This window comes from Bos grunniens, chromosome 4, assembly GCF_055505025.1.
Source record: "Bos grunniens cultivar Pamir isolate PY7600 chromosome 4, Bosgru_T2T1.0, whole genome shotgun sequence".
NCBI lineage: Eukaryota > Metazoa > Chordata > Mammalia > Artiodactyla > Bovidae > Bos > Bos grunniens.
The window spans coordinates 54,515,809-54,586,174 of record NC_141168.1 but is presented as its reverse complement, the minus strand read 5'-3'; the positions used below and the strand labels follow the sequence as shown (position 1 = coordinate 54,586,174).

At 52.1% G+C, this 70,366-nt stretch overlaps 1 protein-coding gene across 7 annotated transcripts; it reads left to right on the top strand.

Moving 5' to 3' along the window:
- Nucleotides 1-19,495: 19,495 nt before the first annotated feature.
- On the top strand, nt 19,496-64,176 carry CRHR2 (corticotropin releasing hormone receptor 2). Of its 7 annotated transcripts, none has more exons than XM_086398439.1 (14): nt 19,575-19,739; nt 29,449-29,539; nt 35,917-36,042; nt 48,985-49,070; nt 50,629-50,738; nt 51,070-51,187; nt 53,476-53,629; nt 54,154-54,214; nt 55,621-55,693; nt 58,119-58,317; nt 60,525-60,610; nt 60,809-60,944; nt 61,362-61,403; nt 62,550-64,176. In XM_086398439.1, the coding sequence occupies exons 1-14, from the start codon at nt 19,653-19,655 to the stop codon at nt 62,669-62,671; spliced, it is 1,491 nt and encodes a 496-aa protein (XP_086254565.1). In that variant the 5' UTR covers nt 19,575-19,652; the 3' UTR covers nt 62,672-64,176. The 7 variants fall into 7 exon arrangements, with proteins under 7 accessions (XP_086254567.1, XP_086254565.1, XP_086254572.1 ...); XM_086398446.1 differs by lacking the exon at nt 58,119-58,317 and adding an exon at nt 50,416-50,543 and having other exon boundaries at nt 50,628-50,738; nt 62,550-63,583; XM_086398441.1 differs by lacking the exon at nt 58,119-58,317 and having other exon boundaries at nt 19,496-19,739.
- Nucleotides 64,177-70,366: the final 6,190 nt, after the last annotated feature.

Genomic DNA, 70,366 nt, shown 5'->3' with positions numbered 1-70,366 from the left:
ACCCAGTGCCCTGGTGGTGGGAAGCCTGGATTCCAGGCACAGCTGAACCTCTCATCAGCTCTGTGGCCTTGAGTGTAGTGGGTCGCCCGCTCCCTGATTGAGGTGGTAGAGGGAACGTGTTGCATGGGCTCCTTCTCCATCTCATCTTGGTGGCACCCCAGACTAAAGGCAAGGGGCCTGGTGGGGCACAGTGGTATCTACTGGAGGGCCGCCAGGGAGGTCCTCGGTGACCTTCAAGTCAGGAGGTGAGGGAGGGAGCCAGGCAGGTGTCTAGGCAGGTGCCTCCCAGGCAGAGGGAAGAGCGGGGGTAATGACCCTGAGAGGGGAGAGTGAGTGGCTGGCAAGGTCCTGGCTCAGGGTTATGCAAGTGCATGCGTGTGCGTGTGTGTGTGTGTGTGTACATATCTGTGTGTTGTTCACTCAGGGTCTGTGTTTGTGCACACAGGGGACACATGCCTGCACACCTGGTGTGAAGGGTATGCTGTTCGTGCAGGGGTGTGTGTGTGTGTGTGTGTGTGTGCACGCATGCCCATGTGTGGAGAGCCTCGAGGGCCCCTGTAAGGCCCAGGCCCTTCTTCTCAGGGGGGTGAGAGTCATTTCTGGCACTTGAGCAGAGGCGTGACAGGATCAGACTTTGCTCAAGGCCCACCGAGGCGGCCATCTCTGCCTGGGGCCCTGGCTGCCGCCCTGAGGCCACTCCCACCCAGGCCTAGGACTAGGCAAAGCTCTGCTCACAAGGCAGGAAGCAGGGGATGCAAGGAGAGGGGAGGGGATGCAGGGAGAGGGGAGGGGGTGCAGCAGAGCTGGGGCAGGGTGATGCTGCTAGGATCAGTCTGGGCAAGTAATTGTAGAAGAAAAGCCCAGCGTCTCCCTGGGTCAGGGCTGCAGCTCAGAGGGCCTTGTAAATGATGCTCTGAATAATTAAAAAGAGGCCGTATCCTCCTCTTCCTGCCTCTGGAGAGGGATGTTCACCTGCAAATAATTAAAACGGAAACCAGCATCTGCATGACTCCCACACTTAGGCTTTGTGTGAACCACTGGGACCCTGGAAGATGCCTGAGCACCAGGAGCGGTTCAACTCAGCTGCTCAGCTCAGCCCTGGGCGTCCCAGCTTCTGGTCCCAGAGTCCGGCACCCTGGGCTTACTATTTCTGAGCCCAGAGCACTGTTCACAGGATGGGCAAAGGGGAATGGGGATCACTAGGCCCCCACAGAAAACCATCCACATTGAGATGGTTTTCTGGTGTGGCAGGTTGGGCCCAGTGTCCTTTGACTTGCTAAGGGGCCTCCAATGACCATTTGAGGGCAAGAAGACGACTGTGGGAAGAGCTGCCGGTGTTGATGGAACACGATTTCAAAAAGCAAAGAAAAAGGCTATGTAAATCAAGTTAGAATTGTATCATGTAACTGAAAAATAGCAACAGGCTTCTGCATGGCTGAGAACTCAGCTGAAGCCCTAAATCAAGTGCCAAGTCCCCACTTGGCAGCAATTTTCCTCAGGGAAAGGGACTGTCTGGTGAGTCTTAATTGAGTCCTGGCCCAGGTGGGCCTGAGAGAGGCCGTGGGATCTGGGCCCGCACCTTGGAGCTGGACCCCGTGGTCACTGCCCCAGGCCCCCAGGTGGCAGTGGTCTGGCCCAACTGCTGGCTAACCCGCCCCAAGACACCTTGTAGGTGGAAGAGGTCCCGGGGACTCTTGGAGCCTAGAAGGTCAAGTTCTACCTACCAGGAGGATGTGCCCCGCCTCACCCATAGGCTGTCCAGGTGATGGTCCGCCTTGGTGAAAACCAGTGCACCTCATTTTGTCCTGGCAGAGGCCCAGGGAGGAGAAATGGGATCTCCCCCTCCTCCCATACCTCTGTCTCTCTGTCTCTCTGTCTCTGGCTGTCTGTCTCTCTGACACACATACACACACGCACACACACACAGGAAAGACATGCCTTCCTCCCAGCTCAGGGCTCCAGTCACCTGGCTGCACACAGCTGCACGCAGAGCACTCTATCTCCCAGAATCTGTGACCTCCCAGTCCCGCAGCCAAAACCAACTGCTGGCACCTGACGAATTAACTCTTCCCAGACACTGAACCCCCAGGTAGAGCTGCAGGGATGTTCTGAGGCCTGCCTGAAATCATGAAAGGGAGTCAGGTTAAGCATTCTGAGTTGGGGGGGGTATGCTGCAGAAGCGGATTTAGCCCCCTTTTCATCTGCTTAAAGCAACAGAACCCCCGAGAAGTCTGTGCCCTGCCAGGGAGCTGGAATCTGAGCAGATGGAGGTATTCTCCCTCTGCCTGCCCTGGGCAGGCTTATCTGGGCAAACTTTGCTTTCAAGTTTTGTTGGCAGTGGTGGTGGTGGTAGTAGTGACAGTTGTCAGTTATGAAGCACCTATTATGTGCCAGGCACTGGCTTCCTCTCACCTACGACCTTCTACTTGAGCTAGGTGCCCTTGTTGGATTTTACTGTCAGGGCAACTAAAAGTTGGTGAAATCAAGACATTGGCTGAAACTCACACAGCTGGCAAGTGACGTGCCTACATAAGAATGTAATCCCTATGCCATCCTGCCCCATCCATGGCACTCTAATCTTCCCTCCTCTCCTTCATTTCACCCCATAGCACCTACTGTGTGATTACTGTGTGACTTACTATGACTTGATTTAATCATCTGTTTATGGCCTGCCTCCCAGGACAGAGTCTTACAGCCACAAAGGCAGCGATTCTCATCTCTTCCGTTCCCTAGGGCTACAACGGTGCCTGGCACAGAATAGGCACTCGATAAATAGGAGCTGAGTGTATAAACAAGATGTTATGAGATTGTTCCAGGCCTTGCTGCCTGTGCCCCAAATCCCTGTGATCCATGTTGAAAGGAGACAGATGTCCAAAGGGAGGTAGGAACAGTTCTCCTGAGAATCTGAAAAAGGCATTGGTGAGGAGGTAACCTTTGCTGCAAGCCCATGAAGGGTGGAGAGGATACACTTAGGAACAGAGTTGAGCAAAGGGGCTATTCCAGGCTGTAGGAATCAGCTAAGGACCCGCAGAGAAGAGGAAGAGTCTGGAAACCTAGAGCAGAGCTGCCCCTGGGTAGGGCCGGTGTGACTGTGAGGCTACAAGCCAGGCTTTTGTGTAGACTGTGGGGGAAGATGTGAGGTCAGAGGCAGCCCAGGGGAGTCTCACCCAGCCAGGCAGCTTCACCCTGAGAGATACAAGCCTTCTCATCAGAGTTCCAAAAACATGGACTGCCTTTCCCAATGGGGCTCCAAAGTGATCATTATCATCTGCCGCTTTTGCACCTAGCCTCAGAAGCCCTGTATTCCCAGCCCACGCTGGAGCTGGAGTGGGAAGACAGAAAGCCTGCTGGGGTGATTGAAACCCTTCACTCCAGATGAATCACACCTCTAAGTGGCCCCCCACCCACCCTGTGTGGCAGGATGTTGCCCCTTCTAAGCAAGCAGGGACCAGAGGGGGCTGCTGATTAGCAGGAGACCCAGCTGTCAGGGTTCGCCCTGCTCTGCTCCCCTGAAGTTTCAGCTAAGCAAGGGCTGTGGGGGAGAGGGGCGCAAAATCCAGGGCCTCCTGGAATGAGCCTTGGCTCTGAATCAGATGGAGCCTCCAGGACTGGGAACCTGGCTTTGCCGCTCTCCAGCTCCTTATTTTCCAAATTTATAAGAAAAGATGCCCTGACTCTCTGGGGTTTGGAACAGAGATTCACAACAACCTGGGAACGTTGAGGACCAGGGGGCTGAGGGCACTCGCTGAAGGCAGCCTCATAGAGCCCATGAACACGGGGAGCAGAGAAAAGGGGTGTGCAGGGGAGGCCTTGGCGCCCCCAGGGAGCTAAGGGGGATGCAGCGTGAGTGATTGCTGGGGTTTTTCAACCCAGACCTTCCCTCTGCTGCATTTTCTGGCCTATGCTTCTCTGAGACACCCCAAGTCCTTATAAATTCTCCTCTTTTCTTCAGTCTGTTTCGAGAGGATTTTAATTGTTCCAAATTGGGGTTTGCAAAGGTTACAACAGTGTCTCTCAGCCCACATGCTCTTTTGCAATTGGCCCTTGCCACTCCCCCACTAGAGTGAAATCTATGTCCCCTCCCCTGGCCCTGCGACTGGTCTAGCTGGTGGAATGAGGCATCAGTGATGTTCCAGGGCTTCCAGTTTGGGCATTAAGAAGACCTGGTAGCTTTTACTTATGCAGCCAATGGCCAGGTAAAAAATCACCACGCCATCAGTAAAGCTCAGCTAAACCCCCTGGAAAGGCCATGAGGCACAATGCCCACCCAGGCCCCAGCTGGTTCAGCCACCTTGGCCCAGGTTTCAGCTTTGCGAATTTAGAAGCCTTCTTGCGTGATCCAGCCCCAATAGACAACTCAAAGAGCTGGCCATTAACAACTGAGCTGTCCCTGTTGAGCTCTCTACAAACTGCAGAAGTGTGAGCAAACCAATGATGCTATTGTCTTAACCATTTCTTTTGAGGTAGTTTGCAATAATGGATAACAAATAAATTGCAGCCAAAAGACTGCAATCTTCCCTAGAGTCCAGACAATGACAGATCCCATCATGAGGGACATCAAGTTAGGGTGGCACCTTATGAGCTGAGAAGAACTCGAGTTCAAGTCCCAGCCTTGTCCTGCATCAGGAAGAGCCCCCGGAGGAAGAAATGACAACCCACTCCAGAATTCTTGCCTGGAAAATCCCATGGACAGAGGAGCCTGGCAGGCTACAGTCCATGGGATTGCAAAGAGGTGGACATGACTGAGCACGCGTGCACTTTTCTCTGTTCGAGTGTGACTCCATTGTTCTAAGAGTCACAAATGCCTTCCTCACCCTGTACCCCACCAGGTCCTGTGAGCATCCCTCCTGGACCCAGCCCGTGACCTGGACCTCACAGAGCAATCCACCCTGAGCCGAAGTACTCTTCTCCTTCTTTCACAGTATCTTTACTCGGCACCTAATAGATTGAGTGAGCGTTTCCTCTATGAATGGCTAATAACCATATGGAAGTATGCTCAGCCTCATGAGTAATCAAGGAAATGCAAATTAAAGCAAGAATGAGATTCACCTTCCTGTTTATCAGATTGGCAAAATGAAGACGGATATAAAGGCTCTAGACATGAGTGGAGATATTAGGGGTCTTAGGCAGCGGGAAGCCAGCGATGTAGAGGACAATTTAACAGCATCTATTAAAATAGAAAATGTCTATCCTCCAATTCAGTATTCCCACGTTGGAGTTTGTGCCCCAGTGAAATACTAGCACATGTTACACGAAGAGGCGTGTGCAAAAATGTTCTCTGCAGTGTAGTCAAAAACTGTGAACCTCCGGAAAGGGAGAATGCCTCTATTAACAAGGCACTGTACCCCACTCTGGCACACAAGGCCACCATTACCAGGAATGGTATTTCCTGCCATTTTTCTGCCATAGGATTGATTACACACATATATGACATACACAAGTGACATTTACTACATCAGTGCTGACACCGAAAGACCTCTAAGACACGTGGTTAAATGAGAGTGCATCTTCGCAGTACGACTTTTGTGTAAACAACTTCAAAAGATAGTACAAAAATTCAAACGTAAATGCAGAATTTAAGATGTGAAAAGGAACTCAGAAAACTGACAAAATGTGTTCTCTGGGGACGTGACCTGGGACAGCCAAAGTAGCTGTTTGTCTCTTTTGGTTTTATTTTTTAATAATGATAATATATTTGAGTGTTTCTTATGTTATGAAACACTTTTTAAAATTAGTGTCTATGAATACCCATGGGTGCAAATTAGAAGAAACGAAGCTGGGGAGAAGAGCCAGGGCTGCAGTCTGAGGCTCAAACTCAGGGGGAGCACAGGAGTGGGGAGATCACTAGGCCCAGGATGGTCAAGGAAGGCAGCTAGGAGGAGGGTGCCCCCAAAGGCTGTACAGTAAAAATAGACTTCGGGGACTTCCCTGGTGGAAGGTGGTTAAGAGTCTGTCTTGTAATGCTGGTGATGGGGATTTGATTCCTGGTCAGGGAACTAGGATCCCACTTGTTGCAGAGCAATTAAGCCCACGCAGTATGGCTAGAACCTGTGCACTGCGATGAAGGACCCCACAGAGCCACAACTGAGACCTGGCACACCCAAATAAATAAATAATATATTTTTAAAATAAAATAAAAATAGACTTTGAGAAAAAATGAAATAAACCATAAAGATACACAAAATACACATTCACATTTTCATTATCAGATTTAGCAACCATAAAATTACTCTGTTAATTGCTGAAAAAATTTCCATACGCTTACTCTCAATTTCTGTACTCACTGCAAGACGATAGTCCAAAGTTTACAAGCTGACAGCATCCATGGACCCCCTCCCCACTTTGAGAAGCCCTAAGATACACCGTCTAACTCTAAGGGCCAGTCCCAGTCAGACAAAGATGACCAACAGCCTAATGCTACCTTCCCCTGGAGAGTCACCTCTCTCTCCTCACTGTGTCTATAGTTTTTAAACCTAGATGAGCATCATATCCTCTTTCCTCTGTCTACAGACTCTATCTTTGATAAGGTCCAGAACTGGGAGATTTTCTGCAATATTTTTTAAAGCATCATTACTGGAACTATCACTTAGAGGGGGCTTGCTAAGAAGCACTATTTTCTTGCAGCCAGATTCCTGGTTGGGAAGTTAGAAATTCTGGGTTCTGGTCTTCAACCTATCACCAACTAGCTAAGAGGCAAATAATATTTCTCTTGGTGTCACCTTCTCCCCCACCCCCATGAGCTGGACAGAAAGGCATCTCTGGACCCTACAATGTCACCACTGTGGTTGCAATGATCTAGAAAATGCATATGGCCCCATAGGTTCAGACCTCAATGGACAGGACAGAAATCATGGTGAGACCCTCTTGGAAAGAAGTCTCTGGTTAACTAGTCACACACACGGGTAATAGGTCTTATTAAACCAATGGCCTCGGTCCCTCCCTAGGTGAATCCTGACACCACTACAGTGCCAAACATGCTAACTTGTGTTTGCCCTTTCCCAAAGGCAATCTGCCAATTCTTTGACCTTCAAACCTCTGATCAGTTCAGAGTCATGGACAGAGAAGTGAATCTGGAGAAGCAGTGCAGCCCCCCATCCAGGGGGACACAAGTTCTGTCTCTAGCAGAGCTTCACTGAGGAGGCTGAGCACACCTCACCCCTCATTGAGCCTCAGGTTCCACATCTACGAGGAAGGGAATCAAAGTAGATGTTCTCTGAAGTGTTGAAAGTGTTAGTCGCTCAGTCATGTCCGACTCTTTTCGGCCCCATGGACTGTAGTCCACCAGGCTCTTCTGTCCATGGGATTCTCCAGGCAAGAATACTGGAGTGGGTAGACATTTGCTTCTCCAAGGGATCTTTCTGATCCAGGGATCAAGCATTGCAGGCAGATTCTTTACAATCTGAACCACCAGGTTAGCCTCTCTATTTTGTATATGAATTTTCCAGTTATCACCAGACTTTCATCATAACAGGAGTCTTTGTAAAAGATCAATGTCACTTCTGGTCTGGATCACCTGGGTGACTTCCTCCATCCTGATCACATTCGAGTTCACTTTCCTATGTAAAGCCTGTCATAGCAGCTAGACTCGTTGAGAGTATACCACAGTTCAGGCACTGAAGTATCTTCTGCTTTGATTAATCCATGTCCCCCTCTGAGCCATCCCAGGAGGCAGAGACTCTAATAGGTCCTATTCTGAGCTCCACTGCTGCTGCTGCTAAGTCACTTCAGTCGTGTCCGACTCTGTGCGACCCCATAGATGGCAGCCCACCCTGGGATTCTCCAGGCAAGAACACTGGAGTGGGTTGCCATTTCCTTCTCCAATGCAGGAAAGTGAAAAGTGAAAGTGAAGTCGATCAGTCATGTCCGACTCTTAGCGACCCCATGAACTACAGCCTACCAGGCTCCTTTGTCCATGGGATTTTCCAGGCAAGAGTACTGGAGTGCGGTGCCATTGCCTAGCTCCACTATACAAAGAGAATTGTGACCCAGAGTACTGAAGCAACACACCCACGGTCACACAGCTAGAATACAGTGGACTGTCCAGCTTTAATCAGTGTCTACTGAGCCCCTTTGAGGCACACATAAGACCTTGCACAGAATGAAAGTATGGGGCAGCCTCTGATGGTATTTATGTTATGTTCAAAAATCAATTTCTCCTCCTTCCTGAGCAGCCAAGGGAAATGCAGGACAAATATGAATTTCCTTTGTCAACATTCTATATACACGCCAAAGAGAACATTAGCAGATTGTGCCAAGAGACGCAGTTCTCCGAACAAACACCTCCTATTATCACTGAATAAATGGCTCCAGTGCTCAGTTTGAGAGCACCATCCTTAAGGGAAGAAAAGGCTTTTGAGTGAAATTCCAATTCTCCCTTTACAAGCAGCCTCCTGGTCGGACCAGCCAAGGGGCCAGGTCATTGATGCCCAGGTGGGCCCTGAAATGCAGGAGAGCTGGGTACGGGGAGAGTTCTCACTTCATAGAAAACAAGAGTGACGTTTCTAAAAACCTACAGACCTTAGGTGGCCCTACCTGCAGAAAGACACCTTAGCATGGTAGCTAAGATCATGGCTTCCTGACCCTCACTGCTTGGATCCGACTCCTCGGGCCATTACCTATTGGCCCTGTGACCCTGGGCCCACTGCTTAATCTCTCTGTGCTTCAGTTTCTCCATCCTTAAAACAGAGACAACAGTAAGGTTTTGTGAGAATTATGTAAGTCTATACTGTCTATGCAGAGAAGGCAATGGCACCCCACTCCAGTACTCTTGCCGGGAAAATCCCATGGACGGAGGAGCCTGGTAGGCTGCAGTCCATGAGGTTGCTAAGAATCGGACACGACTGAGCGGCTTCACTTTCACTTTTCACTTTCATGCATTGGAGAAGGAAATGGCAACCCACTCCAGTGTTCTTGCCTGGAGAATCCCAGGGACGGGGAAGCCTGGTGGGCTGCCGTCTATGGGGTCACACAGAGTCGGACACGACCGAAGTGACTTAGCAGCAGCAGCATCAGCATCATACTGTCTATGTGAAGGGATTAGAGTCATGCCTAGCAGGGAACTCAGCTATGTATGCCTCAGTTGCTATTATTTTAATTTCTGGTAACTCACAAAGTCGACTACTTGGAAATGCAGAAGTCAAGAATTTAAATGTGGGATTTCACATTCCTCATGAAAATACTTCCTTATAAGAAAAATGTGATTACCTTCCCTGAAGGCAATAGGAATGACTCTTTCCCTTCTTCTCTCCACCGACTACGTGCATGCATCCTTGGGTTCTCATCTCCTCTCCTCTGACTGTTCCAGCACCCATGGCCTCCACCCCTCCTCAACATATTCGCAGCCTCCAATACCCCATTCTGGGCTGTTCCTTGACTGGGGCGGACTCAAAGCCCCAGAAAATGGGGCCTGAATTTTTCCTCTGCTTCTCCTCTCATCCCCCTGGATCAGCCTGGTTCACCTCTTCCCATCCTCCCAGAGACAGGGTGACAGAGGGCTGGGTCCACAGAAAGGGCTGGAGAAGGACTAACTCATACCAAGTGACCACGGGGCAGAGGTTGCTGAGAAGACAGTCTGGGGTGAAATGCTGGCCACAAGCTCATCTGCAAGCTATCTATAGAGCATGGCCTTCAGTAGTCCTAAGGGGCTGGTCTCTTCTCTGACTCCCACCAGGACTCTGCAACGCCTGGCTGGAGTTTATTTGTGCACTGTGTCCTCGTCTGACCCAAAAGCAGCTCTCTCAGTATTCCCTCACCCACCACTCCCTGGGGGTTTGTATGTGGGGTAGGTGGAAGGTCAGGGAAGCCTGTGTGCTGCAGTCCATGGGGTCGCAAAGAGTCAGAAACGACTCAGCAACCGAACAACAATACAGAGGGGGAAACTAGACACCCCAGGCTCCAGGCCTTGAATTAACCCAGGGGTCGCACCCTCCTTGCAGCCCTTGGCCCCCAAATTTCCAACTAGAGCCAGAAACCATGAGCCTGTTCAGTGTGATGGGGGAAGACTCAAGCCTAGGGTTCAGGACCCCTGGGGTCTCCTCCACAGTAGCCTTGCTTAAATGCCCACATGAACCCACCTGAGAGGTCTAGAGAAACCCTTTCTCATTCCCCAGAACAAGCATAACAAATTCCTACATTTTAAAATAAATTTTTCTTAGTATTAAAAAGGACTGGGCTTCCCTGGTGGCCCAGTGGTTAAGAATCCACTTACAATGCAGGAGACATCGGTTCAAACCCTGGTCCAGGAAGACCCCACATGCTGGAGAGCAACTAAGCCCGTGTGCCACAACCATTTAAGCCCATGCTCTGGAGCTTGTGAGCTGCAACTACTGAGCCCAGGCACAACTCCTGAAGCCTGTGCCCCAGAGCCTGAGCTCCACAGCAGAAGCCACCGCAATAAGCCCACACATGGCAGATAGAGGGTAGCCCCCACTCACCACAGCTAGAGAAAACCTGCGTGCAGCAACTAAAATGAAAGAATTTCCCCAAGTGGGGGTGATGAAAGAACTTTTCCCCAAAGATGAAAGAATTCGGCCTCAAGACTGCCACCTGGAAACCCTGCCTGCATTTCCAGTCTATCTGCCTTGCCTGGCATATTTCAGACTCAAGACTGCAATACAAACTCTCCCCTGAATTTCCAACCTGCCAGTTCATCTATGGATTTCAGACTTTCTAGCTTCCACATCTGTGTGAGCCAATTTTTCAAAATGAATCTCTTTTTGTGTATACATATCTTACTGGTTCTGTTTCCCTAGAAAGCCCTGATGAACACAGGCAAAGTCAGGTAGCAGAGTAGCTCTGAGACCCATGGGGGTACGTCAGGGTAGACCAGAGGCCAGAGGGAAGGAGTACCCTGAATGCACCATGCTGGTCTCAGTCTCGCCTCTCTGGTGGCTTCTGGGCACACCTACCCATGAAGGGCACTGTCCACTACACACACCCAGGCAGTCAGTCAGTCATTCAGTTGCTCAGTCGTGTCCGACTCCTTGCGACCCCATAAACCACAGCACAGCAGGCCTCCCTGTCCATCACCAACTCCCGGAGTTTACTCACTCATATCCATTGAGTTGGTGATGCCATCCAACCATCTCATCCTCTGTCATCCCCTTCTCCTCCCACCTTCATTCTTTCCTAGCGTTGGGGTCTTTTGCAATGAGGCAGCTCTTCACATCAGGTGGCTAAAGTATTGGAGCTTCAGCATCAGTCCTTCCAGTGAATATTCAGGACTAATTTCCTTTAGGATGGACTGGTTGGATCTCCTTGCTGTCCAAGGGATGCTCAAGAGTCTTCTCTAACACCACAGTTCAAAAGCATCAATTATTCAGTGCTGAGCTTTCTTTATAGTCTAACTCTAACATCCATACATGACTACTGGAAAAACCATAGCTTTGACTATATGGACTTTTGTTGGCAAAGTAATGTCTCTGCCTTTTAATATGCTGTTTAGTTTGGTCATAACTTTTCTTCCAAGGAGCAAGCATCTTTTAATTTCATGGCTGTAGTCACCATCTGCAGTGATTTTGGAGCCCCCCAAAATAAAGTGTGCCACTGTTTCCACTGTTTCCCCATCTATTTGCCATGAAGTGATGGGACCAGATTCCATGATCTTAGTTTTCTGAATGCTGAGTTTTAAGCCAACTTTTTCACTCTCCTCTTTCACTTTCATCAAGAGGCTCTTTAGTTCTTCTTCACAGCACCTCCTTTGGGGCTTCTAACAGAAGACTACTCTCCCTCCCTATTTCCCAGCAGACAATGCACTGGGCTCTGTACATCCTCTGTCCCCAGGCAGGGGTGAGTGGGGCCAGGGCCTGGCAGGGGTGAGTTTCAAGGCAGCGGATCCAGGCACAGCCAGCGGGAGCAGGAGGGTCTTGACTTAGCAAGAGGAAGAAGGGTCTCGTGGTTGACCTTCCACATAGCTGGAGTAGCGGCACCCGAGTCCATGGTCAAGGGCCCAGGGGGAATGCATGTGTGGGTCTATGTAAGCCAAACAGAGAGACAAGGGCAAGACAAGAGGCCAGCAGAAGCTGGGACTCTGACCAGAGGTGACCATGAGAACATGAGCTCCCTGGAATTCACGACCCCCCAGAGAGGTCACTGAACCTCCCCTGGGATGTGGGATAACGTGCTTACACCAACTTGAGCTAAACCTCCAAGGACAGCTGTTGTCACATGGAAAGAGCTATGGATGGGCAAGGCCCAGGGGAAAGCAGTCCCCTGCCCCTCCACGGTTGGGACGCAAGCATATTGACCGGAAGGCAGGGCCCAGGGAGACCCAGAATCCTGGTTTAGGACTTTCTTAGAGCTCTGACTAAATGTTTCTTGTTTCTGGCCTAGCTCTAGCCTTCGGTACAGCTGATTTTTCTGTGTATCTTGGGAAGATTAAAGGGGGTGAATTAGGAGGTGTAAGTCTTCAGCTGTCATAACCTTCATGGCCTGTAATTTGTCATTGTCAGGTTATGTTCCAGCAAGGGCTGAGGACTGTGGAAAAGAGCTCAAAACGGAAGGAAGCGGACTTTACCCCACAGCACTGACAGACTGGCGCTGGTGGATGAAACAAGGCAGAACCACCACCCCACCTCAACTGTACCCCGGGCCAGGAGAGTGTCTGCCCAGAAGGCCATCAAACAAATCCCACATGGAGAGGGCCCGAGCAGAGACCAGGGACCCTGACAGGGAGACCAGGCCCCTGGGAATCTGAACTTCTCCAGCCTCTTCCATGACCCGGGGTATGATGTAAGGCAGTCTAATCACAGACATCCTTATCCCCATTTGACAGATGAGAAGACTGAGGCCCAGGGGGTGAAGCTTTTTGCCAAGGGCTGACAGCTGGTAAGTTATGCTGCCAAGCTGCCAGTCACTGGGCCTGATATTTTGCCAGCAAAAGGCTGAATCCAGGCCCCACCAGCCTCACAGAATACTCACCTTTTATTGAGCTATGTCTTGGGCTCTTGCCATCTGGGATACTCACATGTTACCCCAAAGCAGAGGGAGTCTGGCCCAGGAGAAGGGAGGGACCAGCCAGAGGTGCAGCCTGGGAGCAGCCTTCAGGAGGGAGGCCTTCCTGCACTGCCTTCACTGGTCTTGGCTTCTCATCTGCAAAGTGGGGTGGGAACTGAGTGACTATTAAGGTCCTTCTAGCCCTGATGTTCTCTGGGGAGCTGCGTCAGGACCAGGACTCCGGCCACTGGCACTTCCGATCCTTAGAGCTTTCTGACTTGTCTCCTGCCTCTGGGGCATGTCCCAGCTAAGCCCCTGACCACTCTGTTCTCTCTGCAGTGCCCATGTGACCCTGTCACTGCCACAGCTAGTTCCTCCACTACCTGCTTTATCCGGCCCACGTGCCCCCTGTTCGGGACTCTGCCCACTGCTCATCCTCACTTCAGTGGTCTCACCACCTCCCCATCCCCAACCACGACTAACTCCACCCCCACCTCCCAGCCATCCCTCCTCCTCCCCCAGACTCTCGCTTTCTCACTTTCTCTGGGAGGCCCTCTGTCCTCTCTGACTGCCCCTCCTCTGGCCTCCACACTTCCACCCTCACCCAGCTGCGCTCTGCTCATCCTCTGACAACCTGGGGGCTAGATGGTATTAGTGACCCACACTCACTGACCCTCACAGCCCTGGCCTGTTCACTAGTCTGTCTCCCCACCACTCTGGGACAACCAGTATGTCTTATCTCCCTGCATCCTGCACTTGGCAGATGCTCCATGACTGCTGAATTCATACTAAGGACAGTCCTCCTCCTTCCTGCCCAGTGTGCTTATGGGAGTCCAGGAAAGGCAGACTTGACTGGAAACATTCAGAGTCTGCCCATTGTGCCAGGGCCTTCTCAAATCCCTCTGTCCCTGACTGCTCCAAGCCTCTTCCTCCAAGACTCCTGTAGTTATCCCCAGTCATCTGCTAGCTTGACAAACACTTGTTAGGAACCTACTCCATTCTAGGCACCCACATTCACGCCTTGCATAGGACCTTGCACATAGTAGGTCCTCAATATTTGTTGATTTTGAACTGAACAAGCAGAGTGACCATAAAGATCTTCCCTTGCGTTTCCAGGAAGTGGTTATGCTCCTCCAATCCTATTGAGAATAGGCGCTACTATTTCATTTTACAGGTATAGCCACTGAGGAGAAAGGTAGAGAGAGTTAAGTCATAGGGGCCACGGCAGACACTGGAGTGGAGCAGACACCAGAGACCAGACCCTTTCCCAGAGGGTAGCAGCAGACTGGCCTGACCCGCACTGCCATCAGCATCCCTTCCATGGGTTTCTGCTCAATCCAAACCACTGTGCCTGCCCTGGGAGGAGCCTGCACAGGACACAGGGGCAGCTGTGAAACCACAGACACGACAACCAGGAGCCAGACCCCAAGTGCCACTCAGCCCAGGAGTCCAGGCTATTCTGGAAAGTACAAGTCCCACAGCTGTTCTCCAGGCACAAAATTCAAGGCTCTTTGGTGAGTCGGTAAGAACTCTGCCAGAGCTGACTTAATCCCCATTAATCAAACATGAGGACTTGTTTTCCTTTAGAGACGAGTGACAACAAAGCTGATCACAACTCAGACTTGGATCTGGCTTCCCTGAACCAGGATTTGGGAGGGGAAAAAAGACCAAGAGAGAGACCAAAGTAATGGCCCACAGAACCCACAGAAAAAATAAAAGCAAATAGTGAGCAAAATCAATGCCTGTTTTTTCAGCAACGCTATAACACTGTGTTCTGAAATTGCATCACAAAAGCATACTCTGCAGTCTGAGGCTAAATGGGTGTGAGGACAGCTAAAATAAGGAAATAGCGTCATAAATGGCTAGGCGGCAAGATGAGAGATGGTGTCAGGGCAGTGGCCCCACAAGGCAGGACAAGGAGCCTGGCCAACGTCCCCTTCGTGGTGCAGGCCCTGCCTTCCCAACAGACTTGGGACTGAGATGTCCTCTTATCTCTTGCCTGGGCCAATGCCCCCAGCCACTCTGCTTTCTCCTTAACTTCAGACTTGTTGCTCTGACCCAAGACCAACCACCCTGCTGCTCAAGCAAGTGTTCTAGAAGCCCATCCAGCTCTGTCCCTCCCCTGCTCAGAGACACGTGCAACCCAAATGTCCTCCAAAATCACCTTTCCTTTCACAGCCAACACCATGACCTGACTGTCCCTGCCCATTAGACTTACAGAAACTCAGGCTCTCCCTAACAATTCTGGTTCCCAGACATGGGGATGGGGTATTTTCCATTTTCTTTCTCACTTTTGTTCTAAACTCTACTGTTCAATTCTTTTTATTCATTTATCTAGCTGTGTGGATGAGGCCTTAGTTGCGGCATACAAACTCATAGTTGCAATATGTGAGATCTAGTTCTCTGACCAGGGATCAAACCCAGCCCCGCCCCACCCCACCCCATCCACACTGGGAGCTTAGAGTCTTAACCACTGGGCACCCAGGAAAATCTCTATGTTCAGTTCTTGATGCTTCTGTGTTGATCAGAATTCCTTGGATTGTCAACATAGAAAGACACTTCAGATTAGCTCAGGGTATCAGGGAAGATTTACTGAAAGTTCCTTTCTGGGGGCAGAGGCACAGTGGGTTTCTGGCTGGACTGGAACCAGAGACTCAAAGGTTACCAGGACCTTCTCCCCTCCTCTTTTCTCTGCTCCTCTTTCCTTCAGCTTGGCTTTCCCCAGACAACAGTCAACATCCTGCAGTTGCTGCAGTTTGCATCTGTCAGTTTCTCCAAGAAAGCAGTAGTCTTTCTCTTACATGCAAAGTTCAAAAACCCAAGGGAAGAACTCCGATTGGGTCAGTTCACACCAGCTGCCCACTCTTGCACCAACCAACTGTGCTCAGTGGGGTGAAGCCCTCTTGTCTGTCTGGCCTGATGGATTGCATTGGCCCAATTCAATCACATGGCTGAATTAGAACTTGCACTCTGGGGGAAGGTGGAGGAGAAGAATCATGCTCCTAAGGAAGCAAAAAAGTGGTTCTTGGAAGGCAAGATATTATAAGGGTTGATGGCCCACCAAAGAACTATAGTACATAAACAGACACACAATATGTCTGTGGCATTAAAATTTCATAGCAGGGAGGGAAAATAGGAAAAAAGAAATCTAAAATGGCCTCCTTTCGGAGGGAGGAGTGATAATGAAAAAAATACATTGAGAAACACTGGGACAGAGAATGGAGCATTGCTCAGAAGGACAAGACCATTCCAGACAAAATGTCCAATACCCTCCCACTTCCTGCCTCTGCTGACCCCTCTCCAGCTCTGTCCACACATGGGTCCAGCACCTGGCCTCGTTCTCCAAACACCACTGGCACCTGCTCTCTTGTGGGGTGCACTATTTCTAAAGGTGAGGGTAGTGGAGGAGGAGGGTAATTACAGCCCCGTCGCTAATGTTCACTGACCATTCACACTGCTAGGAGGCCCTTCCAGCCCGCCCCTCCCCAGACCTGCCTTGCCCTGTGGTCCTTGTCCCCCTTTTCTCTCTGAGCCCCTGGGACAACCCTCAGCTCAGATTCCAGCCCTTCTACTCCTTTCACTGTCTCAGATGCCAAACTGAGCTAAATTTCAGAATTTCCACTGCTTTATTTTACAAAGAAATCACCCACCTCCCTTTTAGACCACCCTCAGTTCATCTTTCATAATCAAAAAAGGGCCATATAGGCATTTTCATAAATAAAAGTGTCTTCTGCCCCAGTTTTCCCTTAGGAACAGAAAGCTTATAAATGACACTTTGTATTAGCCTTGCCCAGATCAATAGCTTCAGGCAGGGTCTCTTCTGCCACCAACAATCTCTGAGAGCAGAGAAGAGCTGTCCAGGGGACAATTTAGGGGCTCAAAAATGTTTGTATGTCTTGTATTGTTGTTGCTATATGTTTTTAAGCCATTCCATTTAGGAGGGCCAAGTCCAGACTTTCCTAACCTTCTGGGCTCCTGTAGGTCCCCAGCAATGAGATGGGAATTCCCATACAGCACTCATAAGGGAGGTGCTCCCAGAAGAGACTGGTAAGAGAGAGGGGACAGCAGGACAGAGAAGGGAAGGGAGACCCGCAGCAGTGAGATGCCTGGGAGCCCCAACTGTTAATTACGTCTAGAGTTGGTTCACCTCCAGGCAAAGGAGCACCAGCCAGTCAATGGCAAAGCAAGCCCTTGGGGGTTGGAAGATGTAAACTCCTGGGTTCCTGGGGATCAATTCCTACGTTGGTGCAAAATGTGGCTCTAGTTGTCCAAGAGATGCCCTCCAATGAACATTCAAGGCTGCGGAAGGACACTGATTTTGAAGCACACACAGAATCCCTGGCCAGAGAGGAATCAGGACCCAGCACCCTGTCTGCTCTGCAGACCCTCCTAGGACTAGAGCAGATCTAGCTTCCTTGCGGCCTGTCCTCCACCGCCTGGCCCTCCGCTGTCCCCACCCCAGCCAGACACCCAGGCCAGCCAGCTGTGCTTGCGTATCTCCTAGCTTCCGCCCTCCCTAACCCCACTTTAAATCATTCAAAAGTCTCCTGTAGCACATTTTCCCTGGAGTCCTCCATTACTCCCTGAGCTGCCATGCACCTTGTACCATCTCTCAGCTCCCTTCACAGTTACTTACACCCAGATCTCATTGGCTCCACATCTGCTTCCTCTGCTGGCACTCTCTGCACAGGCAACGAGGCTGACCTTGAGGTCAGAGCCTCTGCTCTCTGCTCAACAGCACCCACTGTGAGTCTGGCCGCGGAGGTGCTGCTCCGGTAACACGGCTGAAAAGGACTGGTGATACTCATGATGACCCATCAACTCTCTTTCTGAGTCTCCCCACCCTTCAGTCAAAGTCCTGCTGAGTGGTCATCTCCTGCCAGGAGCCCTCTCTGACCAAGCCTATCTGACTGGGTCTGGTAAAGCCATATCCTGTCTCAGGGGTTTCCCCCTGTCACCTTCAAATGAACGGGGAGATCTGGTCGACTCTTGCTTTGCTTTCCCCATAAAGATGCCTCTGCACCACAGGAGCTAGACTTGGACAACAGAGGAGAAAGAGAAGAAGAAATAAAAAGAAGTGCCTCTAGCCTCCCTGCCAAGCTGGTTGGAGACCAACGTCATTCAAGGGCCTTCAGCAAACAATGTACATCAAGGAGGAGCCAGAGGCTCAGATTTAGACCCTAAGATTTCAGGGGAGGGTGATGTGGAAGCTGAAGGCACAGTCAGGAAGGGCTACCTGGAGGAAGAAGGTAGAGGATGGGAGGACTTGAGGGACAGAAAAGTGTCCCAGGCAGAGACCAGCATGAACATAAACGGTCTAAGTTTCTTGAACTTGGGCTGCACCCTCCCAGGAAAGCTCAGTGCCTCACTAATCACATTCCTCAAATGCTTTCCCCTCAGATCCTAACAACATTGGAACTGTTGCTTAAGCTTTTTCAACTCTGCACACCAGGCCCACCTGTTGGGACAGTTCCAGAAGCTGCTTCAAGGGCTCCCAGAGAACTAGTCTCACCTCCAGCCCCAGTCTGGACCTGTCCCTATCTGAGACCAGCATCACTCAGCCCTGCCTGGTATCAGGATCCCTGTAAAATCTACTGAAACATATCAATGCCTGGGCCCCATCCCAACCTATAAAAGCAGAGGCTCTGGGCGGGGCCTGGCATCACTGCATTTATTGTCCTTGTTTTTTTTAATACAGTTTTTAGCCTTTTATTTTGAATTTACAGAATACTTGGAAGAATGATCCAACACATGTAGTTGCTCACAGTTCCCAATTATTTACATTTTGCCTCATTTGGTATATTGTTCTCTTTATCACTATGCATGTATTTATGTGTGCATGTGTATGTGTATTTCTGAAGCATCTGAAAATAAGTTTGAGACATGGTGCCCCTGTAGCCCTAAATATTACTCCATAAGAACAAGACTCCACAGTGCAGTCATCAAAATCAGCAAGTTGAACATTGATACAGAGCTATTATTTAATTTGGCCTCCACATAGGAATTTCAATTGTCCCAATAGGTATAGTGTTAGTCTCTCAGTCATGTCAGACTCTTCGTGACCCCATGGACTGTAGCCCAGGAGTCTCCACTGTCCATGGAATTCTCCAGGCAAGAATACTGGAGTGGGTTGCCTTTCCCTTCTCCAGGGGAATCTTCCCAACCCAAGGATTGAGCTTGGGTCTCCTGTATTGCCGGCAGACCCTTTACTGTCTGAGCCAACAGGGAAGTCTCCAGTAGGCATGGTGCCTGTTAAAAGTTCCCCGGGACAATTAGAAGATGCGGGCAGGGCTAGAAAGCCTGGTGGGGATGCGATCTACCCAGCCTATTCAGTGCTCTGGCCACAACCAAGACCCCCTCCTCCCTTTCTCAGTTCCTCTCTCCCCGGAGCAGGGAGCTCCAGCCCTGGCAAAGGTGCCAGGCATTAACCCCTTCTCCGGGGGCAGAGACTGGGCTCTGGCTGCCTAGGCAGAAGCCGCTGCCCGGCGCCGTTATAAATAACCTGGAGGGGGCGGGCCTTGGGGCGGTGTCCCTGCGGGCGGGGGAGGCGGGAGATACCCCCAGTGCCCAGGGCCATACCTCGGCCGCCGGCGCGTTGGGGAGGGAGGGGCCCACTCCGCTCTGACCCGTAGCGGAGGACGGTGGGAGGCACCGGAGTCAAAGGGCGGGGCGGGACGGCCGCGCTGGGAGGTGGGCTCCTGTCCGCGGCCGCACAGGGCATGGGGGGTCCCGCGGGGCCCCCAAGCCTCCTCCACGTCCCGCACCGTGTCCTCTGTCTGCTCTGCCTTCTCCCGCCACTGCTTAAAGTAAGTGTCGGGTGTGGCGATGGGGGACTGTTCTCCGGGTGAGGGTGCTGGGAGCTGGAGCTCTGTGCTCTCCTGACTGCGAGGGGACGAGATGGAGGGTGGGGGGCTCACTGCTTAGTTACTGGATTTAGTTTCGCTCAGCCCTGTTAGCAGATGGATGGAAAAGGTCTTAGGACTTGGTGGCTGGCATGGAGTTGGGGATCCCTGCACACGGTGATGGGATGGAGATATCCTGCCTAAATGAGGGGGAAGGGGAGGGAGATGAAACTCTTAACACCAGCTAGGATGGGACTTAGCAGCCCGTGTGGATGAGCAGAGCATGCGGGGAGATGCCCTAGTGCGGGGAGATGCCCTAGTGTCTAGGACGTGCCCTTTCCTTAGGTCCAGGAATTCCTAGTCTCTGTCCACTTTGTCCCCTCTTCCATGGATTGCACTCCCCCTTCCTTGTAGGAGCCTCAAGTCCCTTCCTTACCCCATCCCGGTTCTGGTCCTTCCCCGCAAGGGATCCCCAGAGAGCTGTCCCCTATCTCCTGCAGGCAGGCCAGTCCCCACCCTCGTCTCAGTGCCTGAAACCAGGCATCCCTCAGTATCAAATGAGCAATGGAGCAAAGGGGACACCTGGGGGAACCAACCTTGCCAAGCATTTCTCAAAGCTTTAAGTATCTCCCCATGCCCAAAGCTGTGGGTGTGCACACTGGCCAGAGTCAGGGTCTGCAGGTGGGAGCTGGGGGTGTTGAGATGGAAAAGAGCTGCACAGAAAGAGCTGAAGAAGTAGGGGTGAGGTTGGGAGGGAGTGATACCCAGAAATGGATGTGGGAGGAATTGATCTCTAACTCTTTCCCTATTTTACAGATGGGGAAACTGAGGTTCAGAGAGGGAGGGCCACTCTTTTCATGAAGAGCCACGACATTAAAAGTGTTCGAGGCCATGCAGGGCAAGGGTCAGAGCCAGGATGGAGGTCAGGAGGCCTGGTCCCATCCCCATATGTCACAGAGGACTCCTTGAGCGTCCACTGTCTGTGGCAAAGTGGTTTTGCCAACAGACCTGATCAAATCCCTGCTTTGCTGATTAGTGTTGTTACCTTGGGCAGGCTACTCACGTTTCCCCTCAGTTTCCTCCTGGGTAAAATGAGGATGGTTTTGGTGCTTAATGAATAAGGTTGTCATGAGGAATGGTTGTGACTGTGCCTGGCACGGAGTTAGCACTCAGTAAATACAGCTGGGGTTTTGTACCAGGCACTTGAGATGAAGACACGAGGGGCCCTGCCCTTCCAGGGGGTCTGGTTAGGTGGAAGACAGGACGGGGCACTGTGCCAAGTGTGGTCAGTGCCCCAGTGGTCAGATAGTCCCTGGACCTGCCAGGTCCTTTTAACAACATTGCAGGGAGGGGTGGAGGCTGTGGAGTAGATTCACTACTGCCCACAACCTCTCATTCCTACTCCTGATGTCTTCTCTGAGCTCTTTTGCCCCCTAGCACTTGTTCCCTGGGTGGGTGCCTTCTAAGAGAGCTGGTGTTAGGACCAGGGTTGCCCTTTGGCCCTGCCCCTCTGGGAGCCATGATTCCAACTGCCCAAGCTGGTTAGATGGAGAGGGTTGCTGGTTGCTGCCCCAGACTCCAGAGCAGGTGGAAGAGTCTGTGGGAGGTTACCCTGGGTCCCAGGGACGTAAGGACGGGGAACCTCAGAGGCAAGAGTCTGCTCTCCCCTTAGAGTCCACCCAGGCCCTGCCCCTAGCCCCACTGGATGGCCTGAGATTAGAAACTAGTTATCCACCCGAAGTTATCACTGCATAACTGCTAAAGAGCACTGTGGTCTCTCTAGCCCCAAAGAGCAGTCTTCCTTGCTCTGGGTCTTCGTAGTAATGCTATTTATTTCTGGATCCTTTTCCAGCTATTCTGAGATTTCTGTTGTCTATGAAAATAGAGTAAGTGACCTGGAGCAGGTGGTGGGGAAGTAAGGGAACCCAGGAGGGAACTGGCCTCCAGCCCTCTCATTTATTCAGTAATACTTTATTCAACCAGTATTTAAGCAGGATCATGTGTGGTAAAGACACAAGGGTGAAAACATCAGCCTTTACCCTATGAAGTTGATAACCTAGAGCAGACATGAGCAGGAAGAAAATAATGGTGAAGAATTGTGTATTTACTACCTGGTCATGGGAACTGATGGCTCAGCAAGTAAAGAATCACCTGCAGTGCTGGAGACACCAGAGACACGGGTTCGTTTCCTGGCTTGGGAAGATCCCCTGGAGGAGGAAATGGCAACCCGCTCCAGTAGTCTTGCCTGGAGAATCCCATGGACAGAGGAGGCTGCTGGGCGACAGTCCAAAGGGTCTTAAAGAGTCTGATGTGACTGAGCGACTAAGCACACACATGGGAGCTAAGAACAAGTGTGTGCAGATATAAGAGCCTCTGCCAGAATTGGGAGGAGATCTAGTGGGAGGTGGGCAGGATGGCGGGGTGGAGATGGGGTGGTCCTAGACAGGGACTGAGAAAAGAGCAAGCTAGAGGGAAGGCTCCAGGGTCCCAGCCCTGAGAAGAGATGGTATGAGGCTCCAGGGAGCATGGTGGTCCTGAGGGGACCGGATTTCTATCCCTGGGGAACTCAGAACTCGCTGACCTGGGGAGGAGCCTGATCTCACAATTGCAGTTGTGAAAGTTCCAGCAGGCAGTTGAGTAGTGAGGATACCCTGGGCCAGCCCCCACTGCAAGGGCCTGGAGGAGCCAAGCCTTCACTCTGGTGCTGCTGGCTGCCCTCTGAGCCCTTGAGAAGCTACTTTGAAAGTAGGGCTGAAATCATACAGCCTTCTTGGGCACCAGACGCCATGCCAAGCCCTTTACTAAAACACTGGGAAGGTGGAGACATTTATTTACAGACGGAAATGGAGGGCAAGTAAGGCTAAGGAATATGCCACTGGATTCCAAAATCCTTGATTAAAACCGCCTCGCCCTCTGTGACACACTGGTAAAGAATCTGCCTGCCAATGAGGGAGACACAGGTTCAATCCCTGGGTCAGGAAGAATCCCTGAAGAAGGAAATGACAACCCACTCCAGTATTCCTGCTTAGAGAATCCCATGAATAGAAGAGCCTGGCAGGCCACAATCCGTGGGGTCACAAAGCCAGACACGACTTAGCGACTAGACAACAACAGCATCGCCCTCTGTGAAGATCCCAAGAGTCTTATTTGGGTCCAGATCCTCAGACATCTGGGCAACAAGACACTCCCTCAGGACCTCAGAACAACTTTTATTGCTTCCTGTGGGGTCATCTGTCCCAAGAAGGCTCAGCAAAGGGGGAAAACACAGAGTCCAGAAGCCTGGACCCTCCCTAACCTGCACAGCCCTCCCCAAGACCAAGACCAGGGCCCTGCACACCCCCGCCCGCCCCCCATACCCAGGGTCTACAGCGTGGGGGTGGGGAAGCTCAGGGGCCATTTACCAGAAGCTAATTTGTCTAATAACTCTTCTCCCAAATTCAAATACTCTCTGAGTGTTTTCTAACCTAATCAGCTAATTTAGTCTCTCCATTTTGGCCATTTTGTTGATGTTTTAGGATGTTTTTAAAAAACCAATTTGTCTGAGGGCAATGCCCATTTAATTTCATATTCCTAGTCAGTCTCAGATTTGCAGCACTTTATGAATTACAGGACTATTCTGTATTCTCTTAACTGTCATTTTCTACTTTATCTAATTTTCATCATTTTTAGGACTCCTCAGTCAGTTTGTCTCAGGTCATTGTATCCAAAATTTTATTTTTATAAGATGTCATTTCAAATCTTCCAGAGGGAGGGGTATATTATTCCATAAGCTTATTTTGTTTATTCTCTTTAGCATCTGCACCAGGCTTACCACATGCTCGATACTGTTCTAAGCCCTGACACACATTACTGCTTTTAAGCTTCACAACCACCCTGGGACATAAGATCACCATTTACCCCCATTTGACAGATGAGAAAGCTGAGGCAAGTTCACGTGGTCAGTCATCTACTGGTAGTAGGGCCAGGACTCAAAGGAGATAGACTGACTGAAGATTCAGTTCTATTGATGAAAATGTAAGATATTCAGATACCAACACAATCAGAAAAAGGTGACTCTTAGGCAAACTGACATTAGATGAGTTGATCATTAAGAGATCATTTTAGGCCTTGTGACCTGTTATGAGACCTCTTCCTGCAGCTCCTGCCTTCCCTCCCCTCCCCCACCCGCTTTATCTCTCCCTGCTGGTCCCTCAGACATCTGTGTGCAGAGCCTGGCATGACACGGGACAGGGAAGAGGGACAGAGGTGAGAGAGGGACCATGAGCTTTCAGAGACCAGGGAGAACACTTGGCAAGGAGAGGCCTGGAAGTTTCTCCAGGCAAGCTGGTGGACTGGATGGGAGAATGGGACATCTTGAGCAGAGGTACCTGCTGAAACATGCGGGGAAGGGAGATCTGGCTGGAAGGCTGCTGTGAACTCCTGGGCTCTTCACTCAGAGGTCTGGGCAGCTGATTTTTTAGAACAGAGCACCTTCCAGAAAGCCTGCCCAGATACTCCAGAAAATAATCACCAGAAAAGAATCACTTCCTTCGTCTGACTGCCAGTCCCTCAGCCTCTGCCTCAGCCAGCCTCAGCTCCAGTATGGCCTCCACTGTGTCTGCTCTCCCCAACCTTTCTTCCCTCCCTTCTGCCCCTCTGTCTCCCTCTAGTCTTCCTCTCCTCCTCTCCCCTTTCTTCCCTCTCTCCTCCTTCCTTCCTCCCCTGTCCCCCAGTGCCCTCATCTCCTCCTCCTTCCCCGGGACAGGGACTGAGCTTCTCCTGCCTCTATTCTTAGCTCAGGCTCAATGAAACCGGTGAATGAAAGAGAACCCTGGGGAGGACTCCTCCCCCTCCCAGAGGAGTCCTCTCTGACCTTGGGCAGAGCAGGAGGAGGCAGGGTGGGAGCTCACCCCGTTCCCCTCCAGTTACTGGCAGCCTGGCTGCAGGACCTGTGGTCCCAAATCTCCCAGGCTTAGACCAGTGGCTAATTTTAGAGGAAGCCTTGTCACCAAGCCAGGAGGGAGCACTAGGCCGGGCCAGACCCCCTGGCTCCAGGGAGATGGCACCTTTCAAGCCCGCCTGACCCCTGGGGCACAGGTTCTGCCTGGACAGGGCCCAAGGGTGGAGAAAGAGCAGCTGGCATCTTGGCTTCAACCCACTGCCTCCTCCCCCTGCCAGGGCGACTCCCTTGCCCTCGTCTAAGGTGAGAGCTTCCGACTCCAGACACACCGAGACTGGGACTAGGACCCCAGCCATTCTCAAAGGGAGAATTCAGAAAGAAGGCTGCCTGGCAAGCAGGAAAACCCCAGAGCCTGAGCTCCCAGAGCTGGGGGTCAGGGTGCCACTCTACCTGGTGGAGGGGGCCGTGGTCTCATCCACACAGACATTTATTGAGCACCTGCTGTGTGCCAGGCTCTGGACTGGGAACTGTGACCTGGATGTGAGTCAAACAGACATGGCCCTGATGTCCGGCAGCCTGTAGCTTCATGGGGCAGGAGTGAGGTGTAAGGACAGCTCTCTGCTGCTGTAACAGCCAAGAGCTAATCAGTACAGAAGCCCAAGGTGTCCACCACACAAGAGATAAAGGGGTCTCCAGGGGGCTCAGAGTCAGTTCCAGAAGCCAGACTTCTTGTCTCTCTTGAGCACAGCCCTGCCCAACTGACTGGGTCTGCCTCCTCTCCTGCCATGACCTAGCTCTCTGCCTGAAGCCCCCCACTCCAGTAGTGAGAGCAGCTTCTTACTCACCCTGTTTGGAGCCAGGGTCCTCCCAGCATCCATGGAGCACAGGCCTTTACTTTCTTACCCAGCTCTTCCGTGTGTATCTTAACCTACTAGACTGTCTGTCCAATCCTGCCTCTGCCCCTTACTTACTCATTGTGTGGCCTTGAGTGGTGACTTCACCACTCTGGCCCTCAGTTGCCTGACCTGTAAAATGGGATCATTACAGAGACCTCAGTGGCAGTTGTGAGGATTAAATGGGATTTGCTGAAGCATTCAGAGCTTAATCTAGGACATAGGAAATGCTGACTACACATCAAAGAAGCCTCTTTCCAACCCCCTGCTTTCTTTTTAAATTTTTATTTATTTTTGGCTGCATTGGTCTTCATTACTGGGGTGGGTTTTCTCCAGCTGCGGTGAGCACAGGCTAGTTTCTTGTTGATCTGTGCTGGCTTCTCATCGTGGTGGCTTCTCTTGTTGCAGAGCATGGGTGTCTAGGACAGGCAGGCTTCAGTAGTTGTGGCCTGTGGGCTTAAATGCCCCGTAGCATGTGGAATCTTTCTGGGCCAGGGATCGAACCTATGTCCCCTGCATCGGCAGGTGGATTCTTAACCGCCAGACCACCAGGGAAGTCCTGCCCTATTAATAGCATCCCTAGACCAGAAGCTCGCTGCTTCCTGAGCAGGCCCTGTGCTTCCCTGCCTTTCAGCCTTTGCTTGCCCAACTCCTGCCCCTAGAATTTCTTTCTGCTCTTCTTACCCTTCCTCCTCCCTTGGACTCAACTTCCATGCCCAGTTTCCTCACCCAGCATCCACTGAGCACTTCTGAGCAGTGAGCCTGGTGAGGGAGGTGCGGATGTAGTTTCAGGGGCCACTGTCTGTAGAAGGGGCCTGCTGAGAGCTGAGGGGGAGCTGCACTGGCTGGAGAATGTGGAAGGTGGAACACAGGGTTTCCAGGAGGTTTTTCTAGAGGAGAAGGGCTTGATCCAGGCCATGGGACTCCCTCTAATGGGGTTTGAACCCTCTATCTCTGAACTCTCTAACTAGACCCCTCCTAGAGTCCATGGCAAGGGCTACCATGGAACATGTGCCTTCTATGTGCCAGCTCTTGACATTCAGCAATTTGTTTAATGCACACCAAATCCCAGGGGCCTGTATTATCCTCATTTCAAAGGAGGAGGCCAGGACTCAAGGAAGCTAGATAACTTGGCCAAGGCCACAGCGCTGAGGAGCAGCAACCCCAGAGCCCTGAATGTGGGCGTGTTTGCAGTCTGCCGCCTCTGACAGCTCATCACCCAGCCCTTGCGGGTATTTATTTGTGGCTGTGTCTCTGCTCTCCCTGGCCCACTGTGTGCTTTCTGAGGGCACCAGTCTCTTCTTCCTCCTGCCTGCCCACCTACCGCTCACCACCACCCACAGCAGCGGCTGTGTCCAAAATAGGCACCTCCAGAGTATGCTGCAGGTTTGAGCTGAGTCAGATCCACCCAACTGGCTCCTTGAAGAGAATGAATGTCTTTGCCAGCTTAGAAGGAGAGGGAGCCCAGATCTGGGAGTTATTCCAAACCCTTTCTGATCTGCTCACCATTTTGCCCACGCTTGAACAGCACACATCGATACTGAGCATAGCGGCTGTGCCCCCCTCTTTACTCAGCAAGAAGACTCAGCTGTGGCCTCAGATCACAGCGACTGATGCAAGGACAGCCCCACAATGCCCGAATCCCACTGGAGGATGTCCTGCGTCCCTGTCCGTGAGCTTAGCACATGTGTTCAGACTCCCACCTAAAGCTGAACATGAGATGCCTGAGTGACTGGGCCATAGTGTGGCCTTTGGGGGCTTTGAGAGAAGGAGCTTGCATCTAAGATGCAATATCTGGTCGGTCAGAGCCCACCATCAATGCCGAGTACCTCTGCATTGAGCATTGCTCCTCCAGTGACCTCCAGAGGCTGGTGGCTTCCTAGGAACTCACCGCATCCCCCAAATAAACTGTTACCAGCTGCTTCTCAAACAAAGAGAAGGGGGCTGGAAAGGGGTAATGGGTCAGGCCTAGCACCCGCACTTCCCCAGACCAGCTGAGGGTGGGACACCAGAATTCTTGGAGGATGTTGGGACCCAGAGTGTCCCTCCCCAGCCCACCTCACCCCTGGCAGGTGGCTCTCTGGGCAGTTGGGCCTTCCTGATGCCCAAGAAGCTGACACTGGGTAGCTCCTGGCATCCCTGGGATATGTGAACAAGACCATGGTCCCCAGTGTCTGTCCTGCAAGCCAAATGGCCAGAGCTCCTGGCCGACAGCTCAGGAAGCTCCCTATAGTGCACTCACACTATATGCATATTAGTCACATACACAAGCACACACCCTGCACAGACATATACATGCCCCGCACACATACCCCTTATGCACACTAACCTCACACACAGGACTTGTGCTCCCCAGCAGTTCCTTCTGCCCTTAGCCCTGTGGAGCCAGTTGACAGAACCCAGGAGCAGTGAGTGCTTGTGGGTGCTGGCTGTGCCGCCCTCACTCTCCCATCTGACCAAGCGGGGTCATTAATTAGGAGCTCCAGGCCGGTGTGGTGAGGGTGAGCGTGTGGCCTCCAGCCCCAGCACAGGAAATGGACTAAGCCTGATGTGAGGAACGTGATGTTTGAGGGCTGTCCGGCTCTGGTCCTGGGAATATTGTAGGGCAAACATTGACCCAGCTGCCAGGGAGGGAGCATCTGACAGGCAGGAGAAAGGGGAGGGGCTGCCCACTACAGGGGCAGTCCTTTCTAGAATCAGGAATATCAGTGTTGGGGTGGTGCAAAAGTCATCTCATATACACACATGCAAGTGCACACACTCACACACACTGGTCATAGGATAAGAACAGTGGTGGTCTTGGAAAGAATGGGAGACAATGGTTAGAACTGTAGAGGGCATTGCTTTTGTTCAGTCTCACACCATGCATTTCCCAACCTGTTTTTTGCACATGTGTTGTTGTCTGTCTATGACACCACCCTTACCCTTACGGCACCACCTCTATCCCAGCACCACCGTTATCAACTGGGCAAACTCCTACTTAACCTTCAAAGCCCACATCAGTGTGACTTCCTCTGTAATGCTACCCCATTCCTTTTAAGCAAATTATAGACACTGTAACAAGTTAGTTATCTATCCATCTTTCCCACCAGAAGATGGTCCCCTCGAGGACAGAGATAACCACATCTACTTTATCCCTCCATATTTAGCATTCCCTCATGACTTTTTCAGGAGATGTGATCCTGGGTGGTTTCTCTTTTGGATGGGATTGCCATTGTTACAACAACCATATTTGTTCCCAGGCAAGTCTCTACAATGGCACCGTGGTTCCTTCCTTTCTCCCTACTCTTCCTTCTGGCTGCCCCCAACATGCCACCTCTTCCAGGAAGCCTCCCCTGTCTTCCCAAGTTCAAGTTAGGAGTCTCTTCCACATATTAACCTTTGTAAATTTCTGTTTACCTGTGTGACAGGGAAACAAACTATCCACCCTTCTCCCATCTCTTCTGAGCCTCCAAGTCTAGGGGGTCCCTACCTGACCTGGGACTACTTTGAAGACTCCCACTGTGTCCCCCAGCCAGGGCCTGACACATGTCAGGGTTGTACAGTGTTTGCTGGGGGATTGAAGGGCTGGTGGACACCCCCACTCCAGCTTTGCCAACGGAAGAGCACAGGGCACATCCCATCCTGGGGAGGAAACCTTTAAGGGCTGAGGGATGGACAGAGCATGTTCTTCCCTGGGGTACCAAGCCTCACTAGACCACCTCTAAGGCTTTTTCAGGGTTCCAGGCCTGGCCAGGCTGCTGGTCTGCTGTGTGGGGCCTTGAACTTTCCCTCCTCTTTTTTTCTCTGTACAGTATAGAGGAGTAAGGGACAGGACAGGGCGGGGCAGGGAGCAGAGAGGGGTAGACATATGCTGTCACTGTCTAGCCAGAGCCTGACCTTCATCCCTCTTGTCCTCTAGGTGGGGTCCAGTCAGGCACCCAGAGACCAGCCTGTGTGGGCACTGCTGGAACAGTACTGCCACTCCATCAAGACCCTCACCAACCTCTCAGGTATGCCAGCCTCTTGCCACCACCTGCAGCAGACCCTGGGAAATGAGGGCGAGCCTCTGGTCCTGGAGGAGAAGCGGGCCAAGCCAGGCTCAGCGGGTGGTAGATAGAGACAGGCTTCCAGGCCTGGGCCTTGGGTCTGTCCTTGGGCAGCCCCCTTCCCCACTGGGGGCACAGGTCACTGATGAAGAAGGGCTTGGCCGGGAGTCCTCCTCCAGCTCCTGGCTCCCTATGTCTGTGCCTAAGGAAGTGGCTGGGCTGGCATTCAGGTGCCCAAGGAGGGGGCACCTCTCTGCTTCAGACTCCAGCAGAAGGTGTAAAATACATTCCCCGTTGCCGTGGCTACAGGTGTCACCTCCTGGTAAGAACCTGTGAAGTAGCAGCTGGGTCCCTGAGTTCTGACCCCTTAGAGTTTCCTGGCAGCTGATTCAGAGTCAGGGGCAGCCACTGCAGAGCTCAGAAGAGCCCTGGGTCTTCACAGGCTCTGGAAAGACATCCCCAAGGCTCCACCCAATGTCCCAGCCTTCTCGGGGCTGCATCTACAGAGGCAACAAGGAAGGAGGAGGGCTGCAGTGTCCCTGGGATCTGGAGCTACTGCCAGAGCAAAAGGAGACAAGAGTGCTGGCCAGAACTGGGACCCGGCACCAAATGCAGCTCGAGTCACGCATCAAGGGGAAAACCCTGTCACCTGCCCTCCTTACAATGGGGTGGTCAAGAACCCAGGTGCTTGGGTCAGACAGACCCGATCCCATACCTGGATCCTAGCTCCTCCACCTAACAGCTGCATGACCCTGAACAAGTCACCTGACCCATCGTATTAATTTACTTGTTAGTCACTCAGTCGTGTTCAACATTTTGTGACCCCACAGACTATAGCCCACCAGGCTCCTCTGTCCATGGAATTCTCCAGACAAGAATGCTGGAGTGGGTTGCCATTTCCTCCTGCAGGGGATCTTCCCCATCCAGGGATCAAATCCCGGTCTCCTGTACCGCAGGCAGATTCTTTAGAGTCTGAACCACCAGGGAAGCCCATTAATTTGGGCTGCCGTAAAATACCACAGACGGGTTAGTTTAAACAACACAATCACAAGGCCTCCCCTGGTTGACTTGTAATATCATTCATCCAATTTATAAGTGGAATATGTAATATATGTATATATTTAATTTGGAAAAAGATATTTTTAAAAATCGAAAAGGACTATTAATGCCCATTATCCCACAACCCAGGAATTTTTTAATGTTTCTATCTGCCAGAAGTTTATCACACCATAGAGTCTCATGTTTTTTCTTTTTTCTTTTTCCACAAAACCAGGATGATCCTGTGTCTACAGTTCTGTAACCTGCTTTTTCTTCTTGTAACTCAGAGTGAACATTTCCCTGTGTCATTAATTATTCATCCACCACATTGCTGGTGGTGCTGCCTAGCAGCCACGGTGGGGACGCATCATCCCTCATTAACCATGCCCCTGCAGTGGGCGGTACTGGCTGTTAGGATGCCCTTGAACTTCAGGAATAGTTTCTCTGGTCCCCACATGATAGGTATCTCCTTTTAGGTGTCCACCAATTGAGAAAATGCATATTGACTAACCTAAAGCTCAGAAACAAGTAAAACCAAACAACCTATTGTTTAGATATATGTACATGTGATAAAACTGAAAAAACTAAGAGCAAAGGAATGATAAATGCAACATTCAAAAGAATGTTCCCTCTGAGGAAGGAGTGTATAGATAAATTTGTAAGTGATTGGTAATGATCTAGTTTTGGATTGGGCAATAGATCATTATATGTGCTACTACATACAAACTTCCATAACAGAAAAGACTAAAATGAAATAAAGTTGGGCCATATATAGGCTAATGATGACAAAGGGTCATGAATCAAAGACTATGATCATTTAAATTGCATGACCCTAAGGTCCAAATAAAGAAAAAAAAACACATAATCACAAGAGACTTCAGGCAGGCTTTAAATGGATTATTTCTGTTTTATTCATCACAGAGGAATCTAATAGACCATATACTGTAAGTTGTAAGGCATATTTTTTTAGTCCATAGGCAATGTAAGAGTGCAAATGGAATCAAGGATCCTTGGAAATAACTCCCTAATCACACACACACACACACACACACACACACACACACACACACTCACACACACACACCAGGACTGGTCATATGTGAAGAGACCCTTGGATCTCAGGAGACAGGGCTTCTGCCAAAGCATCCATTCCTTCAGTGTTGATTTGCTGAGCACAAACATGAAGCACTCTGATGGGTGCTGGGACTGGTTAGTGAACATGACCAGCCCTGCCTTCCACAATAGAGAAACTAATAACCTTGATGTGATATAGACTAGCCCCCAGCAGACCAAGGCATGGAGAAGAGCCACTCACCCCAGATAAGACAAAGGAGGTGGGGGCTAAGCTGAACATTAGAAGGGCAGATGGGAGTCAGCTGGGTTAACTGGAATAGAGCGGTAAGGGCATTCCTGGCAGAGGGAACAGCACATGTGAAGGAATGGAGGTAGAGAATGTTCCAAGGGAATGGCGAGTGGACCCAAAGGGCATCTCAAGTTAAGCATGAGGAGAGGATGGGGAATAGACAATCATGAAGAGCGCTGTTTGCGGTGCTAAAGAGCTGGGCTTCGTCCCAAGGGCAATGGAGAGCTGCTTTTGCAAGAAGTCACACAATCTTAGAAAAATCACTTCCTCTGCCCAGTGGAGGAAGCAGGGAGCCCAGTCTGGCTGCTGTGGAGAGGAGGATGGCCTGGGAGGGGTTGGAGGGGGAAATTCCTTTTCTTCCTCTGGGCCTCCATTTGGCCATCTATAAATGAGAGTTTGGGGTTGGACAGTTGCCAGGGGCTCTTCCTGCTCCACAGCCTGGTCCCGTGGCTCCACTTGAAGACACCAGGCCATCTCCCCTGTGCCAAGGTGAAGTGAGGTGGGATGGAGAAGGAGTGTCTGGCCTGGCCTGGGGCACCATCCCCAGTGCCACAGGGCAAGAGTGGGGCACCTTCTGGCCTCTCCCAAGCCTTCCATGCCCTCAGAAGCCCCACTGTAACCACAGTGAACCCCACAGCCTGTCCCAGTTCTGTATACTCTTCAGCCTGACTGAGCACAGCCCTCAGACATGCAAAGTCTGTCCCCTTAAATCCTGTTTTCTAGCGGATACCTGATGGGTGGTGGGATGAGTGAGAGAAAGTGTGTACTGTGCAGACTCGTGACTGTGTGAGATGCCGTGTATGTTTCCATTATGCTCTGCACACCTATCCGGTGTTCAGCTGAACCCTGGAGCACCTGGATTGCCACTGCAGCTGCCATCAGAGGTGGGCCAGAGGTACCTGCCCCCACGCTGCCCATGACACACAGGTGTCTCCTCCAGCACCTGTCACACTTCCCTATAACTTATTTGCTACCTCTCCCACCAGCCTAGGGGCATACAGACTGTCCCAAATACCTCTGCCCCAGTGCCTGGCCTGGGGGCTCACCTCCATCCCAGGGACCTCCCACCCACCTCTGCTTCCTTAGCTAGCAAAAAGGCCCAAACTTTAAGGGTAGTTGGAGTTCATCTAGGTGAGGAAAGTTTTTGCTCTTTACAATTTCTTCCTCATTTACTTATTTGTAAACACTAAAATGAGCTGTAAAATCCATTTGTTCCAAAGCTGATCCTTTTTTCATTTTCCTCTGTCACATCTAGAATAGTAGACAGTCGTGCTGGTGATAATAAACTCCACGATGAAATGGCACTGCATTCTGGAGGCCAGGGCCTCTTGGGTCTCTGGGCCTGTGCTCAGGTCCCAACTGTCCCATCAAGATGCAGAATGGTCTTTAGCTCTGCCCCTGAAATGGTCACTTCCCAGAGGAACCTTTATCACATGTGCTCTCCAGTTAAGAGCAGTCCAGGTCACCCAGGCCAACCTTCCATCCTGCATGTGAGACATTAAGTCCTTGGCCTCTGGTCACTGGGCACTCACCTCCCCCTGAGACAGCTGCTTTTCCTGTGCGGTGGCCCTGGTGATGAACAGGTTAATAACTTTAGCTTGGGCTCTCCTTTCCCTCTGTGCTGCGATCACTGTGTGGAGCACCCTCCTTTGTGCATGAATGAGACTACTTCACAATGAAGAAATGGGCTGATCCTGCCAGCCACAGTCTAGCCTATGGGGGACAAGTCCTGTGCAGCAGGGCTTGGTCTGGGACCCAGGCCGAGTCTCAGCCTGGCACTGGCGACAGGACTCTGCCTAGGGTTGGGGTTGGGACCCAACTGATCCTCACCTGTTCCTGGCACTGGTTATTAGGGACAGTAAGGGACCTCTGCCTCTGCAGCTGCCCAGAGCTGAGCCAAGGGCTCTGTCCATTTAAAAGGCAGAGGATAGACCTGGCTGGCTGATCTGAACCTCGTACCTGCCAATCAGCTGGCCCCAGAGAGATTCCCGAGCTTGCTCCCTGGCTCTGCCTGGGCAATGAGAGCAGCATTAATATGGAGGCTGGTGAGACTGGAGCACACAAACACAGCCCAGTCTGCCTCTCCCCTCTCCCTGCTCAGGGAATAATGCTGGCTCAGGATGCTCTCAGCCTTCTCTTGCAGCTTTGTTCCCAGTGAAAGATGGCAGGAAGGACTAGGACTAGCCACCCTGGGGCTTCCAGTCCAGCTGGGACTGGGTCCCAGCTCTCCCTGCCCTCTAAAGATAAAGGCACACACATACAAATTCACACACATGTACATCTCCCTCAGTCTTTGCATGTCATAACTCAGGACCAGAGTCTCAGGGCTGGAGGCGGGGGGCCTTTGAGAACATTTCACTGATGGAGAAACTGCCCCAGAAGAGAGGGTGAGAATTGGGGTAACATGCAGGGAGAGCAGAGACAAAGGCAGGCCTGAATCCAGCCTGAGTTGAGGTGAACCACATCTCAGGCCCTGTATCTTGAGCCCAGATCCACCCCCACCCCCCTCAGTAGACCTGAGCAGTGGACCTGCCCTGGCACTCAGAATGGAGCCACAGGGAGTTAAGAAGCAGGTAGTCCTGAGGGGCCTGGGCAAATTCCAGATAAAGGTTTTCAGCTCCTCCACACTTGCTGTGGGGTCTGATCTCCCCTCCACACTTAACTTAAACACACACACACCCTGCTGTGGAAACCAGTTTCAGGTTGTCCTGCCCAAGCCAAGAGGAAAAGAGGTTCTCACTTCTCGTTTTATTCCCTCTGAAACCCAGGGCAGTAAGACCTGGGTGTTTGAGGTTCTTCAGATAATTTCAGTCAGTTTTTCCCCTGGACTTCACCATTTCAGTGAATGGCAACACTACTCCTGCCCCCAGTCACCCAAGCGGGAGACCTGGCATTACCCCTGCCTCCTGGCTCCTGTTGGAATCCACCCACCCACCCCTCTCTCCAGTCCTGCCTCACCAGGGCTGGTTTTCCCGGAAATCCCTCCCCACCCTAACCCCCATGGGCTGGTACAGGTCTGCACCTATTCAAGCCTCTTGATCTCGCCAGCCTCTTTCGTGGTTCCCTTGATTCACTCGATGCCCCTCCAATCCACTCCTTTCCCAGAGGTCACGAAGGCTTTTCTAGAGTGCAGATCTGCTCGTGGGCTCTCCACTCCCTGTCATCCCCTCCAGTGTCCTCGCTCAAGGAGAAGAAACAAATGGCGAGACACCGAAGGAGAAGAAACACGAGGAGAGCTTCTGGGGCGGGCGGGCGCGCTTTCCTGCCCCCCTGCAGCCCCCGGAACTCGACCCTCGGGCAGATCATTCCGCCACCCAAGGCCCACACTGTCCATTCCCGCCGCCCTCCTCCGGACCTGGTCTGAGCCGGAGAAGGCGGATTCCGGGTTGGACTAGTGGGCCGGGGGCGGGAGCCTGGGCCCGGCAGAGAGGAGCCGTCCGGCCCCGCCCCCTGGTGCAGCCATTGGCCGCGACTGAGCGGGTGGACCCGCAGCCGGGTGCGTTCTGCGGCTCCTCTCCGCTAAGGTCCAGACTTGGCAGTTCCCGACGTTCGAGCGCAGTGCCAGGAGGCTGTTGGCAGGTCAGGGCTGGGCGAGAGAAGCCAAGACTCTGCGCTGTCTCAGCCACTCACTCTCGAACCCAGCCCCTGGCAGCCACGCTGGGCGCGCGTGGCTCTGGGGCGCAATGGACGCGGCACTGCTCCACAGCCTGCTGGAGACCAACTGCAGCCTGGAGCTGGCCGAAGAGCTGGTTTTGGACGGCTGGGGGCTGCCCCTGCACCCCGAGGGTAGGCGAGAGCCGAGCAGACCCGGGCGGCGCGGGCTTCTTGCCTGGCGCGTTGGGTGCGCCCGGGTCCCCGCGCTCGAGCGCCTCGCGCCCTGCGGCGCCCCGCGGGCCCCAGCAGCCCCTCTGATCCCCGCTCCGCTCTCTCCCATCACCAGGTCCCTACTCCTACTGCAACACGACCTTGGACCAGATCGGGACGTGCTGGCCCCGGAGCGCGGCCGGAGCCCTGGTGGAGAGGCCGTGCCCCGAGTACTTCAACGGTGTCAAGTACAACACGACCCGTGAGTGTTCCTGGGACCCTCCGCCGTGGGCTCAACACCTGGCTCCCAGGAGGGCGGTTTAGAGGGTAGCGAGGGCTCCGAAGCCAGCGTCGAAGACCTGAGAGCCGCGGCACGGTCATAGCGCCGGCGTTAAAGACATAATATTAGGGGCGCTCCCTCTGCCCTAACCTCGCCGTAGCTTCAGACCTCGTTAAGACAGTGATTTGCCCACGATTCCCGTGCTCCATGCGCTGAGAACCCAGAAAGAGGAGAAGGAAATCCTTCCCTTTGAAAACAAATATCTTTCCCACATTATATACTCTGGTGCCTGAAGTTTCTCCGTTAGGGTTTCTCTTTGTTTAGCCGATTTCCGCCCCGCATCTCCCCGGGGCGGTGGGGAGGGATGGGGCGCCCAGGATATGTTCCCAAACCCCAGGGTGAGTGCGGTGGTCAGACTCTGCTGTGGGAGAAGGGGAGAGCAGGAGGCAGGGAAGATGGGGTGAGGCTTGTGTCGGGGCTGGGCATGCAAAGTGTAGCTGTTTCTGGACCAGAGTGTGGGGTGTAGTCTCTTCCCTACCTGGATGCCCTGGGACTGGCTCACTGGGCTGTGAGTCAGGGGCAGTGGTCAGCATTACTCCTGCCACCCAGCGTGGTGTCTCAATCAGGCCCACCCCCCACCTCCTGGGGAGAACAGCCTGTGCCCCTCTTCCTCCTGGCAAATCACTGGCTAGCTTGCCACTCTGTGGAGGACAGCAGCAGATGCTCCAGGAGTCACACAGCATCCAGGTGGGGTGGTTCTGTATGGGCTCTGGGAGGGGAAGGGGGTGCCTGAGTCTACGCCCTGTGGAAGGTCCAATGGGAGCCAAGTGGCAGTGTCTTGTGAAGCTGTGGGACGCAGCATCACTAGCCCACCCTGAAGGGCCACTCACATCTCCAGCCCCACCCGCACCAGCAAAGAGCCTTCTGAGATGCTAGGCAGCAATGGAGGGCACCTGTTTGTCTGAAGCCCCTCATCCTGGAAACATCATAGCAACCTCTGTGTGTCTGAATAGTAGCATAGCTCCCCCACCAGCTCACTCATGCACGCTCTCTCGCTCTCTCTCTCTCTCTCTCTCTCACTCACACACACACACACACACACACGTATGTCTGTCCAAACTCATACCTTCACCCAGAAAGATGGTTAGTGGGCTAGACCGCAGCCTCTGCATCTAGTGCTAAGCAGCATTGCCCTGTCTGCACCAGCGGAGGGCTCTGGTGGGCCCAGAGAGCAGCTTGCTTGGAGGAGTCCAGTGGTAGTGGTGCTCCTAACGGAAGTGGGTGGGAGACCTAGTGGGGCTGCTGAGGAAGATTTCTGCGTCATCTGACCACGCTTCCTACCCATGATTAAGATAGACCTTCCAGGGAGGAGGTGAGGTCCCCGATCCAGGAGATGCACAAGCAGAAGGAACGGCTTCCATGCTTCCAGTCCTGAGATTATAAAACTATGTTTTTAGGATCCTATGAGCTCTGTGGGGTGGGGCAGTGGAAATCAGGGTCCCTGATTCAGTCTGAGCCAGAGATAAACGCTAAGTGAGGTGATGCGGCTCTTTGCCCCTCAGCCTGTGGATCTGAGGCAGCCCTGCTCTGGTTCCCACCCCGGCCTGGGCTGTCCCCTTTCTCTCCAACCCACCTGGAGCCCCCGAGGACAGGGCCTGGGTCTCTTCTCTTCAAACAGTTTATTAAACAGCTACTATGTGCCAGCCACTGCACTGGCATTGAGGCCCTCACTCACAATTGCAACAGACAAAAGGATACAGAGTAAGAAATGCCATGATAGGAGAATGCAAAGGGACTGTGGATGAGGAGGAACGTGGGAGGGGAGATGGGGAAGGCTTCCCAAAGGGGGTGTTGCAGCACCTCCCACACCACTCACACCATGTCAGATGAGAAGCCAAGAAAAGGTCAGGGCGCCACCAAGGTTGGCACATGTAGTGCCGATTAGCCCCTGGTACTAATGAACCACTGTCTCCATTTGGACCAAGTACTGCCCACAGTCTGACTCCTGGTGAATGGGAGAAGCATGGGGGCAGAAGGAGCATTGCTATTAATCAGTGTGATAGCTGAGGTGTGAAGAGCCGAGGCAGCTAATGTCAATGGCGATGATTGATTTCTCTCCTCCCCTGCTTCCTGGCCACTGCTTCCTTCTGCTGTGCTAAAGTGGGATCTTTCCTGGACAAAGAAGGACACAGGGAGGAAAAGAGGTCCTAGAGAAGCCTGGGGGAAGAGGTACAAGGGTCCTGGCTCTCTTCCTGCCCAATTTTGTTATGCTGCAGCCAGATCCCCGCTGAAGCCTCATAGTTTAGAGGGCAGGCATTGTCCAGGTGGGACAGCAGCTTAGGCATTAGTCCTTGTGAACTTTCACCCACTCAGCTGAGCACAGAGAATCGGCCACCAAACTCCCAAATGTGGACCATGGTCCAGGTGCCAGCTACCACTGAGAGAGCTTGGCATACATGACCTCCCACGTTCCCACCTCCCTAAGGCCCCTGAGGTATGGCCTGCTCTTGTGCCCATATTGCAGATGAGAAAGCTGAGGCTCAGAGATGTGAATGGGATTTTAGCAGGTGAAAGAGTCGTAAGTCTAGGGGAAGAGATGGGAGCATGCTTTGTGCCTCAGGACTGGCTGGTGTTATGTGGAGTACAGGTAGTAGGAGAAAGAAGCAAATGAGAGCAGATGGGTGGGTGTTGGTCAAGTGATGTAGGGCATCGCATAGGACTTCACCTTTGGTGTGGCAGGGAGCCTGGGGCCGCTTGTAAAGGGAGGAGTTCAGCTTCAGGGCAAAGAGTCTCTGGCCACAAGAGGAGGGGTTAGGAGCCACTGTAACTGACCTAGGTCAAGTGGAGGCTGCAGAAGCAAAGGAGGACACATCTGTAACTGACAAGACTAGCGTGGGACAGGAAGGGGGAGGAGTCAGGGACCACATCAGGAAATCAATGAGCACAGATAAGTATATGTGAACTCTGGGGAGCTGGAGGGACATCTGAATGACGATGCAGCGGAGAAGGCAATTGGCTGGATGAGGAAGCCCAGGCAAGTGCCTTGGGCTGGAGACAAGGTATTCGAGAGTTCTTATGTGGTTAGCAAACAGCCACAGCAGTGAGTGTGGGAGGCTTGATCAGAGCCTTGTTATTCTTACCCAGAGACTATTTCTGGATGCAGCAATGGCCAAGGGAAGAGAAGAGACTTGTTCAAGGCCACTTACGGTAGTCTGTGGCAGAACCGAGTTAAGTGTCCGTGTGTCTGAGTCCCCTCCCGTGTTCTCCCCACCTCCACGTCACTGCTTCAGCGGCCCAGGTTCTGCACTGTCGTTTGACCTGTTAACACATTGATCTTTACAATCAGCCAATGGTAGAGACATAGTCTTATCCTCATATTACACATGAGGAAACTGAGGCACCGAGGAGTGACTTTGCCAAAGTCACACAGCTTATAACAGGACAAGGATTCTAACTAAGGCTCTGCTGCCTCTGAGGAAGCAACTCTGACGGACTAAGCAGAGAAGGGATTTGTTGACAGGATATCGGGAAGTTTATGTAATTATTGGATAGGATGTTAAATCAGATATGGGGTCCCCAGCCAAGAACTGAGAGCAGAGCTGGCCTAGTGAGGGAACCCCCACTCTCTCTGAGTGGGCCTTGACAATGCCGTGAGCCCTGGTCACCAGAGGGGCCTCAGCCCTGCCGTCATCACTGCCTTAGGATCTCCAGCTTCCTGTAGTGGTCCTCAGGAAGCCTTCTCCCCATCTCCATTTTGTGGGCTCCCAGCTCACTGATTTCCTTGGTGCCAGAGCATCTGAGGAAGTAGGGGAAGGGGGGACTGGGGTTCCCCAGTCCAGCTCTGGCTACAGGGGAGCCTAGAAGGGGAGGGCCTTTCATTTCAGCTCTATGGCAGGAGGTGTTCTCTGCACCCCACCTCCCAGGTTTCCCTGTGCCCATATGGGAAGCAGGTTCACATTCTGGGCCACCTGAAACTAACATAATATCCATACACAGTAGAACCTGGAGCAAGCCCCACCGCCTTCTCAGGCCCCAGCGCCCCTGTCCCAGGGAGAAGGCACATGGTTTACTCAGCGGTGGTTTGGCCAGAGGTGGGCACTGTGTTCCATTTTCCTCCCACCTCTCACCTGTGTTCACTCTGGTGCCCATCTCTGTGCACGTGTCTCTCTCAGTGTTTCTCTCTTTGTCTCCATGACTCTGTTTTTGTTTCTATGTTTGGTTCTGTCTCTGGGTGTATATTCTCAATGTCTCTTTCTGTGTGTATGTCTCTGTGTATTTCTCAGTCTCTCTTTTGTTTTCTATCTATGTGGTTCTCTCCCACCTTAGCTCCATCTTCCCTCTCTGTACTCCCCTCCATCTCCCCACATCCTCTGTCTCTCCCTCCTCCCATTGCTCACTCTACCTGCCCTGCTCTGACACCTCCTCTTGCCTGTCACTGTGGTCCTCGTGGCTGCAAAGGAGGGTCCTGCAACCACATGGGCAGGGTCATTTTCCTCCTGTGGAATCTCTAAGCCCAGCCTGGCTCAGCCTCAGCTCCTTGACCTCAGGCTCCCACCAGGTCCTGTTGAGAATGGTAGGCCCATCGATACTGAAGGATCTGCCACGGTGGGGAAGAGACACCCCACCTAATTCAACCCCATGGGGAGGACTGGGGTCCCCACCTCCCAGAACCCCACTCTAGAGACATGCTGAAGACCTGGTTGTATTAAAATGGAAACACATAAACTAGATGGTCTCCAGCCACAGGGGTCTTCCCCCTGGGTCTGCCTGCTTGTACTTGGGAACCAGGGGTGATGAAAAAGGCTAAGCCCTGTCCTCAGAGAGCCCCAGGGTGCTTAAAGACCAAGCTCACCCAAATCAGCCATCAGGGATTGGAAAGATAAGCCTGATGAGCACTGGAGCATTCCTGGAAGGCTTCCTGGAGGTGTGGGGGCGGGGGCAGGACTGGTTCTTGAGATCTTGAAGCAGTGGGGACACCACATTTGCTTGAGAACAGGCCTGGTGCCAGGGTGGACCCTCAGCTCCAGAGTCCCAGGAAGATGGCCCTCTGCATTGAGAAATAGAAGCTGTGACTCCCAGGAACTCATGTCTGCATTCCTAGTCCCCAGTGAGACCCAACTACACCCTGAGCCCTGAAGCCCAAGGGTCAGCAGTCACCCTTTTGAGAACTGTCCCCTGCTGGGAGAGATGGAAAGTTGGATGCCTCATCACTGAGGGTTTGGCTGAGGGAAGGAGGAGGAAAGAAAGATAGCAGAAAAGGACGCCTCTCTGGCCATCCAAACACCTGAGAATTTCTGTGCTGAGTCTGGTACTCCCCTCCCTTGCTGCTTAAGACTGGGAGATGCTTGGTCCAGAGAGTAAAAGATACTTACCCAGGGTTCCACAGAAAGCCAGGGCTCTGAACAGTCTCTGCTGGCTCTAAGAGCTCTTGGCCCACACTCCACATCTGCATGCATGGGGCCTGGACTACTGAGAAACATTAACAGTGGACTCCCAGCTGTCCCCCTGCCTAAGCACCCTTCATCTCAGGCAAGACCAAAGGTGCAGCCTCCCGTGACGTTCCTTCACCCCCTCACCAGGAATCCTCCACTTAATATCCTTCACTGGGTTTATATGTTTCCCTTTCTCCACTAGAAACAAGCTCTTCAAAGAGGCATAAGACCTGAGTCAGCCTTCCAGGGTCTCCTGTGTTAGAGAGAGAGATGTTTAAAGAGAACTATTTGGTACTTGCTCTTCAGTGAAATAGCACAGCCAGGCTGTAGGAATACATGGAAGAAAGTTGATTCCGAAAAAGAAGGGAAAGCTAGTTGGGAAGACTTCATGGAGCAAGTGCTGTGGAGCACACCCTGGATAACTGGGCCAGTGATGTGTCAGGTGGAAGGGAGAGTGGGAACAGAGGGAGAGAGGGAACGGGGCCAGGTCATGGAGGCCTTGAATGCCAGGGCATGGGCTTCAGTTCTGTTCACACTACTCAGACCCCAGATGCTCATCCACAGCGTCATGAGGCAGGACTGGAATACTCCCAAAGGGTGCCGCTTTATGTTCAGGATGTACCTTCTAAATATTAATCCATATTGGCTGAGAACTTTGAACTTGTCCCTCTCCCTCTGCTCCCTTCCCTCCTGCTGTTAAGTCAGAAGCTGCAGCGTCCCTCACTGTCCACTCTCCCTCCACCCTGGCAACCCCAGCAGGATCGGGAACTGCCACAGCAAATTCCACCCCTGGTGACTCTCAGGGACCACCCAAAGGACCCTAAAGGCAGCCCACCCACCTCAAACCAGGTGCTCCAGAGTCTGGCTGGAATTTCCCTTTACAGCAGGGGTGGGCCTGGGGATGATGAATAGCAGGAGGAACCCAGACACAGCTTCAGGGGAGCCCACTAAGTCCTGGCTGTGCTGGGATTCACTGAGTGAATGGAGTGGGGGTCCACCCCATCTGAGTCTCAATTTCCTTATCTATGTGAAGGACACAGGAAACATACTGACCTCATGGGCCCCTGTCATGAGCAAGAGACAGCACTGGCTGGGACTCCCTGTGCACAGCTAGGCTGTTTCGGCAAGGGGAGTAGAGTGTGGCTTAGGGTCTGGAAGGAGGAGCAATCGTGTCCTTGAGGGTCCCACTCACACTAAGGATGGTTGTCTTCCTACTGGGGTGGTGTGGCCTTCTATTGACCTTGAGAGGCACCAAGCTGTGTGACCTCTGGATGGTGTCTTGGGGCACCAAGAAGGGGCAGTCTGTCTACACTAAGAGGATCTGATCCCCAAAGGTCTCCAGAGAGAAGTGACCCCCTGGCCCCCAGAGACCCCTGTGTTAACAGGAGAACCAAAGACTGCCAGCGAGAGATGCCCTGCCCCCACCCCCCATCAGTTCACAGAAACGATGGTTGGGAGCCAGTTCTAATTCTACTTATCTCACCTTTTTCTCCTCTTTGAGCCTCAGTTTCTCTGTATGAGGTGGGTGGGGAGCTGGATGAGTTCTCGGGGCCCCCTTCCCCTGACATCCTCCTCTCTACAGCAGCCTCTGCCTCGAGGGTCCTTCTCCCAGCCTCCCTCTGCTGGCCGGCGTCATGGCGACAAGCCGATGGAGCGTTGCTAGGCATGACTGGAAGGAGGGAGCCTGCACAATAGCGGCCCGAACAAGGGTAGGCGCCTCCTCCCACTTGCCCTTCCCTGGAGAGGCCAGTGATCTCACACAGTGAGCTGGATTCTACTCATACCTCTTCCCTTTGTCATGGACCCAGAAGGGTCTGCGTTGTGCCTTCCTGACTCAGTTTCCCCACTCTCTGCTGTAGGTGTGGACATTTACCCCTCCCACACCTACTCAAGGACAGAAGGCAGAAATAGAGAGCTGGGGGTTTGGGGAGGTCCAGAGTGATGGTGGGGTCTGGAGAGCAGTGTCCACACAACACTGAAAAAATGGGAAAGAAGTTCCCTTCCCCTCTGTCACAAGCAGATGGCCCTGAGAGGCCCTTCCTAACCTGATGACTGGGTTGATGATGGCAGATTCTCAGTCTCTCAGTGCGGCAGGTGGGTTCCGAGTTAGGGTCAACATCACCAGCTGCCCCCACCTCTACCCCCACCAACGTGCAGTAATCAGATCAAGACAGGAAATGTGCAGGCTTAACTCAGGGAGACGCACATTGTTCGGGTAGCTCAGGGAAACTGCTGCTGGCACAGGGCTGATGGTGAACGTGGGATGGGGGTAGGCTTAAGGTTAGATCTTAGGAGCTCTCCAGTTCACTGAAGCTGCATCCACGGTGAGAAGTAGGGAGTGGTAGCGTTCTGCTATCCGTGGTACTGAAAGTTTCAGTCCCGCACAGTGACCTCATTCCTTCAGTAAATACTGCTTCTGGCCCTTCCCGTCTCCCTGTCAGCACCTTTCCACCCTCACTTCTTGTCATTTTCTTTCCAGACAGCCAATGACCACATTGCTGCTCCTCCACCACAGTCTCACTCATCCCACGCCCCGCCTGACTCTTGCACTCTGCTTCATAACTACCACTCAAAAAATGGTCCCTCATGGTCCCCATCTCCCATACACTGCTGGTTCGACTATCAGAGATAGAAGTGCCAACCTCAGGAGTGCTTAAAAGTGACATATGGGTGTCTGAGGTTGTTACACTGGCTTGAGGGTACTACTGGCATTTAGCAGATGGAAAAGTCCCATGCAGCAAATGCTTGACCCCCCTGAAATGCCAATATAGCATCACTGAGAAGCAGTTTACATTACTTTTCATGAGTGGGGAAGCTGAGGCTGAAAGGGGTAGGACTTAACCAACATCACTTAATCAGCCAGAGACAAAACTACAGCTAGAATGTAGGCTTCCATCTTCTCCCAACCAGGCTCCTGGACCACTCAGGTGACTGCCCAAACCAGAAACTCTCATCAAAGTGTCAGCATCTGAAAGGGAGACAGCATATTGTAATGAGAGCTTTCAACAGGCCAGGGCCACTCGGGGCAGAGTCCTGTCATGCTGCCAGGGTTAGAGTCCGGGCTTCCCAGACCACAGAGCCCTGGAAGAGAAGACCTTGCCTGCATCATACAGACCCTGATGCCCCTGGAAGACCACACTGCACACCACTGGCATCTGTCTTTGGTGGGGCACCTGTATTGCTGTGGTAACAGGCACCCACCTTTCCGCCTCCATCCCCACAATTCTGGCCTGACCACCTGCCCTCACACTCTCCGTGCCCATCTTCCTCTGGTTCCCAGGGGGACTCTTCCAGGCTTCCTTTCTTCTGTCTGAGGCTGTGCCTGAGGGCTCAGTGTCCTCATTAGCCAACTCTCCCGAAGTGCTGGGAACATCTGTCTTCCAGCCTCCTGGTACTCATTGTATATAACCAGAGCCTTATTCCCAGGCATGACTGGGTCCCCAGAGGGGAAGCCCCCTCCCACCACTACATCCCACATCTCAGACCCTACTTCCCCAGGTTTGAGTTAATTTGATTCAGCCCACATGTACTCAATGGCTCACTCCCGAGGCAGGATCTGTTGACTCCAATATGGTTTCTGTCTACTTGTCTGTCCCCAGGGAGCTTAAGTTCAGTAGCAAAGAAAAGAAGGATCAATTCTAAAGAGATTAAGCCCATAGTGATGATGTCAAATGCTCTAGAAGATTTTTCTTTTTCAAACTGTGTTGATAGCAGATTGTGAAGTAAATTTAGGGGGTCATGACTAGCATTTGGGTATAAAATACATATAATTCATTAGAAAAGAATAGAAAGAAACTATTATAGCTGTGGTAAGATAAAATTTGCTTTGTGAAACTGGATTTAGTCATGTGAGGGATATGTGTGTGTGCTGGACTATGATATGAAATGGATGTGCTGCTGTAGTTCAAGGGCAATAGAGTATGAAGACCTATGTTTCAAAAAATGGGAAGACATAAAGGAGGTGTTTAGAGGGAAAAGGAAGAGATTAGTACCCTGGGTACTGGGGAAGCCTCCAGGAGGAAGCGGCATTAGAGCTTGGGGTTAAAAGAGAGGTGGGAGTTTGTCAGTGGGTATTGGGTGAGAGTCTTGAGGGGTGGTGTGTGCCAGGCCTGCTGGTGCAAATATCACCAGCCATGTGGAGAGGTAGCGAGGGGTCAGGCAAGTTCTGCTGGGGCCCGAGTGTCAAGAGCCTTGATTAGCACACCTGGAAAGTTGGACTTTATTCTCCAGAACGGTAAAAAGCTGTTCATGGCCTTTATTGGGCTTCCCAGGTAGCTCAGTAGTAAAGAATCTGCTTGCCAATGCAGGAGATGTAGGAGATATGGGTTCGATCCCTGGGTTGGGAAGATCCCCTGGAGAAGGAAATGGCAACCCACTCCAGTATTCTTGCCTGGAGAATCCCCATGGTCTGAGGAGCCTGGTGGGCCACAGTCCATGGGGTCTCAAAGAGTTGACATGACTGAGCATGCACGCAGCAGCAGATGGCTTTTATTTAGATATTAACATGAAATGGGGCTAAAGGACGGAGGTCAAGGGGGACAAGCGATGAGGCAGGGAGGCGAGAGAGGAGGCTGCTGTACCAGTCCAGGCAAGATGACCAGAGAGGAGGTGGGTGGGGGGGACAGGAGAGGGGTGGACTCCGGGGGGCGGCGGAAATAAAGGAGGAGACAGAATTCCATAGAGCTTGGTACCCCAAGGGCATTGATGTAGAGGACCAGAAAGGTCTCAGATCTGCAGCCTCTCTAGCCTGACCCCTCCCATCCTCAAGCCCACCCATGGTCAGTACCACCACAAGATACCGTACTTGGGAGATGAGTGTTCTCAGCTCAGGGGTAGGAATTGATGCCTCGAACTGTGGTCCTGGAGAAGATTCCTGAGAGTCCCTTGGACAGCCTTAAACCAGTCAATCTTAAGGGAAATCAACCCTGAATACTCGTTGGAAAGACTAATGCTGAAACTCCAGTATTTTGGTCATCTGATGTGAACAGCCGATTCATTGGAAAAGTCCCTGATGCTGGGAAAGATGCTGGGAAGAGGAAGAAGGCATCAGAGGATAAGATGGCTGGATGGCATCACTGATGCAATGGACGTGAACTTGGGCAAACTTTGGGAGATGGTGAGGGACAGGGAGCCCTGGCACGCTGCAGTCCATGGGGTCTCAGAGAATCAGACATGACTGGGCAACTGGACAATAACAACATCCTCAGGGAGCCCCACACTGATCTGAGACACCAGACTCATGCACCTGAACAACTCAGGTCCGGGTCATATGTAAGTGCTTAAGTGTGGGGCTCAGGCTGTCAGGACTGAGGAGCATGGAGGTATTGGAAGATGCAGGAGAAAGAGACTGTTTAGATGGAAGCAATCAAAAAGGCCTTCCTGGAGGAAGGAGCTTAGCACTGAACTTCTGAAGCCTGGATAACATCTAAGAACACATCCATAGAAGATAAAATTTTCTGCCTTTTGGACTCTAGCCAGAATCAGAGTCTGTCTCATCTCACCCATGCCTTTTGAGAGGGACTCTAAACCCCTACCAGGGAGGGACTGTTTATTTGATAAAGCACTCGCCCTCTTCACCCTTTACTCTTACTTAGTTCAGTGCCATCACTGATCCTATGCATCACATTCTCTGCACATACAACTCTTCTGTATATAACAAACCTGTAGGGGGAGAGACCCCACTGGGGCTGGGTGCCACAGTGAGGGGCAAGGAGCTGGTGTCCTTGCACTGGGTCAGAGTCAGTGTCAGACCAACACTGGCCTAACTGACTCATACCCTGGCTGGGGACCTCGCTGACAGGTGACAGGCCCAGGAGTCAGGAGTAGGCCACTAACAACCCCAAATTTGAAAAACTTATGAGCTCAAATTAAAAAACAATTAGGCTAATAGAATCTCCGCCATTGTTTCAGCTCTTCAGCAAGTATGCTTTCATAATTTCATTGCTTTTAACTCACTGTTAGCTCAGCGGAAGTGGATTTTTAAGGTAACTTAATTATTTCAGAATTCATTGCTTCCAAAAACAATCTAAGGTTCCCCCCTCCAGCTCTGTGACTCTGTGCTCTGTGAACCATTTATTTTAATTAGCTTTGTATTGTGATTCAAACGTAAGCGCAAAAGAAAAATCCACAAACAACTGCCCATTAGCCAGAGAGCAGAACCCTGGTACAAATTACCGCTAAACAACGGGTGGTTTAGAGTTTCTGAGTAAGCGGGGGAGGTAAGGTACAGAAAACAGCAAAATGCTGAGCAGAGGCAGCAGAGGGCTTTGGAGTTATCAGATATGAGAGGTTCCTCCTGGCTGGAGGTGACAGTGGGCTACCTCTGTCGCATGGAGAGGGTGGCTTAGGAGCTAGATCTTGACAGTCAAGCTAGAATTTAAAGAAAATAGGAGCATTCTTTGAACTTTGTACATCCCCCTTCAATAAAGCCCTCCCTTCTCTGTATCAGACACAGATGTTCTGAAATGTCTTTTTGCACATCACACTCCAACTTGAACACAGAGGCGAGTTCTCAAACATTTAGACATCACGTGGTGGCCTCCCAAGCAGCCGCAGCTCCAGGTCAGCAGCAGTCTTGTTGCCCCACATTGCTGTCGTTCCTGTACCACTGCCCAGTAGCTTAGGGGTTAGGAACATAAGCCCTGAACCAGACCTTCTGGGTTGGAATCTTATCTGTGTATCCTTGGCAAGCTGCTCGATTGCCTTGTGCCTCACTTTTCTCATCTATAAAATGGGTTAATCTTAGGGCTTCCTCCATCGGGTTGCTGTGAGGATCGAATGGGCGCATGTAAATGAAGCAGTTAGAAGAGGAGCTGGCACGGGGCAGACACCTGCGTGTAAATAGTGACTGCGGAGCACATGGAAGTGCCGGTGGGAAAGTATGGATCTCAGGAGCATAAAATGACTGTGATAGGTTTGGAAACTATTCATCGTGCTAAAAGTAGTGAATCTTCAGCCACATCCCAGGGCTCACAATGGCGTTCAATCTTTTTTTTTTTTTAATGTTTATTTACTGCGCTGGGTCTTAGTTGCAACACACAGGATCTTCACTCTTCACTGAAGCACGTGGGATCTCTAGTAGTGCCATGCAGAATTTTTAGTTGTGGTGTGCAAATTCTTGGTTTCAGTGTGTGGGCTCGACCAGAATCAAACCTGGGCCCACTGCATTGGGAGCGGGGAGGCTTAGTCACTGGACCACCAGGGAAGTCCCTGGGGTTCAGTTTCGAACAAAATTAAAGGAAATGTACAAATTGCTAGTCAAAGATTGTATCAGAAATGGGTTTTAATCATGCTTTTTAGCTACCCCGGGGGGTAAGCCTTCTATGCATGTTTCACATTAATGACTTTCACGTGAATGTCAGGCGTGTTGTGTTTGCAGGTCTAGAGAGACTGAAATGTAGGGACCTTAACCTGTGGGTACCAGGGAGCCAGGGAGAGTTCTTGAGGAGAGAAGTGACCGCCGCCCCTGCTTGGTGCTTGACATCTTTTGTAGGGAATGCCTACCGAGAGTGCTTGGAGAATGGGACGTGGGCCTCGCGGATCAACTACTCACAGTGTGAACCCATTTTGGATGATAAGGTGAGTGTCCCCACCTGCCCCACCCTTGGTCCTTGCATAAGTAGTAGGACTCAGACTGAGCACAGAGGGTTCCAAGGCGGGCAGAACCAGCCCTGTGGCAACCACCCACCGCTTTTTGCACCTCTTGTCCCCGTCCTGTGCTCAGTGACGTTGTGGTGCGTAGAGAAGGGGACATAGAGCCCCACCTTCAGGAGAGTTCAGCTGGTGAGGGATGCAAGCAAGGTGACACCGACACAGCAGGGAATGACCATGTGACCAGTGTCCCCACCTCTGACAGGCTGTGTGACGCCCCTCCTCTGGGCCTGTTTTCCCATCCGGCATTCTGATTCTGCGACCCCATGTGGAAACAGGCGCAGTGCTCAGAGGGCTATTCCCTGCAGGAAGCTGGGTCCCCTTCAGACTTCACCCCTCCCCTTGCTCTGGAACTGGATTCCCTACTGTCTGTGGTGCCAACCTCCTCCCCTTTGAAGCTACTTCTCACTCCTGACCCCAAAAGACACATCCCACCTCCATCTTCCTCCTCATTCACCCATTACAGCCCCCAGTGAGGCTGTAACTTTTCCCCAAAAGAAGTCCAAGTTCAGAGAAAAAACATTTGTCTACCCTGAGAAAGTGATTCTACAAAATGTGAGCCAAAGGAGGTCTATAGTGAGGCCACAAAAGAGGCAAGCAGGATGGTCATAAAGGAGAGAAAGTGGTCCCCTCCGGCCCTCCGCCTTCACTTTCCATCTCACAGTGCTTGAGATGTGAACACTGGTAAACCAAAGTGAGGGCGGGGTGTCGGGACAGTCTGCCCTGACAGGAAGGATTATCTTAATCATTGCCTCTGTTTAGAATTGCCAGCGAGTGGTGATAAAGCAGACTGACTTTTATTTGGCCTTGATACTCTTCTTAAAATCTCTACAGACAAGACACCCCCTCACAGCTGTACCCAGAGCAGACTGGTCCCAAGGGACCCCCAGACCTGCCATACACAGTTCGCTGCTTCAGAGACGGGAGGGCAGGTTGGCTTCATTACACAGATGCCAAAACCGAGTCCCAGAGGTAGACGTCCGTGCACTCGGAGGCGCATCCCACTAGGGTGTGGGCTGGGACAAGACACAGGTGTAGCTACTTCCATTCCAGAATTACAAATAAAATAGAAGCGATGGGGAGGGGAGGGAGGTGGGAGTGGGGTTCAGGATGGGGGCACACATGTACGCCCATGGCTGATTCATGTCAATATATGGCAAAACCCACAATATTGTAAAGTAATTAGCCTCCAATTCAAATAAATTAATTACAAAAATAAAATAGAGTCTACATCCCCACAATTCTGGCCTAGCTCAGGATACGTTGTGTTCAGATCTGCCCCAAAGTGCATGTCGGGACTCCTGACCACAGCCGTTTATACCAAGAGCCACGCAGGGCTGACAGGAGACAGCTGTGGGAGCCAGGTGTGCTGGTGACACTTGGAGCCTCTTCTGCCCCCCGAGGTCAGGACCCACTAGGTGGCCGTCGCTAGAGTAGCCGCGTGCCCCAGGCCTCCAGCTGCCTGTGTGTCTGTCTGTCTGTCCAGCAGAGGAAGTACGACCTGCACTACCGAATTGCACTCATCGTCAACTACCTGGGCCACTGCGTGTCCGTGGCAGCCCTCGTGGGCGCCTTCCTGCTTTTCCTGGCCCTGCGGTGAGTCCACCTCACCCCTGCTTTTTCTCCGCCCTCCCCCCCCACCCCACATGGCATCCCCTTCCCCATCCCAGACATTCTAACCTCCACTCCGGCGACCCTCGGGCCAAAGGACAAAAGAGGCTTGAGGAGGCACCAGAGCACTGACCGCTAGCAGGCATGCAGAATGCAAAAGGGGTGCTGGCCCTGGAAGACTGCCTTGCCTTCATCCCAGGCTAAGTCTCTCCCTCACCTCGGGTCAGAGGGAGGGGCACAGGCCCAGCTGACCCAACTGAGCTCTGAGCCCAGGTGCAGCCTGTCCCGGCTGACAGCTGTCCTGGGTCTTGCACAGGAGCATTCGCTGTCTGCGGAACGTGATTCACTGGAATCTCATCACCACCTTTATCCTGCGGAATGTCATGTGGTTCCTGCTGCAGCTCATCGACCACGAAGTGCACGAGAGCAATGAGGTCGTGGGTGGAGGTTTGGGCTGGGCCTGGGGGGTTGGGGGGCTCCCACCTCTCTCACCCCATCTTCACATGCAGACCTGAACCTGAGCTCACCTCTACCACATCATTGTCCCTCCAGAGCCGGGAGTGGGGGAATGGGGCTCCAGATGGGGTCTTGAGAGCCGCTCAGACCAGACACCAGACTTTGGTTTATCCTGTTCCACTCCCTGTCTCGTGCATTCAGCACCTCCCGAAGGTCCCTTAGAGGAAAGGGGGCTGAAATTAACCTCTATTGAGCTTTAGCTCACTTGATTCCAATTAGAGAGTTGTAGGAATTTTCCTACATGGAATTTTCCAGACATGGAAACCGAGGCTCAGAAAGGTTAGATTACATTGTTATGATGCCTCTGCAGCTGGGCCATCAGGACATTGAGCAGAACAGCACGTTAGCTGCCCACCCTGGATTTGTGTCAACCGCTGTTGTACTGCATCCAGGTTGTGAAACCAGAGCCTAGAATAGAGCCATGCACAGAGCTCTTTTGTCCACTATTAGAGACTGCTCAATACATTGTCTGGATGGCTAGTCCTGAGCGCACACCCAGCCCGGTTTGCCTTTTGACTTAGCCCCTCGTTGAGCCTTGCCTCAGCATCAATGGAATTCAGTCAGTTTGGGGTGTCGTGCAGCCCACTGTTGGCTTGTATTGACAAGGCATTGTTAACTTGCGGGGGAAAGCAGGGTTTGGAGGAGAGGATCTTTGGAGTCCCTCCTCAGCAGGACTTTCTCAGAACAAAGAAGACAGACGGCCACATGGAGTCCAAGATCAGGACTGGGATCATGGGGGGAAGCCACAGAGGCTGAGATTAGCTCAGCTGATGCTCTGACAGCCGAGGCTATTAGAACCTGACAGAGAGGGGCTGAGCCGTCCACAGTCCGCTTCTCATGACAGGGCTCCTCTGACCGCCACTGCCCATGTTCTCAGCTCTGAGGGTGCCCTGGGGACAAATCCCCAGGAAAGATGGCTGGGTAGGGTCCATTGAGAAGAGGTCTGGGCTGTGGCCCATGGTGGCTCTGGGCAGGCTTGTCCTCTGAGGGAGTGGTAGTAACTCTGCTCAGAGGGACAAGGACAAATTCCCCTCAACTGAGAAGGCACATGGCAACGGCATTCATTTCGTGGTGCCTGCCTTTGCCACCTCCGTCTCCTGGAACCAGCCTGTAAGATGGCATTATCTTTTCCTCTACAATGCAGTGAGGCCCCAGTGAGACGTTAGGCCACTGGTCAGAGGCCCCAGCAATAGCGAGTCTCCCTCCAGAGACAGCTGCTGCTGCTGTTGCTGCTGCTAAGTCACTTCAATTGTGTTCAACTCTGTGCGACCCTATAGACGGCGGCCTACGAGGCTCCCCCTACGAGGCTCTCCCTCCTGGGATTCTCCAGGCAAGAACACCGGAGTGGGTCGCCATTTCCTTCTCCATTCCAGAGACAGCTGCGATCATGCTAAGCCCAGAATTTCCTAAACCCAGGAATCTGGGACGATCACCTCCAGAGCTGTGGCTCACCTTCACAGACCCTGTACTATTTCAATAGCAGTTTTCTTTTAATTGACTCACTAATTTTTTTCTGCATGAAATTTCATTGTCCATCCCTAAATGGAAACCGCTGATTTGCTGTGAACTGAAGGTGATCCTCGAGAAAATAGGCTTGCTAGGTGGCTTAGTGGTAAAGAATCCACCTGCCGAGGCAGGAGACATGGGTTCAATCGATCCTTGGGTCAGGAAGATCCCCCGGAGGAGGAAATGACAACCCACTCCAGTATCCTTGCTGGTAAAATCCCATGCACAAAGGAGCCTGGCAGGCTACAGTCTATGGGGTCTCAGAGAGTCGTACATTACTGAGCTCCTGAACCCAACGCACATGCTGGAGAAAATGACAGTGATACACAGCAGTGCTGTTCAGTTCTAGCCTCTCCCTGCAGAAAGCTCAGAGCCAGACTCCCACTTTCTTTTATGAAAAAGGAGATAAGAAATCACCAGGGAGAAGTCAGACACCGTGGTTCCAGGGGAGCCTGGCCCCTTAATCTGAAAAACTGAAAGACGAATGATGAAGGATGAAGTTTCCTCGAATGAGATTTGAGAGTGTTTAATTCCGGGTCCGTGACCTAACGAAAATGACTCTCCTCTGTCAGCACGTGAGCTGTGCGCCGGGGGCCTGGGCTCCAGGCACCTGCTGAATGACTCCCCTCTGTCAGCACGCAAGCCATGCACCGGGGGGCTTGGCTCCAGGCGCCTGCTGACTACCGCCTGCCCCGTGCAGGTCTGGTGCCGCTGCATCACCACCATCTTCAACTACTTCGTGGTGACAAACTTCTTCTGGATGTTCGTAGAGGGCTGCTACCTGCACACGGCCATTGTCATGACCTACTCCACCGAGCGCCTGCGCAAGTGGCTCTTCCTCTTCATTGGATGGTGTGAGGGTCCCGGGGGGCCTGCAGGGTCTAGTGGGGAGAGGATTCTGCTGACAGGGTCACTTCCTTTTATCTTGGGTCCAAGGACGGGACCACATTGCCATCTACCATCCCCAGGACAGTCTGAGGAGGCAGGAGCTCTCCTCCACGTAGACGAGGGAGAAGCAAATAGTCCCTCCAAGAGGACAGTCCACAAATGGTCCTCCTCTTCTTGCTTGGAATGGCCGATCCAAAGACCTTTGTCTCTCACCTCAAAAGAGGAGCTGGCCAGCTCCACTTCTCTATCAAAAAATCTCAGAAAATCACACTGTCCTCTCATCTCTCTGACCTGCTTGGAGGGGATAGCTGAGAGTGGGGGAGGGGTGGGCAGGGGTCTAGGAACAGGGCCCCCCAAGGTCCTAGATGGCCTGCAGTTGAATGATTGGAAACAATGTCCTAGCCCTTTGTGGTCCCCCGACTCTGTGCTCTACATGAGGGTCTCCTGACCATCTCTCTGTCCACTGCAGCTGTATCTGTCCTTCTTTCAGGCGTCCCCTGCCCCATCGTCATCGCCTGGGCCATTGGCAAGCTCTACTACGAGAATGAACAGTAAGTAGGACTGGCCAGCCGTGAGCAGGTAGGAACTGCAGCCATGCCAGGACAGATTCACTTTTCCATTGTTTTAAAATTGAAAAACTTTCCCCGGCACCCAGAGGTACTCGTGTGATAGTGTCAAGTCAACTTTGTGGAACTGAGTTAGGAATCATGGTTCTTTTAGGTGTCCAGTGCATGACCCCCTTGGCCTTTGGTAAGGCCTCCTCCTAGATTTGGGTGTGGCGAGCCTGGCTTGAGCCATATGGAGGAGGCCAAGGACTCCCAGGTTTCAGGCCAGAGCACATCCAAGATTGTGGCATTGAGCCACTCACAGATGCCCCGGGTCAGGCCAGTGGACACTTGTTTTACTCTGCATCCCAGTCTCTGCCTGGGGTGCAGTGTTCCACACTGGGGCCCTCTGCACTAGAGACTTTGAAATAGCCTCAGCACAGATGGTGGCAACAGGTCAGCCAAGGAATGGTGGGGAAGCTGGGAGCCACCAGCTGAGAGAAGAGAAGACAAGGAATGTCAGTCTCTATGTTCAGATCTTCTAGCAGTCTCCAAGGCTGGAGAGAACAGATGAGATTTAGGGGCGGGGGCAGGAATGGGGTAGTTTCCAGGCTCCTAGCAATAAAAGCTTCCCAAGAGTGAGAGGGCTGCCTTGAGAGGTAGTGAGCTTCCCGTCGTGGGGGCATTTAAGCAAAGAAACAAATCCCTGTGCTAGGAAGCCAGCAGTGAGCGCACACACCTAGGCAGTGTGCACTGGGTGGCCTTGAGGGTTGTGGAAGACAGAACTTCCTGAAGTCTGCAGGGCCCTTTCTGCAGTCCACTAAGAGTTGCTGACAGCCAGACTGGGTCCTGGGATAACCCTGCCCAGACCCTGAAGCTTCTCCACTCCTGGCATCCCCAGAGGATAACCAACCAGCATAGAAGCTGGCTTCCTCCCCTGAGTGCATGAGGCTGGGGATCCACTGGGAGAAGGCTCCCGCTTCCACACCTGCAGCTTTGTGTGGCTAAGTGCCTGGCACAGGAGTGGCGTGTTCCAAGCAATGCGGGAACAGGTGGTACAGGCAGCTGGGCTTTGGGCCAGCAAGGGGGAACCCAGCTCTCCATTCATGAGTCTCTTGTGGGTCTAGCCCTGGGCCCAGCAGTCTGGGATGGGGGTGGAGGAGTGAGGAGGAGACCCAGACCCTCCCGCAGTCTACCTGAGGAGACCAGACCCTCCACGTAGGGCAAAAGGCAGCTCAGGAGTGAGCCAAGGAGGTCAGTGGGTCTGGGGCTGTCTACCCAGGCTTTAGCGGGAGGAGCAGCCATGAAGATGGGGTCTCAGAAAGGATCAAGCCAGAGGGCCCTGGCTCCAAGGCTGCAGTGGTCCCAGGCTCTGGTTCAGCAGGCCACTTACAGCCACCCCATCTTTGCAGGTGCTGGTTTGGCAAGGAGCCCGGAGACCTGGTGGACTACATCTACCAGGGCCCCATCATCCTCGTGCTCCTGGTAGGTCCTCAGTGGGAACTGGGATGGGGCTGGGCACCCGGAGGACTGCAGAGGACCCACCACAGAGATGCCGGGGAAGGACGTGGCCTGGAGCAGCCGCTCCCCCCGCCCCCACACACACTCTGTGCACAGTACCACACTGCTTGGCACTCCGTCCTCTCTTTTCCAACACTCTACACCCTGATGCAGCACCATTCCCCTCTCTGGCCCTTGGGTTCTTTCTCTGGACAGAGAGTGGGTCTGACTGGCAGATTTCTAGTGCCTCTGACATCCCCTTGCCAGGTTCAATGTCAAGACAGCCAGGCCGGGGGAGAGGGGGCAACTGGTGACAAGAGAAGGGTCTGCAGGATTCGATTCAGCCCAGACCTACCTCTCCCTCCACCCGCAGAGACCTCCTCCAGGGCTCAGCCCACCGCCCCCAGCCTGGAGCAGTGGGACCGAATGAAGCAGAGCATAATGAGCAATTGTTCCTTACCCAGCTCCCCGCCCTTTGCCAAAAGTATTCACATCTAAGATATAATTGCCGCCATGTCTCTAAACCACAGTGAGCTTTAATTAAGGTAGAGTTTAAGTAGAGGCTGCATTCTGCAAAAAAATGAACCCATTATATATCATACATTAAAAAAAAAAAGAAACATACAAAAGAGCCCCATAAGAAATTGGCATTTACGTAAGACTTATTTCAGGCTTGGTAATTTCAGGCTCCTGTATGTACCAGCTTCCTTAAAGGGCCACTCGCTCCCTGTGGGAACTTGAGAGGGAATGGCCATGCCCCTCTTGCTCACAGCAGGTGCCTAATGGGGGTTTCTTTGGTCTACCTTAGAGACAAAGACTGTTTATCTCTTTTTATCTCCTTACTCTTCACCCTTTTGTAACTTCCTCCAGGATTCATTTGACCCCTTCTTTGGAGTGTCCTTGATATATATGACTAAGAAGGTTTTTACCTACTGCCTGAAACTGTACCATCGGGGCTCCATTCATTTCAGAAATGGAAGCCATTCATTGTCAGCAGTCAGTTGGAGGGATCATTGTCCTTGGATTCCCAGCTGCAATGAGTCACTGATCCCCACCCCCTCCACAGTGTAAATGGAAACCCCATGAGACCCATCCCTTCCCCACCAGCAGCCAAGAGCCCATTCTGGAGGGAGAAGGCTTCTGATGAGCCTGAGAACCAGCCAAGGAAGGCTGACCTGGGTGGGGTGTGAGCCCCCTCTGCAAAGATGCTGGACAGCAGTGAGGAAATGCACAGAGAAGGGGGACGGGCTGGGAAGGCCCAGTGTGCGTGTGTGTGTGTGTGTGTGTGTGTGTGTGTGTGTTAGTCACTCAGTCATGTCAGACTCTTTGCCGCCCCATGGTCTGTGGCCTGCCAGGCTCCTCTGCCTGTGGAATTCTCCAAGCAAGAATACTGGGATGGGTTGCTACGCCCTTCTCCAGGGGAATCTTCCTGACCCAGGGAAAGAACCTGGGTCTCCTGCATTAGCAGGCAGATTCTTTAGCTTCTGAGCCACCAGGGAAGCCAGGAAGGCCCAATGCCAGGACCCGATTCCCACCTCCTGTCCACACCCCCTCCTTTGGTTCCACCCTCACTGAGGGCCCTGTGCTTGTCTTTCCCTGTGGACCCAGCCCACACTCTGCTATGTGCATGGACAGGGCTTCCAGGTTCTAAGTTCAACCCTTCCAGAAGCTCTATCTTCATTTCCGGTCCTCACATCCTTGAAGCCTGGAGGTGGGGATAATGCCCCTGTTTCACAGATGAAGAACCTGAGAGATGAAATGACTATACAGGGTTACCACTCATAGCTAGCTGAGCTGAGACCTAAGGGGCGGGTCACCCACCACCTCTTGCTGTCCCTTCCATTGAATGCGAGCTTGGTGCCCCTCCCACTGCTGCTCTCCCCTGGCAGCTCACTACTGTCTGAGAGACCCGTGCTTGTTTCTGGGTTCTGGGAAGTGAGTTGGCTTGGGTGGGTTTGCGGGAGGCTGTTGTCATTGTTGTCGGCGTGGGAAAAGCACAAGCTCGGTGCTCTCCGTGAGTATTTGAACGTGAGCGGACCTTCCCAGACAGGCTCGGTGGCAATCCCTGCTAGACCAGCAAGGAAGCAGAAGCTCAGAAAGGTTAATTAAGCAATTTGCCCAAGGCCACGCAGATTCTAGTTGGAATAGCTGAAATTAGAGCCATGTGTGTTTATGGAGGAGGTGGTCCCCGGAAGTAGAATGAGAGTGAAAGCAGAAGACAAGGAAGGAAACTGACAGAGGTGTAGTGATGAGCAGGCTTCCCTGGGGCAGCGAGTGGAAGAGTCTCAGAACTGACCCTCGGTTGGGAAGCCAGGTTACTTACCCACACGCTTCATGTCCCATCAGTGGAGGATGCCCTGGGGACCTGGAATCCCCTCATTTCCAGGCCCCTCTCTGTTTTCTGAGCTAGATCCCCTGGCACCAGAGAAAGCCCCAGCCTGGAAACTGCCCCCTGCAGCTACAGGTGAACGGTGGATGGCACGTGAGGTCTGTCTGGCGAAAGACTCGGCTCTTTGTTCCATGGATGGTGTCTTGCTCTGCAGCATCTCAGCTTCCCCTGTCCCAAACGCAGGTTCCAGGGCCCTCATCTGCCACTGGAAATCTCTGGGGTAGGTGCAGGATCTGTATTTGGAATAAGCACCTTTGATGTGCATACTCTGGTTGAAGAACTTGGTGTGTTCAGCAGCCTTGTGGTCAGGGATGTGAGTCATCTGGGCTTTCTCCATGGCCCAGACAGGGCCCTGCATGTAGTTGGACTCAGGACCTGGGCCTCTGAGATGCTATAGATCAGGCAAGACTAGCAGGCTGGCTATGTTGCTTGAGCCAGTGAATGTGCATGACAAGAAGCTAAGGCTGGGAGAGGTGCGAAGAGGGAGCAGAGATGTGATGGCAGCACCCGAATACCCAGAGCTGAAGGGATGCAGAGGACACTCCCAAGGGCTGTGACTTCCTCTCCAATCATGTCTGAAGCCAAGAAGGAAGAGATGTCAGGCCTCCTCCCTCCCTGCCTGCCTCTGCACATGTGCAGACAGGGAAGGTTTGGGAAGTGGTGGGGAGGGTGGTGTCAGTGCCTCCCTGGGGAAGGGAGGAAGGTGCCTGCAGTTAAATGAGGTGGAGAAGATGTTGTAAATGGGGAGGCTGGGAGCCAAGCTCAAAAGGAAAGAGTGACTTTGGGGCTGCACAGACCAGGCTGAGATGGGGTGGGAACAGTGTCACCAACTCCTGCCTGGTGTGAGGAGAGGGGATAAGGCCTTGTCTCCCAGACCCTCTGCAGCAGCCCCTGTCCTGCTCTTGCCTCACAGAAGGGGCCTTGTAACTCAAAGGTGCTCAGCAACTGCTTATTGGGTAGATGGGTGGGTGGTAGGTGGTTAGTGAATCTGTGTATGTTATCTGTTAAGTGAGTGAGAGGGTAGATAAATTGATGAATGGAATGTTGAATAGATACTTAGATGGATGGATGGATGGTTGGATGGGTGGGTAGATGAATGTCACACTTTAAATAAGCGGGTAGGTGGTCGAGTAATATTTGGATGAATGGATTAAAGGAATGATGGATAAAAATGAGTGGATAATTGAATTGGTTAAGGGGTTTATGAACTGTTAGTGAATAAGGTTTAAAATGTAGGGAAATATGGAAGAAATGAGAATATATTTTGATTCCAGTAACCTCTCTTTTCAGAGAAGTTAGGAAGAATCAGAAAAGGTCGTGTTTTGTATCACTTGTATGAGAAAATTAGGATCTACCTATGTGTCAAAGTGACCTCATGATCCAGGAGAATATACCAGAAACCCAGGAGCTAGAGCTTAGATGAGCCTCAAGAGGAAGCAAGGTGCATTAGGCCATGGCAGCCCTGGCTGAAAGCTTCCACCACCCCCTCACCCTGGGTTCACCAGGCTATGCCACTACAGTTCAAGAGCAGCAGGCTGTGACTGAGGAGGGACCCCCCACCCCCACCCCAGGCCCCTGGAGCATCCTCAAGCTTAGGGGTGATCCAGAGGCCACAGGAATGTCTATGTCCCCAAATTCCCTGTCTGGGGTCCAGAACTTAGGAGACTTCAGAAATGACAGAGTCTCAGGCCTGGGACAGGAAGGGCGTGTGTGTGTGTGTGCACATACTCAGATGTGTGTACACACATGACCCAGCAGACACCCCTGGGTTAATATGTATCTCCCTCTTTCCTGGGGGAGATTCCTGGGGTGTCAGGCCTACAGTGCTCACTTTCTTGTCAACTTGTACTTGGAGATGGATGAAGAGGAACACAGGCATGTCCGTGTCCCCAGATACACACTCATACGTGAGCACACTTCCAGACAAACATGCCGGCACAGAGCACAGACCCACATGGAACGTTGAGAGGGCAGCACACAGACAGGCTGACACTTGCACACCCACAGAGACTACACACAGCTTGAAGCTGCCCCGGGAGGCCACATGGGCAGGTCCTGGGGAGAGGCTGGGTGTGGCAGGCTCCGATGCTAAGAGAAGGCTCAGAATGAAGATAAATAAGGCCCTTCTAGGAGCCTCGGAGTCAGCCCAGGAGCCTGTTCATCCCCATGGCCTCAGAGGTGTCTGTGAATATTTTAGCGTTTTCCTCTAAAAAATGAATGATGACAGGGGACTGAGCAAATGGGGTACCTGCCTACCCTTAGAAGGGAGGGGCAGAGGCCTTGGGACCCCATGCAGGTGCTGGGGTAACAGGTGGAACGGGAGTGTGCATGGGACATGGATTTTCAGGGGGCTGCAGGGGAGAAGGCTCTCATCTCGTCCCCACCTCATGACTCTTCCTTTTCTCCTCCCTGCCCTTCTCCCTCCAGATCAACTTTATATTTCTGTTCAACATTGTCAGGATCTTAATGACAAAGTTACGAGCATCCACCACATCAGAGACAATCCAGTACAGGTAAGTGATGGGTGCCTCGACCCTCAGCAGGGAAGGAATGAGGAGGCCATCTGGGGCATCCCCTGCCTCTGGGCAGGACCCTCTGAGTTTCACCTGGGGGCCTCACTCAGGCTCCCAGAAGAAACACCAGCCAGTGAGGACCCACCTGCAGTTTGGGCTCAGATGGATCTTGTCACCTTTTCCCCCTCCGCCCCACAGGAAGGCGGTGAAGGCCACCCTGGTTCTCCTGCCCCTTCTGGGCATCACCTACATGCTCTTCTTCGTCAACCCTGGGGAGGACGAGCTGTCGCAGATCGTGTTCATCTATTTCAACTCCTTTCTGCAGTCGTTCCAGGTGGGTCGCATGGTGGGATGGGGCCGCAGTGAGCCTCCCTGACCTGGCGTGCTCAGGCACCCCTGCCCTCATAGAGCACTTCAATGGGGCTGGCCCCCGCGGGGTTCACTTCATACACACTGAAGTACAAGTGTGTGCACACCCAGGGTCAGGTGGGCCCACCCCCGACTGGATCAGGGTCACCCTTGCCTGCACCTACTGCAGGCCCCAGCCCCTGCTCCAAGGACTTAGGGCACCCTTTGGCTCACAGTGAACCCCAGTAAACCTGCTTTGTGATGGGGGTGCCCACCCAGCTCTGAGCCTCTGGGGGCCCGAGTCAGAGTGTTCCCCAGCCACCCCATCCCTGCTCCAACCCCCACCCCCCCAGGCAGAGCAGCTCCCCCAGCAGGCCACTGACCTCTCCCTCTTCCTTCCCAGGGTTTCTTTGTGTCTGTCTTCTACTGCTTCTTCAATGGAGAGGTATGACACCCGTCCCAGGTAGGCCTGGGCTCTGAGGTCCTCACACCCCACTCCAGGGCAATTTGAGGGGAGTCCCTGACTCTGGAAAAGGGAGGGCCAGAGAAACCACTCAGCTCTGGGGAGACAGGAATCCTGTCTCAGGGACTCCAACCAGTTTAGAAGGTCAACTCTGGAGGCAGAAACAATACACCAGCTCTCCACAATGTACCCGGAAAGCTGGGTGGGTTGGAGCCCAGGCCGCAGGGGGTCATGGGAGAGGAAAGCCAGAACATGGGTGATGGCAGGAGAGCGCATCCTGAGATGCGCTCAGGATGTGAGCTGTGCATCCAGGCTTTTATGGTCCAGGGAGCAGAAAGACACCAGTGCACCCTTCCATCTCCCTACTGCTTGAGGGACAACAGGCCTCCAGGTGGTTTCAGAGAGCCAGGCTCCAGTGAAACCTGGTGAGCTTTACAAAGCCTGGAATCCTAGCAGAGCAGACTTGCAGGAGAGAGGCTCACTCAGGCCCGTGGTCGGTGAGGACCCATTGTGGGTGCTGGGACAGAAAGCAGACACCCTCCCAGGGCTCGAGAGTTCCCACACACCCCAGAGGAATTCCAGTGGCATCCTGGGGCCCCTTCACTTGCCCGTGCATAGGGTGATAGTGGGGTCTGCATGCTGGGGTCTCGGTCAGTTAAAGCAGACTCCAGGCAGGAGAGTCCACAGTGGAGACCAGGGTGGGCTGCTAAGGGGCAGGGAGAGAAGGAGCCACTAAAGCAAGCAAACAGTGAATGCCTGCAGAGCATTTATTCTGTTTAGCCATGTGGCAGGCCAGCGTGTGGGGGACATGATCCATTTTGCAGAAAATTCTTCCATTGCAATGCAGATGAGAATAGAGTGGCACCAGTGACAGTCAGGGCTTGAAATGAGTAGTGCTCCATCTCAGCTGCATGCTGGGGTAAGCAGGGCATATCTTGCAGGGGCATAGAGAAGATCAGGGCTGCAGAGGACGTGAGAAGGACCCTGCTTTTGGAACCAGCCCGTCTCTGAGTGTGAGGGTGGCAGTCAGGTGGGCCACCTCAGCCTCCCGTGATGGCCCAGCAAGAGGCAGGGGGCAGGGGAGAGGACTGGCTGGGACCTCAGGATCATCCTTCCCCTCCCCTGCAGGTACGCTCAGCTGTGAGGAAGAGGTGGCACCGCTGGCAGGACCATCACTCCCTCCGAGTCCCCGTGGCCCGGGCCATGTCGATCCCCACATCGCCCACGCGGATCAGCTTCCACAGCATTAAGCAGACGGCCGCTGTATGACCTCTGAGTGCCCCCATCTCACCCATCACTTGACCACCAGGACAGCATCCCCATTTTCCTCCAGCACCTTTCTCTAGGTTCTTCCAGCCATGCAGGCCCTGGTGGGGGCAGAGAGAAGGGAAGCACAAGGGGGTCTCAGGAACCAGGGCCAGCAGGGCCCCAAGTCTCAGTGCGAGAGGGAGCCGAGCTGAGAAGTCACAGGAACCCCCAGAGACGAGCAGGTCACGGATCTTCAGGCATTGCCCACACGAGCCTCTGGCTGGATCCTTACTGTCACCCTGTTATAAGATGAAGACCTGAGGCCCAGAGCCAGGAAGGGCTTTCATGACAGACAAGGGACTCCTCTGCCCCCACTCACAGCTAAGGGTCTTCCCACCAGCAGCAGGGTGATGGCTGGCCCCTCCAAGCCTTCTGCCTCTGTGTTCAGTGGCGCCCCCTGCAGTTGGACGGAGGCACAGCAGCTGAAGAGATGAATTCCACTGGCTTCATCCCAGGGACTCTCAACCTAGAGAAGCCTCACCTAACCCCCACCCCTGACCCCATCCTCCTGCCCCTCGGGCTCTTAGAAGGATATGCTGCCTCCTTTCCTGAGGGGCCTCTTCTCATCCTGGTCCACAGATTCAGAGCCTGGGGGAGGGGCAGGTGAGGAGGAAGATGCTGCCAGGATGGCACATACTCTTAGACCAACCAGATACGTAGTACAGGACAAAATGGGGAGGAGAAGCCTGGGGTGGGGGGTGGGTTGGGAGAAGGAGGAGGGTAGAAAGAACAGAAACCAAAGTTCGACTTTGGTGACTGGAACTAATCCCTCAGCCCCCACCTGAGGCTGGGCTTCAGTCTCCCATTCAGAAACATCTGTGCTATCTGAGAAATAAACCATGCCTTTGTGGAAACGCAGTCTCCCCTCAGGGGAAGGGGTGCTGTGGGCCAAGGACGGTGGGCCGGGTCCACCCTTATTTGCAGAGACTCTCGCCCTGGCCTGGGGCCGGTTCCCCCTTTCCACCAACGCCTGCGGGTCTGTCCCTTACGTTCACCAGGCCAGTGTCTGCCCTTCCGCTAATGCAAAGGCAGTTTAATTCTGCATGAAGGAGAGGTGCACCCCAGCAGGCTGCGGTCTGTTCCTGTTTCCTGTTATGGAGTCTCGAGGGAGGTATAGAGCTGGCCCCTGCAGCCTCCATGGGTAATAACCAGGGCTGGCTCCATCTTGGCCTCCATCTGCCCTTCCCTCCAGGAGAGGGTGGGAGTCAAAGGGCAGGGAGAGCCATCAGGCAGGGGTTTGAAAGAGCTTTTGCTCTTGGTATACCGCCCCCCCACCCCATATTTTTAAAATTATGTATCTCATCTTGCACATTTTTAAGTTGGCATCTAATATTTTTCACGTAAATTTTAAAACTTGTGAAGGATGTGATTTCTGGCATTTGGTAAATATTTACATTTTAAAATAAAACTGCCACAATGCTTTACAATACATCATATAAAATCCAAACAGTGGTGATTTAATACTCTCATCTATTTAAAAAAAATGCAACCTGCTCTTCCTTAACAGCTGGAAATTTTAGGATGTTCCTTTTCTCTTGGAACTTGTACTTTCATCTCATTCCCCCTACAGAATTTCTTAGTAATGCAGCATTTTTTATGGTTGAAAGTTTATTTCTCACCTTATCATACTTCTCTGCCACAAATAAATATTTAGAAATTAGAATTGAAATAACTTCCTATGACAAAATATTCTAAGAGTTTTTTTAAAAAGTCTGGGTTGAGTTATTACAACTAATTTTTGACACAAAATATAATGTACAAGTGATTAAAACAATATAGATGTCTAAAATGTTTTATAAGTAATTGCTGAACCTAGAAAGGAAAATGTTGAACACACATCTTAGTGAAACAAATAAGAAATCATTTGTGAATCTGTGGCTGCATCAGGACCCAGCCTCTTTATTTTCTTCCATTTTTATAGCTCTACGTGCTGAGAAGCCTTTCACACAAATAAGTATAATAGATGTCACCCAATTCTCTGAACTCTTTTTGACATGTGTGCCAAAAATTGCACAGTGATTTATCATCAAAGGTGATCTGTCAGCTGGCCACATGATTAAGTCCTCTGTAAATGAGGCTGCGAGAAATGAACCACCTTAGACTTGTCAAGGACTTTGCTGTGTGGAGAATATGCTTTTTGGGTGGTCCCAGAGCACCAGAGCACCTGGACTTCCTCGGCCCTGGGGCTGGGAGGGGTGGGGTTAAGCCCCGGGAGATGCTCGAATGAGATGCAGGAGGGGGACGCTCTGCTTCACACCTGTGCAGCAGAGAGAGATGGGAGGCCCTGACTCCCAGGTGCAGAGCCCTTGCAGGTCTTGGAAAGTCTCCCTGCATCCTCAGAGGTGTCACAATGGCTGCTTCCGTTAGCATCATCGTGGGCCCTTGTAGAGCAAGGAGCAGCAAATGACTCAGGCCCAAGAGGCCACTTGGAGAGCCCTGCTGCTGGAGGAGCTGAGTGTTCGTCAGAGCAGCGTGGAGAACTCCAGCAGCTGCAGAGGCTCAGTGCCATGTCCCAGCCACTCATTATCCCGCCAGCCTGCTCCCTGGAGGGCCTGCCCTGGAGCACCCCCAAAGTTGCTAACACTTGTGCAGCAAGGTTAGCCAGAGGGACCGTTTAACTCAGCTCCCTCTGCAGTTTGGAGAGGCCCCTCTTTGGTCCTGCGCAGACCCTGCAGCCCCTCATCACTGGGGCTCCTGGTCATGGCTCCAGTGAGCTCTGGCTTGAAATGCCACCAGAGCCATTAGGCCCTGTCTCTGGGTCCTCCATTCATTAACCTCGTTCAGCCCCTGTTCATCACAGCCAAGCCCATCCTTGTTAGCATCTACTTTAGTGTAGACAGCCGCTTGTCTGCTGGCCTTCCTGGAAAGAGGCCTCATTAGCAGACTCACATTTTGAGCAGGCAAGTTCCCAGACCCCTGTGCTCTTAGGCTCTCCTGTTTAACCCTTTCACCTCCCCTGATTTATAAAGCTAGGAAAGACTTGAGATCACAGTGGTAGTCCTCACACCAGGCTTCTGGCTCCCCCGCCTGTCAGAGACCACAGACAGAGCCCTGTCCCCAGCACAGCTGCTACCTCCTGCCTCATCATCACAGTGAGGTCACAAAGTGCCTGCTGGGGTATGAGCCAGTAATGACACATGTGGCAGGTGATGGTGGCAAGTGAAAGGCAGGTCTGACATTTCCCTCCTGGGAGGATCTGTTTAGAAGCCTCCAGACCCCTGGTTTCCAGTGGAGGACAGTAACTAGCAGGACAGCAGAAAAGGGACTTAAGGTGGAGATAAGACGCAGAAAGTGAGTGCTGGCAGGTGCACTTACATAGAGCTGGAACACATACAGAAGCTCACAGACGTGGAGGCAGACACTACTGAAGCCGCAAAGGGAAGCCTGGATGGGCAGAGAAACAGCTAGGGATGTGCAGGGGAGGACCCAGACACTAGACACACACGTGTCATTCCCCATTTAGTGAGCACCACTGTGTACCCAGTATGGAAGTAACACAATAAATTAGACAAGGTTCCCGTTTCAAGAAACTCAACATGTAGTTGAGAAGAAACAGCTCCCGAACAGTACAAAGGGTAAAATCAGGGAAAAGGACTGGTGCTCTGCATCACATTTGTCTGAGTACATGGTAGGAGCCTCAGTGCTGCTTGGATAAATGAGTAAGAGCCAGATGTACAGAAACCTCCAAGTGTTAACCACTGCACTTTGAAAAGAGAGCCCGAGGAGAAGGAAACCTCTGAGGCTGCATCCAAGTCCAGTTTGGATATCTGCTTGTTGGACAGACCCATAAGCGGGGCGAGGAGGGAGGCGCTGATCTAACTCCGGAAGATAGTCAGCGTTCAGCCTCTGCAGTGAATAAAACAAAGTAATTAATTGTGATTCTTAATTAGCTCTGCAGGGCACTGAGTAAGGCCTCCTCTGTTTCCTGGAGGCCTGACAGCGATTAACAGTCTGGATCATGGATCCCCATGGAGGCTCCTTTGCCCACGCAGGCAGAGAAATTCAAAGACCTGTCACTTCTCCCTGCCTCCTCCAGTTCCGGCCTCCTGTTCTCTGGGGAAGATTAGTGGCAGGCCCACAAGCGACCCTGCAGCTGCCTCCTCGCTTTCTTATTCTTTCAGCTCAGCCCAAGTACCTCGTCCTTTCAGGGTTTTCCAAAGGGTGCACTATGGGGTCTGTGTCACTAGTTCCTGAGCAAATGAACTTCCCCAGCCCTGGGTCTCCAGACCCATCTCATTCCTCCACCTGACAGATTCTGGCCTCTCCTCGCACCATCAACATGCAGACTTGAATGTTAAAGTCTGCATCTGAAGGAATGAGGAGAAAGTCCTTCCTTGGAAATGTGATGGATTCTTTGAAAAAATACAAATGTATAACACACAAACATATAGTGTATTCAATAGTGCATGTCTATACAAAGGCTCACAGGAACTGTGGATCCAAGTTTAAAACCCTTCCCAGGTGGTTCAGTGGTAAATAATCCACCTGCCAACATAAGAGACTCAGGAGACGTAGGTTCAATCCCTGGATGAGGAAGATTCCCCTGGAAGGGGAAATGGCAACCCATTCCAGGGTTCTTGCCTGGAGAATCCCATGGACAGAGAAGCCTAGTGGGCTACAGTCCATAGGGCCGCAAAGTCGGACATGACTGAGCACACACACACTGCAGCATGCACAATTTAGCTAAAAAGTCCCCGTGTTGATGGTGTGGGTTAGAAGCACAAGGGCATTTAAAGTCACACAGGTTTCTGAGCCCACTCCAGACCTCCCAAAATATGGAGAGTAGAAATTCACACTCTTAACAACCATCCTCACATAGGAGGGCCCTGGGAGCCACCAGCATACAAGGCCATTCTTGGCTGTATCTCCCACTGTGCCGGCCTCTTCAGGCAGTGGGCAGCTCCTCACTAACAGGTCCCTCCTTGGTGTCAGGTTGGGTCATGAGAGGTGTGAGGGCAGGGCCTTGTCTGTCCCAGGCCTGGATTGTCATTACGCAGGGAAATGTCAGGGTTTCAAGAGACATTTCATTTGAACTAAGGATTCCAAAAGGATGAATCTGAAAACCACTGAATTTACACAATTTTAGTCCCTTGGTAAGGGGTTTCCCTCATAGCTCAGTTGGTAAAGAATCTGCCTACAATGCAGGAGACCCAGGTTTGATTCCTGGGTTGGGAAGATCCCCTGAAGAGAGAAATGGCAACCTACTCCAGTATTCTTGTCTGGAAAATCCCATGGACAGAGGAGCCTGGCAGGCTTCATACAGCTCATGGGGTCAAAAGAATAGGACACAACTTAGCAACTAAACCACCACCACCCTTGGTAAGAACTACTCAGAGGCTTCAGGGTTTTTGCAGTGTGGGGAAGATATGTATTTTAAGCTGAGTCAGTCAGTCGGTCAGTTCAATCATTCAGTCGTGTCCGACTCTTTGCGACCCTGCAGACTGCAGCAGGTCAGGCTTCCCTGTCCATCACCAACTCCCGGAGCTTGCTCAAACTCATGTTCATCAAGTCAGTGATGCCATCCAACCATCTCATCTTCTGTTGTCCCCTTCTCCTCCTGCCTTCAATCTTGCCCACCATCAGGGTCTTTTCCAATGTGTCAGTTCTTCACATCTGGTGGCCAAAGGATTGGAGCTTCAGCTTCAGTGTCAGTCCTTTCAATGAATATTCAGGACTGATTTCCTTTAGGATTGACTGGTTTGATCTCCTTGCAGTCCAAGGGACTCTCAAGAGTCTTCTCCAGCACCACAGTTCAAAAGCATCAATTCTTTGGTGCTCAGCTTTCTTTATGGTCCAACTCTCACATCAATACATGACTACTGGAAAAACCATAGCTTTGACTGCTGCCGCTGCTGCTGCTAAGTCACGTCAGTCGTGTCTGACTCTGTGCGACCCCATGGATGGCAGCCCACCAGGCTCCCCCGTCCCTGGGATTCTCCAGGCAAGAACACTGGAGTGGGTTGCCATTTCCTTCTCCAATGCAGGAAAGTGAAAAGTGAAAGTCAAGTCGCTCAGTCGTGTCCAACTCTTAGCGACCCCATGGACTGCAGCCTACCAGGCTCCTCCGTCTATGGGATTTTCTAGGCAGGAGTACTGGAGTGGGTCGCCAGTGCCTTCTCCAGCTTTGACTAGATGGACCTTTTTTTCGGCAAAGTAATGTTATGGTAGTAATGCAATTTAAACTTAAGACTTAAGTTATATATGTATCTCTGGGCTAGTCATTTCAAAGTAAGCCAGTTTTTACACCAATATACTGAATGTGGCACCTTCCCTGGAGAAGATGCTTTCAGGTGTCATTCAAATATTTCTGGAGCACCTACTGAGTGCTAGGCACAACAGAGGATATAGACTTAAATGACGCAGACTCAAATTCTTGTCCTCATGGAATTGTTGACTTGAAAAAAAGCACAATATGACAGTTGTGAGTCAAGTTTTATTTAGGGCAAAATGGACTATAGCCCAGGAGATAGCTCTGAGAAACTGCTTCCAAGAGGAAGGTCAGTATATATATGTGATTTTGGTGAAGGGGGAGCACATGCATCAGGCACATATTTTTTGCAGAAGTTTCTGCTAGTCATGTGAAGGTTACTGCTAATCACAAGGAACAAACATCACCATAAGGGATTTTGGTGGTTTTCTAGATATGAGGAGATGCAAGAACTGGGCTCATAACACTGGCTCCTGAGAATATCTAACTATCTGAAGACTTGTCCTGCCAGTTCTCCCCAGAGCACAGTGTGACTCATTTCTGCTCTTTCCCCTGAATTCCTTCAGGGGGTGTTGAAAACCAGCAGCTGCCAGCAGCACATGATCTAATCCTTGTAGAAGCACGTGCCAATTTGTAGTTGATAAAAGTTTATATTCCAGTGGGGACACTGAAAATTAAACAGACAAAGAAGCAAAATATATGATCAAGTGTTAACCACTAAAGAGAAAAAGAGAACAAGGAAGAGAGTATGAAATGCGTGTGGATGTGAATGTTCTGCATAGGGAGGCAGGGTGTTGCTCAGTGTTGAAACTGTAGGTGAGATGGCTGTGGGAGGGCTCATGGGGTGACGACTGAACAAGGTGTTGAAGGAGGTGAGGGAGAGGATGTGAGGATTGAGATGAAAAGCCCTGCAGGCAGGTGAACAGCGAGGGCCAGGGGGCTGCTTCTAGGTGTGCTGGGGCGCCAGGACAGCGGGTGAGCATGTATGTGTGCTCGGTGGGGAGAGGGGAGGTGGGCTTCACGCGGGTGTTATTCTTTAGTGAGAGGAAAAGCCACTGACTTTTTAGGATGAATGGGACCACTTTGACTACTGGGTGTGAATAGATTGTGATGGGGTACAGGTACAGCAAAGAGTTCATGGAAGAGTCCAGTAGACCAGGTGGGAGATGGTCGGGTGCCTTGGACCAGGGTGGTGGCCCAATTCTGAATATCTAGTGAAGGTGGATTTGGTGGCCTCAATGTGGCATGGATGAGAAAGAGAAGTCAAGACTGGCACCCACTGTTCCTAACCCAGAGGGCAGGTTAATGGACTGGACCAGTTTGCAAGCCTGCTTCAGAATTCTTTTTAGCAAGATAGAAGATCTGGCCTCAATTTAAAAATGAATGTTCATAAAGATTTTTAAAAGCTCGTCAGTGTTTTTTTTTTTTT

Excerpts from the sequence above, each read along its gene's own strand:
- CRHR2 (XM_086398439.1), top strand. The coding sequence starts at position 19,653 with ATGGGGGGTCCCGCGGGGCCCCCAAGCCTCCTCCACGTCCCGCACCGT. Across the intron at positions 51,188-53,475 it reads AAGTGCACGAGAGCAATGAG|GTCTGGTGCCGCTGCATCAC; the intron begins GTCGTGGGTGGA and ends TGCCCCGTGCAG. Across the intron at positions 55,694-58,118 it reads CCATCATCCTCGTGCTCCTG|ATCCCCTGGCACCAGAGAAA; the intron begins GTAGGTCCTCAG and ends TTTCTGAGCTAG.